The sequence below is a fragment of the Leopardus geoffroyi genome, chromosome C2, assembly GCF_018350155.1.
Source record: "Leopardus geoffroyi isolate Oge1 chromosome C2, O.geoffroyi_Oge1_pat1.0, whole genome shotgun sequence".
NCBI classification, from domain to species: domain Eukaryota; kingdom Metazoa; phylum Chordata; class Mammalia; order Carnivora; family Felidae; genus Leopardus; species Leopardus geoffroyi.
This window is the reverse complement of record NC_059333.1, coordinates 43719539-43791627: the sequence shown is the minus strand read 5'-3', so window position 1 is coordinate 43791627 and position 72089 is coordinate 43719539. Positions and strand designations below refer to the sequence as shown.

The following is a 72089-nucleotide window of genomic DNA, read 5'->3' as shown; positions in this document are numbered from 1 at the left end:
TGGCATTTTCAGTGTTTTCAAAAATTTTGTTTTAGTTATCCTGCTGGATATTTGGTAGTAACTCATAGTGGTTTTAATTTTTAATTCCCTAGTGACTAGTAAGTTAGAATATCTTTTTATCTGCTTATTGGCCTTTCACAAGCTTTTAATTCTTTTACTCATTTTTTGAGTCATTTGAATTATTACTGAGTTATCAGTGTTATTTATACATTTTTGATATAATATTCTTGTTCAAGTCTTGATGAATATACATATTCATTTCTTCTGAAGAGATACCTAGAATTGGAATTTCTGGGTCACAGGGTAAATGTAGATTTAGATTTATAAGAAACTGATGACTAGTTTCTAAAGAGGTAGTCAAGATAATTCCTCATGAGTTTCACATATTTCTGTATTTCTTTCCAGCAAAGACACTGACAGCCTTTGTTCCAGACTATTTTTTGTGTCCATACACACACACACACACACATATATATATATATGTGTATATATATATATATATATATATACACACACATACACATACACATGCACATACATATATAAAGGGAGAGAAAACAGACTAAAAGGATAGAGCTTGCTCTCTCTCCAGATTCATTAAGGATCCAATGTGAAAATATGTCTTCCTTAAAGGCAGAGGTCAGACAGGTTTAGTGCACATCATAAAACAATTAAATTTCTGAAGTTTGTGATTCCTCAGTTAGGATGTGACCACTGGACCCATCTATGTGGAAACTCTCTATTATTTTTGTGGGAACTGGTGGTCAGGGGAAGCATACAAACATGAAGCCTATGCTGCTTACTGTGCCATGAGAAATAAAGTTATTTATTTAAGTTTGTTTTATTTATTTTGAAAGAGAGGGAGAGAGCATGTGTGCATACACGCATGCAAGCAGGAAGGGTACAGAGAGAGAGGGAGAGAGAGAATATCCCAAGCAGTCTCCATGCTGTCAGTACAGAGCCTGATGTGGGGCTCAATCTCATTAACCCTGAGATCATGACCTGAGCCAAAATCAAAAGTCAGATACTTAACTGACAGAGCCACCCAGGTGCCCCAAAAGTCATTTATGTATCATGCAGAAATCTTGTGTTTTCTGATAGCATACAGAAAACAGCAAAGGATTAAAATGTTACCTGCCAAGTTATGATAAATCTCAGACGATTCACAATTATTGATAAGTGACAATTTTATACTCTCCTTAGCAATGTTCAATGGTATTGAATATTCCATATTCCTCCCCAAGTTTTATATTGTTTAATGTATTTTTAAAATATTTATGCTACGTAAAGAATTTTAATTGAGGGGTGCCTGGATGGCACAGTGGGTTAAGCATCTGGATCTTGATTTTGGCTCAGGTCATGATCTCAAGGTTTGTGAGATCGAGCCCTGAATGGTGCTCTATGCTGAAAGTGTGGAGATTGCTTGGGATTCTTTCTCCCTCTCTCTCTGCCCCACCTTGCAAAAATAAATAAGTAAACGTTTAAATAAAAACAAATTTTAAATTGATTTTTTATTAAGGCGTTAAAATTTTTATTTCTTATTTTAGTTTCTATTGTTTAAGATTAGCCATTTTATTATTATTCTTTTTTTACCTGGTATTACTGTTAAAGGCATTTGCCTTTGAGACTTATTTCTTTATTATTTCCAAGAACTAAATTATTAGGTGGCATACAATTTTATATGCGACTTTCTTTCTAAGAGTTTAAGATTTTTACAACTTTTATCAAACTGGGAAATTTTTAAACAATTTCTTAAATATGTTTTTTTTTAGCTTATACAACTTCAAAACAAATAGAATATATATTTGACTGGTTTGTATTGACTCACAATTCACTGAAATACTATTCATTGTTTGTTTGTTTTATTTCTTTTGCCAGCTTTTTTTCTCTTTGGGTTTCTACATAGTTATTGCTTGATCACCATGTCATCAAGTTCTCTAATTTTTCTTTAAATGATCTTATCAGTTGTTATTCTTATTCAGTAACCTTTAGATATCCCGTAATATCTAAGGTTGATTACCCTTATGGGGTAATAAGGAAGATTACCCTTATGAGGAACTAAATAGTCTGGTCTCTTAATCTTGAACTCTCTAGCCTCCAATGCTGAAAGAAATGAATTGTTTCAGCCACTCAATCTATGGTATTTTTATTATAGCAGCCCAAACTAATAAAGACAATACTTTTATGCAGATATCTGGAGCTCATTTTCTGTAAAATTCCTTTTTCCATAGTACTCATATGCCTGTTTAGAATTTTCGTCCAGAAGACTTCCTGAATTCTAATCTCTGACACTTCAACTCAGCAAGACTGTTTTACTTTTCATGGATTTCCTAAATACAATGCCGCCTGGGAAATTACCTCAGAAATCAGTCAGGGAAATCATAGGACTTTTATCACAGGTTTTCCTTCTCTCAGAATCAGAGTCTTTTGCTGCCCATGGTCCAATGACTGAAAGCACTTGTTTTATCTTTTGCCCAGTTTTCTAGTAGCTCATGAAAAAGGACCAACTCTAGTACTGGTTATTTTAATAGGATTAAAACAAGTCTCTGACACTTGTATTTACATTAAAAATGAAAATTACAGTTAGAGGGGTTGACCAATATAGCAATACAAGAGGCTCCTGAACTCACCTTCAAGCATAGGTATATATTTTTTTTTTCAACGTTTATTTATTTTTGGGACAGAGAGAGACAGAGCATGAACGGGGGAGGGGCAGAGAGAGAGGGAGACACAGAATCGGAAACAGGCTCCAGGCTCTGAGCCATCAGCCCAGAGCCTGACGCGGGACTCAAACTCACGGACCGCGAGATCGTGACCTGGCTGAAGTCGGACGCTTAACCGACTGCGCCACCCAGGCACCCCAAGCATAGGTATATTAAATGTATAGCTATACACAAAGAAATTACCACTGAACAAAATCCAGAAAGCAGTTGAGCACCCCCTACACACTGGACAAGTGAGAATACACTCACATCAAAATGGGTAGGAAAGGCTGAGACACTTCCACCATAAACAGCATCTCTGGCACATTGACATACAATTGGGAGAGAACCCCTAACTTCTAGCTTCTCCCTGATCAGAAAACAGTCTAGCTCCCACATGTAGTGCCCCCATCTTTAACATTCCCATTTAAGGGGATGTGCCCCCCAAAACACACAACTTTGAAAGCCAGTGAGGCTTGCATCCATGAGACCCACATGACAACAGCAAACAAAGAGCTGTTGCAATCAAGCATGTGAGCACTTGTAGCTATACCCCCAGGGCTCAGTATATAGGAAATAGACAAAGTCCTCAGTTTTTCTCTGAAAGAAGTCCATTTACATACTTTCAAAGCTATGGCTTGAGAGCCAGTTTTCTAATTTAGAACACATTCAGGGACTAGCTATAATCCTCCAAAGAGACCGGGAAAAATGGTGGATGTCGCCACCTTCTCCATCTACCTCATGCCAAGACACCAATAACTCCCTGGAAGAGCTTGTATACATGTCTGGTGCTCCAGCTCTTATGCCTTCTTCCTGAGGACTCCAAATTACCTGGCTCTAAAAACCAATGGAGCTTGTATTCATGAGTTGCACAGGACTGTAGCAAACAAAGAAGCAGTTTTTAATAAGCACAAGAACACCTAGAGAAAAAGTGAGGACCAGATGGCTTTGCTACTAAAGATTTAAGGAAAAACTAATCTAAGTTTTTTGCACAGTAAAGGCAATAAAAAAAAAGGAGGGGATATTTCCAAATTTATTTTATGAAGTCAGCATTATCTTTTTGATATCAAAGCCAGGCAAGAACACTACAATAAAAGAAAACAGATTTAACCTGAGAGGGAATAATACTACTGGACCTAAATATAAGCATCAAGGGCTCACCAAAATTTATACTGAGTCTGGAGAAAGATGGTGGAGTAGGAGGACTTTGATCTCTCTCCAGCCCACTTTTACAGATAGGTACCATCCACATATAAATCGATGAATTGGAGAGTGATTTCAAGATTGGCAGAACAAACTCCACAACTAAACATAGAGAAGAAGCTGCATCTAAAAGGTTAGAAAAGTCAGAAGGATGGAAAGAGGCTGTCCACAGGAGAGGGCAGAGAAATGGGCCCTTACACCAGGGAGTTCATACAGGGAAGACTAATCTCGATTAATATTTGGCTTTAAAAACTAGAGGGGCTGAATTCTGTGAGTTTTTAAAATCAGTAGGACTTAGAGCATAGAGCTTGAAAATTCAACTGACTTAGGACTGGAAAATCCAGGTGGGCAAGTGATAACTAGGTCACCACCCCTAAAGAGACAGTAGCCTCTGCTAGACCCATCTATATGCTGTCCACAAGGGACTCATTTTAGATCTAAAGATACCTACAAAGTGGAAGTGAGGAGATGGAGAAACATTTATCATGTAAATGGATGTCAAAAGAAAACTGGAATAGCAATATTTATAACAAAATAAACATTAAGATAAAGACTGTAACAAGAGACAAAGAAGGATTATACACTAAAGGGAACAATCCAATACAAAGATATGACAATTGTAAATATTTATGCACCCAATGTAGAAACACTCAAATACATATAACAATTTATAACAAACATATAGGAAATAATCAGTAATGATACAATAATAGTAGGGGACTTTAAAATTCCATTTACATCAATAGACAGATCATCCAAACAGAAAATCTACAAAGAACAATAACTTGGAATGACACACTGGAATAAAAGGATTTAATAGATATATTCAGAACATTCCATCCTAAAACAGAATACATATTCTTTTTAAGCACATGGAATATTCTCCAGAAAAGATCACATATTAACCCATAAGACAAATCTCAACAAATTTAAAAGGAGTGAAGTCATATCAGACATCTTTTTTTTTTTTTTTTTAATTTTTTTTTTTCAACGTTTATTTATTTTTGGGACAGAGAGAGACAGAGCATGAACGGGGGAGGGGCAGAGAGAGAGGGAGGCACAGAATCGGAAACAGGCTCCAGGCTCTGAGCCATCAGCCCAGAGCCTGACGCGGGGCTCGAACTCCCGGACCGCGAGATCTTGACCTGGCTGAAGTCGGACGCTTAACCGACTGCGCCACCCAGGCGCCCCCATCTTTTCTGATTATAACACTATGAAATTAGAAGTCTATGATAAGAAGAATTCTAGAAAGACCACAAATACATGGAGGTTAAATAACATGCTACTAAACAATGAATGGGCCAACTACAAAATAAAAGAAGAAATAAAAGTACATGAAAACAAATGAAAATGAAAACACAATGGTCCAAAACCTTTGGGATACAGCAAAAGAGTTGTAAAAGTTTATAACAATACAGGTCTACTCAAGAAACAAGAAGAATCTCAAATAAACAACCTAACCTTACATGTAAAGGAGCTAGAAACAACAACAACAACAATAACAACAAATGAAGCCTAAAGGCAGTGTAAGGAAGTAAATAATAAAGATTAAAGCAGAAATAAATCACATAAAAACTGAAAAAAAAATTATAACAAATCAATGAAATCAAGAGTTGGTTGTTTGAAAAAAATCATGAAAATTGATAAAAATCTAGCCAGCATTATCACAAAGAGATACTTATTTTATCCAAATAAATAAAATTACAAATGAGAGTGAAGAAATAACCACAGAAATACAAGTAATTATAAGAGAATATTATATAAAACTATATGTCAACAAATTAGATAACCTGGAGGAAATGGATAAATTCCTAGAAATGCATAAACTACCAAAACTTATCAGGAAGAAATATAAAATTTGAACAGATTGATAACCAGAAAATAAATTGAATCAGTAATCAAAACATTCCCAGCAAACAAAAATCCAGGGCCAGATGGCTTCACAGGCAAATTCTACCAAACATTTAAGGGATAGTTAGTACCTATTCTTTTCAAACTATTTCAAAAATTAGAAAAGAAGGAATACTTCCAAATTCATTCTATGAGGCTAGCATTATTATGATGCCAAAACCAGATAAAGACACCATTAAAAAAAGACCTACAGGCCATCATATCCCTGATGATCATAGATGCAAAAATTCTAAACAACATACTAGTAAACCAAATCCAACAAAACACTAAAAAAATCATTAACCATGATCAAGTGGGATTTATTTCTTGGGTTGCAAGAGTGGTTCAATATTCAACAAATCAATCAATGGGATATATCACATCTCTAAGAGAAAGGATAAGAAACATGATCATTTCAGTAGATGCAGAAAAGGCATTTAACAGAGTACAACATCCATTCATGATAAAAAACCCTCAACAAAGTAGATTTAGAGGGGACATACTTCAACATAACAAAGGCCATATATGAAACACTCACAACTAACATCATCTTCAATGAGGAAAAAACTGAAAGCATCTCCCCTGAAGTTAGGAACAAGACAAGGATGTCCACTCTCACCACTTCTGTTAATCATAGTACTGGAAGTCCTAGCGATAGAAATCAGACAAAAAGAAATAAAAGTCATCCAAATTGGTAAGGAAGAAATAAAATGTTCACTGTTTGCAGATGACATGACGTTATATATAGAAAACCCAAAACACTCTACCAAAAAACTGCTAGAACTGACAAACAAATTCAGTAAAGTCTCGGGACACACAAAATCAATATACAGAAATCTTTTGCATTTCTACATACCAATAATAAAGCAACAGAAAGATAAATTAAGAAAACAATCCCATTTACAATTTTATCCAAAATAAGATATCTAGGAATAAACTTAAACAAAGAGGTAAAAGACCTGTACTCTAAAATTATAAAACACTGATGCAAGAAATTGAAGATGACACAAAGAAATGGAAAGAAATTCTATGTTCATGTATTAGAAGAATTTTTTTTTAAATATCTATACTACCCAAGCAATCTACATATTTAATGCAATACTTATCAAAATACCAACAGCGTTTTTCACAGAACTAGAACAAACTATTTTAAAATTTGTTTGGAACTACAAAAGACTACTAATAGCCAAAACTGTCTTAAAAAGGAAAATCAAATCCAGAGGCATCAAAATTCCAGACTTGAAGTTATACAAGGTTTAGTAATCAAAACCGTATGATACTGGCACAAAGTAGACACATAGATCAATAGAACGGAATAGAAATTAATGTTCCACAAAGCAGGAAAGATTATCAAATGGGAAAAGAACAGTTTCTTTAACAAATGGTGTTGGGAAAACTAAAGAACAACAGGTAAGAGAAAGAAACTGGACCACTTTGTTACACCATACATAAAAATAAATTCTAAATGGATTAAAGATCTAAATGTGAGACTGAAACCATAAAAATGTAAAAGGGGACACAGGCAATAACCTCTTTAACATTGGCCATAGCAACTACTTTCTAGATAACGTCTCCTGAGACAAGGAAAGAAAAAGCAAAAATAAACTATTGGGAATATATCATATTCAAAAGCTTCTGCACAACAATTGAAATAGTCATCAAAACTAAAAGGCAACCTACAGAGTGGGAGAATACTTTTGTAAATGACATATTTGATAAGGGGTTAGTATACAAAGTATATAAAAGAACTTCTACAATTGAACACCCAAAAAACAACCCAATTCAAAAATGGACAGAAGATATGAGCAGACCTTTCTTCAAAGAAGACATACAGAGGGACAACAGACATATAAAAAGATACTCATCATCACTTATCATCATGGAAATGAAAATCAAAATTACAATGAGTTACCACCTCACATCTGTCAGAATGACTAAAATCAACAATACAAGAAATAACAGGTGTTCATGAAGTTGTGGAGGAAAAGGAACCCTCCTGCACTGTTGGTGGGAATGCAAACTGGTGCAGCTATGTGGAAAACAATATGAAGTTCCTCAAAAAGCTAAAAATAGAACTACCCTACATTGCAACCATCACACTACTGCTTATTTACCTAAAGAATACACAAACACTAATTCAAAGGGATGGGTGAACTCCTATGTTTATAGCAGCATTATTTGCAATGGCCCAGATATGGTAGCGAGCCAAGTGTCCATCAATTGATGAATGGGTATGGACACACACACACACACACACACACACACACACACACACAAAACCATACAATGGAATATTATTCAACCATAAAAAATACAAAATCTTGCCATTTGCAATACATGGATGGAGTTAGAATAACATGTGGAATTTAAGAAACAAAACAAATAAGCAAAGGGAAAGAGAGAGAGAGAGAGAAACCAAGAAATAGACTCTTAATTATAGAGAATGAATGGATGGCTACCAGAGGGTGGGTGGGGGAATGGTTTGAATAGGTAATGGAGATTAAGGAGTACATTTGTTGTGATGACCACTGGGTGATGTTTAGAATTGTTGAATCATTATATTGTATACCTGAAATTAATATAACACTATGTTAACTAATTGGAATTAAGAGAAAAAGTAAAAATAAAAAGTATGCATTGTAGAAAGAAAAACAAACAAAAAGAAACAAAGAAAGACAAAGAAAGAATGAAAGAAAAAAATCATAAGCCGATATTTCTGGTGAACATGCAGAAGTCTTCAACAAAATATTAGCAAACTAAAGTCAATAGCATTAAAAGAGTCATACAACATGATCAAGTGGGATTTACTTTTGGAATACAAGGATAGTTCAACATCTGTGAGTCAATAAATGTGATGCACATTATCTAAACAAAGTATAAATATCATATAGTTATTCAGTATAGGCAGAAAATAGTTGACAAAATTCACCATCTTTCCATTATAAAGAACTCTCAACTGGATAAACAGAAAATGTACCTCAACATATTAAAGGCCATAAATTACAAACCCACAGCTAACAATCTATTTAATAATGAAAAGCTGAAAACTTTTCTTCTAAGATTACAATAAAGCAAAGATCCCACTCTTACCACTAGTCTTCAACATAGTACTGGAAGTCATAGCAAGAACAATAAATGAAAATAAAAGACATAAAAATTAGAAAGGAAGAAGTTATCTCTAATAGCAGATGACATAATATTACATATAGAAAACTCTGAAAATTTTAGCAAAAAACTGTTACAAATTATAAATGATTTGAATATATTTGCAGGATACAAAATCAATATAAAAATCAGTTGCAATTTCTATACATGAACAATGATCTGAAACATAATTAAGAATTCAATTTACAAGAACATAAAAAAGAATAAAGTACTTAAGAATAAATTTAACCAAGTAAAATTCTATACACTGAAAACTTTAAGACCTTGATGAAAGAATTTGAGAAAGACATACAAAAAGAATAAGCTACTCCAGCACGGATTCCAATCTTCATGGATTGGAAGAATTAATACTGCTAAAATGTCTGTACTACTCAAAGCAATTTACAGATTTAATTCAATTTCTATCTGAATTTCAATGATTGTGTTTTTTTTTTTTTGCTGAACTAGAACAAATAATCCTAAAAATTTTATAAAACCAGAAAAGATTCCCCAAAGCCAAAGTGATTTTAAGCAAGAATAAATCATGGTGCATCAACTTCCTGATTTCAAACTATATTTTAAATCTATAATAATAACAACAGTATGGTATTGGCAAAAGACACATTGATTATGGAACAGAATAGGGATCCCAGAAATAAATTCATGCATATATGGTCAATTAATTTTCAACAAAATTTCCAAGAATACAAAACAGTGAAGGGTTATCTCTTCAATAAATTCTTTTGGGAAAACTGAACAGTTACATGAAAAAGAATGAAACTGACCCCATCTCACACCATACACAAAAATCAATTCAAGATGGATTAAATATTTGAATGGAAGACTTGAAACTATAAAATTCTTAGAAGAAAATATAGGGAGAGAAATTTGTGACATAGGTCTCGGCAATGATTTTTTGGATTTGACAACAAAAGCAAAGGCAAAGAGAAGCATAAACAAACAAGTGGGACTACATCAATCTAAAAAGTGTTTGTTCAACCCTAAAAATTGTTTAAATAACCCAATTAAAATATTGGCAGAGAATCTGAATAGACATTTTTCTGAAGAAGACACACAAGTGGTCAACAAGTACATGAAAAGATGTTCGACATCACTACTCATCAGAGAAATGCAAATCATAACCAATAAGAAATCACCTAATACCTATTAGAATGCCTATTATTTTAAAAAAAATGAGATAAATGCCAGTAAAAACATGAGAAAAAAGAGTCCTTGTACACTGTTGGTTGGAATGTAAACCGGTTAGTCACTATGGAAAACAGTATGGTGACTCCTCAAGAAATTTAATATAGAACTACCATAGGGCCTAGCAACCCAACTTCTGAGTATATAATGAAAGGAAATTTTCTTCAATAATAAGGAAATCAAGTTGTTTGTGACAACATAGATGAATCTGGAGCACATTATACTAAGTGAATAAGTCAGACGGGGGAAGTCAAATACTACATGGTATCATGTGAACGTGGAATCAAAAGGAAGAAGGAAGCAAGGAAGGAAGGAAGGGAAGAAGGAAGGAAGGAAGCCAGGCATAGAAACAGAGAGTAGAGAAGTGTTTGCAAGGGACTGGCCTTAGCCCTTAAGTACTTAGTACAACCTGGCAATTATACTTGATAACACCATATTGTAAAATTGAAATGTGGTCAAGTGTAGAATTTAAATACACGCACACACATGCGCGCACACACACACACACACACACAAGTTTGGTGAGGAATGTATTCACTTACTGTGAATTTCACAATGTGTATGTGTATCAAGTCACCACGTTGTACACTTTACCCCACAATTTTGTCAGTTATATGCAATAGAGCTGAAAAAAATAAAATTCACAAAACTGCAACTACATATGCACACAAACTCCGATCTAGACAGTTTAAAATATTAGCTCATCCTCCACAGCAAGATAAAGGTATAACTAACTCTAAAATCCTGTTATGACATTTCCTTATTTCTGTAATTAATTTATGATGTGTTTTGGGAAGAAATATATTTATGATACTATTTTTAATATTTCTGTGGCTATCTTTGGATATATAAATTATATTGTCTATCTCCTACCTCTTAAAATATAAATTAAAAATCAAACTCTTAAATAAACTTTTAATAATATTTGTCAGTGGAGTGTTCCCGAGTGTATTTAAAATGTTATTGCAAAAGTAGAAGAAAAAACATAACTCAATTGTCACCATTAATAAAATTAAATGATGTGCCTGCTTGATTTATTGCAATACCATGTCAAATGATGATGGTGATGAAGAGAATGAAGGGAAAGAAAACACTAAATAAGCAAAATAAGGGTAGAACATGAGAATGTTTGAGAGCTAAATCTGTTTAATGTTCATCTAACAAAAAATGAGGCTGAGTGATAGGAAGTAAGAGTATAAAGAATGCCAGGAACAATATCATGAAACTGTGTCTAGTTATAAATATTGTCATATAAATCTATGACACATTACAGAGAGAAAAATAAATTTCCATTTGTATTTTTAACATTTTCAAATATTTGCTTTGAAATATCTCACTACCAGCTAATAACCTCCATAAAAACATGGACTGTATCTTAAGCATTTTTGTATCTCTGGTACCCAGCATGAGTCCCAGAATGTAGCTTAAATCGTCATTGAATGAAAGAATAAATCAACAAATGAATAGATAAATGAATGTGTATTATTTTGTTAGTGGAATATTGAAATATGATTCATGTGGCTGTTATAGAACACAAATTGCCTTTGAGAATTTTATCCAACACACTCCCAACTCTCCTCATCCTCCCACCTCCACCAGTCTCAGAAAATCATTAACTATTTAATTGCTTAGGCTCTACTCTGGAAATGAAATGGAACCCTGAATGTATTCTAGTTACATAATTCTAACTTCCGTACTATTGTTTCAATGGAAAAAAGCAATAAAAATCACATGTTAATTATTCATTGTATATTACTTAAATCCTTCAAATCATTAAATTGCTTCGACACGGTAATAGGCAACACAGTCACATGAATTAGATCTGATTAGAACCTTAAACCTTCCATATGCGAGAGGCAATTTAAGCGACTTGTAGCTGTGACAGCTGAGACTGAGGAAAACAAAAATAAGGACACCGAATCCTCTCAACCATATGATCCTGCTCAAAATATATTAAGTATATTTTCTTATTGCCTACTGGTATTTTTCTGTTGAAATTTGACATTTTTTTATAGCTACTCCAAGAAGCTTTCATTCACATTACCACTAGTCATGCTTCCATGGACCCTGGAAAAAGGTCACTTGAAAATGTCACACATTCAGACAAAAAAAATTACTCAAGCTATGTAGATGTTCCCTTACACAGAGTAAAAAGGCAAGTTGAAAGAAGCAAATGTGCAAACATGTTCCCTGCAGGACCAGAAATTAATAATGAAAATATTCTTCCCCATCAATATGTCACCTTGAAAAGCCTTGGAGATGTATTTGCAACAGATCCAGGTTTTCTACAACAACAACAACAACAACAACAAAACCAACTTATTTTGCAATCTAAGGCTAGCTTCCTTATTCAAAAACGGCATTTGACTTTTTTATGCACTGCTTTCTTGGTTTTTAAAAACTTACATTGTAAATATACCTACCCTTAGAAATATGATGCTTTTTGCCTTTATGGAGATTTATGAGGACTTAGACACCTAGTATAGTTTTTCAATCACTTTCAGAATTCCTGTTACAGAAGAGGCATCTCAGTGATTTTTTTTTTCTCCTAGAAGTATTCATAGTAAATTTGTTGTAACCGTCAGTTACACCAGTCTCTTCATAAAGCAGTCTGCACATGCAAGCATGCTGAGGTAAGACAGCTTATATTTCCAAAGACCCTATCACCAAGCTCAATGAAGTAAAAATGAAATCAAATGATGCCCTAACCGTACACTGTATATCACCCTCAGTCCTCAGTTGCACACATTTTTGCATTTCTTTCATAAGGCAATTCTCATAGTGAACCAATTTTCCAGATACCTTGGTCTTGGCAGCTTTCTTTAATATAAACATCACTTAGAGTGCATTCTTACACTAAATCTTGACATCATGGATGCCATTAGAAACTGGGAACAAAATATTTCTGTATCCTGGGAGTCATAAACCTGAAAGGATATTTCAGATAGGTAATTCATTTTTACCTTTCTCTTAAGTACTATATTTTTCCCATAATTAACCCTGAAAGGCTCAGGGCTCAGTGGCATATTTAAACATTAGTTCAGAGGTGCTTTGGTGGCTCAGAACATCAGATTATATAACAGTCCAAAGAAAGAAAAAGGAAGTAACAAAATCAAAACTCCTGGGAACCTGAGGGCTATGGGGCATCTATCAAAGTCCTTTTTCTGTTTTATTTCTTTCCTGAGTCTCATAGCTACAGGTACTTTTATATCACAAATAACTTACACTATTTTTATATCTTGGTGTTTCAGGCAAGTTTCAGTCAGGGCACAGCATTTTTGTTCTTCACTAGATTTTATTTTTAAATTAAGATTTTGAAAATACCTCAGAATTTTAATGGAATGTCTTTACCTAACCATTTTTCAAATGAGACAAAAAAAAATGGATTCCACGAATCTATTAATGGTTCCTTGTTTTGTCAAACACTAAACATCCATCAAATCTATTCAGAAAACACTGCTTAAAATCAAAATTTAGAAAAAAACATATCTTTGGTTGCCTGGGACAGTGAAAAACTCACGTAAGGTATTAATTTCTTTTTCATACTAAAATTGTGCAGTATTTCTTTTGCCAAATGTATTTATTAACTTATTCCTCAGGAAAAGTATTTGTTTAGAATTGAGTTTAAATCACTTATGAATCCAGAATATTCCTTATAGTTATTTTTCTTACACTTTTCCAGGAAAAGGACATCACATAACTATTTTTAAACTTAAAAAAGTAATCCTTTAGAAGGTCTTTCTTGAACACAAAATTTTCTTTCATCACTTGAGCCTTGTATTCTACTCACCTCTATTACTTTTTTTTCTTGAAAATGTGTGATAGCTCTTCATTACCCACAGATTAAAAATCAGCCACGTAGCATGGCACAGGAAAGCTTTCCACAATTTGATAGCTTCTCAGTCACCAGATTAACATCCTGTCGTGTTTTCCAAACCACATTCAGAATTCTCCCATCAGAAGACATCGCATCTTTTGTGTCTGTGTGCACCATGCCATTAACTGAATGTGATCCTTTGCCCACAACAAATATATCAGTTGTGCTATCCTAACCATGTCTAGTAATAAGCTAGAACTACCAGAACACAATACTACAGAGTGGCAGCTTGAATAATAGAAATTCATTTTCTCATAATTCTAGAGGCTAAAAATTCAAGATCAAGGTGTTACTATGTTTGGTTTCTCTCAAAGACTCTTTGGTTTACAGATAGTCACCTTCTCATTCTCCTTACACTGCCTTTTTTTCTGAGGTCTCTTTTGTGTGTCCAAATTTCCTCTTCTTATGAAGACACTAGTTAGGTTGGATTGTGGTCATACATATGACCCCATTTAAACATAACTGCCCTATGTCCAAATAGGTTATATTATGAGATACTAGGGATTAGGAAAGACTTCACATGTGAATTTGGGGAGAGGGAACACAATTCAGCCCCAAATACAAGCCTTCTGTAATTAAACTTTTTGTTTCAAGTTAGGAAATGAACTTTTCCATAAAACTATCATGTTCCAAAGAGATTAGTCACAAAACAATAACTACCCTATACATGTCCTCATAGTATTGGACTACACATACAGATATTTATTGAATTCTAGATCAATGTACTCATCAGCAAGAAATCTGGTGTCACTAGACAGCTTATTCAATAAGCAGACATCTGTAAAACTCTCTAGTTTTCTTCTTTCTCGCCCTTGGAAATAATCTTCAGTTCATTATTTATTTAAGAAGAAACACTTCTCTTATTAGCAGAATTTGAATGAAAATGGACATGCATAGCCATTGAGTTGAAGTTTCGGTTGAAGTTTTGTTTGAGAAGACAAAACACTAAAGTTCTTAACCAGCGAGGCTTTCCTGAAGCATTGTATAGCAGCAGATGCCTCAGTAGTACTATGCAATTATTACAATTGACTTTTTAAGTTGTTGAATGCCAGTTATATGAAAGGGAAAAAGAGGGAAACTCAGAAATTCCTGAGTGACACATAACAAAGAAGTCCCCTCCACCCTCCATTCTGTCACCACTTTATTCTCTAGCCCCCTTCTTGCTGAAAACTAACTTATTTTCTTCTCAATACTTCTTAGATCTTTTAGATCTCTTTACGTCAACCTGGGTCTTCCCCTTAGCCTAGGTACAAATACTGTTTAAACATATCCATTCCCAAGTGCATTTCTGTATACGTCCCTGAGAACAATACTAGCCATCACTATACTAAATTAAGCTTGTCACTTGTCCCATTTAGCAAGACTGACATTGCTTACATCCTAGGTCTTTATACATAGAGTTTCTTAAACTACGGTGGCGGCCTTTCACTACAGCTGCAACCATAATCCATTCAAAAGTGACCATATAACACTACTTATGTTCTTCATTCAACATTTTTCATATTCGTTTCAATATCTATGCAATGTGTGTGTTGTCTTGTTAAATATCAGTTATTTTACTGAGTGACATCTGTCATTTCAACGGACATAAACTTTTCTATACTCCCAGATTTTACACAGCCATGATTGTCAGAAATTTCTCTTATTCAGTATCTTTGATATCTTCATTTTTATCAACATTCTAACTTAAGAAAAATCTTTCTGTAAATAATATTCTTTATGATCATCATAACCAATAATCAGTTTATGCTAATACTATTTCTCTTATTCTTTACTCTTCTCAGTTTTACTGCCTCTTCAACAAAGATATTTGGTGGGATAGGTTGCAATGATGCATGTAAATAGATACGGTAAAAATAAAAGGTATATTTCTACTGATATATCATTATTAACCTATTTTCTGTTCTTTTTCCAGAGCAGTAAAAAATTTTCTCTTTAACAACATATTTTTACAAAGGCATATAAAGATATTCTTTCCTTAAGTTGTCTCCAAGATATCTGATGCAACTAATATTCATTTAGCATTAATATGAAGAAAGGAGAACATGATTTTGAATAATTATTTTCAATTAAAATTAATGTCATATGAATCTGACTCACACTCTGGAATTCAATGTAACATTTTGGTCTGATTTCCTTTATTTGAAATTGAGGCAAAAAAGCCATTTTAGTTGACAGTAAAAGTATAATGTGCAGAGCCAAGATAATTTAATGAAAACATTGAAATTTGTTAAGAATTAAAAGTGTATTCAAACTTCTATAGTGAGGAAATTGCCACTAGCAGGTCAGATATGAGTGTTATATTTGGGAATAAGGCTAAAATCATATATTTATAAATCCATGTGCTTTAATGACATTTTAACAAATATATTGCTATTGTAGAGGTTTCCAGTGATTTTTAAACTTTAAAATAATTAAAAAATGATGGGGCGCCTGGGTGGCTTAGTTGGTTGAGTGTCCGGCTTCAGCTCAGGTCATGACCTCGGGGTCTGTGAATTCCAGCCCCTGTGGAGCCTGCTTCGGATTCTGTGTCCCCCTCTCTCTCTGCCCCTCCCCCACTCAGGCTCTGTCTCTGTCTCTGTCTCAGAAATAAATAAACGTTAAAAAAATTTAAAATAATTAAAAAATGATCATTTTTATTCTTTTGTCTTATCAGCTACAAATAGTAGAAGTATATTCATTCCTACCAACTATGTATCACAGCAAAGACCATGTCAGGTTAACAATGAATGCTAACAAAACATCACTGAACTCCCACCACCAAAATTAAGTGAACAGCAAAAATGCTACATTTTTTTAATGAGATACTTAGAAAATCTTTCACATTTCTTGCTTTTTTTTTGTCAGCAATGAATCATACTTGTAACCATTTTGAGAGTGTTTTAAAGAAGAAAAAAACTTCAGGAAAAAAGACAGCTATATGTGAAAAATCTGTATTTTTTCACCTTCTAAAAAAAAAAAAAAAGAAATTGTTCCAAATGTATCTTTTTAGATGGAGCATAGACTAGAAAACAGGGCTAATTAATCTCTTAGTAAACAAATCTTATCTTGAAAATGTCAAATATAGACACTATGAAGGAAGTAGTTTCAAAATCACTTAAATAAGAGATTTTACTTTTGTAAATACTTTCAAATAGATACCTTTGATCATTATAATAATTGTTAGGAATAACTGAACAATTAATTGCTCAAAACCATAGTCAAGCTGAAAATAGAACAAAAACAATCTCTTTATCAATCCTATATTCACAGAATTTTTTTCTTATGTTTCAGATTATAGAAGCCAAGAAATTCTCTGACTAAATGAAAATTAACATAAAATTTCCAATTTACAGCTAAAAACTGAAAAGTTTTAGAGCAAGGAGTGATGTAGGCGGAATCCTTCAGCCTACACCTTCCCCCTGAATACTTCAAGGATTATTTCAAGCGTATGCATAGACAGAAATGAAATGCAAACAATCAATATGTCAGATATACTTAAATTATGTATGCTTTAGAAAAAAAAAAAATATTTTGAGTTCAGTTTTCCAAAGGGCCGGAAAAGATTAAAGAATAAAGGCCCAACTGTTCAAATGGTTCCTCCAATGATTTACATTTTATAGAACAATGATGCAAAAAGATATACAGAATTGTTATCGTTTACATTTTATAACTATAGGCACATTTTAAGTGAAAAGATAAAGAAATAGGTCAAATTCTAGCATTTCTTTTTGATTCTCTTAGATATTCCTCAGAGAGTGATTATCAGGGTGATACATATACATGTATCTTAAAATATTCTACTGATTATCTGTTAATTGCATCCTGATTCACCCATGATGCTGGTTTAGGGAACACTGTAATTCCTTATACCTATAATACAGTTGCTTATCTTCCTTTCTTTGTCCCATTACTGCTGAGCTATTGCCACAATAGCCATTTTAACTGTGTCTGAAACATCTGTCATGATGCCATTATTTTTTACTCCAGCTTCCCCATCTATTTTCTTTATTTCTGTATTAAGTTCTCCAAAATCACTTGGGTAGAGAAAACATTTCTTGAAATAAAGGCACCACAATTTTATGTCTCTTTAAGTCATAATATTGTTATTTTTTTCTTTACAGCTCTCTCAGCAGTTATCAGCATTGGTGCTCTGACTATTTTAATAAAAAATACAAATTTTTCCTGTCCTGGAATTGTTCTGCTGCCGTATTTGCTAGGCATGGAAAATTCTCTAGGTTCCAATGCTCTGGCCTAATATTTTCTAGGATAATATTTAAAATAGCACTTCTGGAGGAGTAAATGCTTGCCTTCTCCTTTATAAAATCAACAAATGTTTTATCCATCTTCCTGCTGTCTACTATAATTATCTGCAAATCCACTGGCATGCATAAAATATGACCCTCTCAGATTAAGATGAACTTGATAGTTATTAGGTTATATTTCAAATATAAAAACATATTTGACTAATTGATATTTCAAGAAGGATTATAGTACACTGACCAGCCTTCCTAATGTAAACACTTATGATACTGTAATAACATATTTCAAAAAGGAACTCTCATAAATGTAAAGATAAGCTGGAAAGCAAGTAGAGAATAAATATTCCAAAAACTAAGTGAATCTAGGAACCAGGGTAAGCTGAGTGCTAAAACTGGCTTTGCATTTGCCGTATCATGTAAATTTGAGCTTTGTTAACCATATCAGGGCATGAAAGAAAAAGCATGGCAAAAGAGGGGGCTTCAAAGATACTAACATTTTATATCTGAATCTGAGTATTAGTTATACAAGATTTCAATATTTTTCTTATTTATCCCATACCTATTCCTCTTATAAGTTCTTTAGCATAAATGCTCTGTTCCACAATTTAGTTCAAAATACTTGTAACATGGTATCAATTATAAGTTATCTGTAGTCTTTTTGTCAGTACACTGTATAGCTTTAATATAATTTAATTTAATATGCTGAGTGTCCGACTTCAATTCAGGTCATGATCTCACAGTTGATGAGTTCAAGCCTTGCAACAGGCTTGCTGCTGTCAGTGCAGAGCCTACTTCAGATCCTCTGTGAAGCATCAGGGCTTAACTCTGGGAGAGTAGGAAGGCTGTAGGAAAAGGAGACTCTGCTTTTAAAGGGCCTGCATACAGACTCACTTGCTCCAAAACCAGCACAGAGGCAGCAGTTTGAAAAGTGCCTGGGCCATACATAAAAGAGATTTATTGGCTAATTTTAGGTTGTGCACTGCTTCGAAGGGCAGAGATCTGAAGGAAATTTATCAGAGAATGTATGCAAAGGTAAGCAGAATTTTTATTGCCAACCTTCTGCCTAGCTGGCCCAATGCTGGCAGGAACCAACGCTGAGACATTCTGTATTTACTCCCCTAGGACCACTAACCCTACCCATGTTCCCCATGGATCCACCTCACCCAACCTACTCACCCCACAGGGTGCCCCTCCAAAGAAGCTCCAGCCTATTCACATCCAGGAAACAGAACAGAGCAGAACAGAATATCCCCTACAATGTAGCTCTTGTCCTGCCACACTGGCAGGTGGCCTTGGCCATGACTGGTACTCCTGACAAAGTGGCTCCTTCCCCACCATATCAGGCTGGTGTCCTCTGAAGCAGCTCCTGCCCTGGTTGCAGGAGATTCAGCTCTGCCCGCCAATGAGCTGACAGCATCTGAAGCTGGACCTCTCAGCCTGCCTCACTTGAGCCAGCATCAAACTCAGCAAATCCATAGCAGTCACAGTCCAGCCACAACAGGAGGGTGCACAATCCAGCCACAACAGAGGGCACCTCCAGAGTGCCTGATTCTGTTGAACAAGAGGTATTTGTGTTATAGGACCCCAGAGGAAGCCTTCCACATAAGACAACTCCTTCAAGACCAGATGTATCCAATCTACCTAATACATAGAAACACAGAGTCAGAGAGGCGCCTGGGTGGCGCAGTCGGTTAAGCGTCCGACTTCAGCCAGGTCATGATCTCGCGGTCCGTGAGTTCAAGCCCCGCGTCAGGCTCTGGGCTGATGGCTCAGAGCCTGGAGCCTGTTTCCGATTCTGTGTCTCCCTCTCTCTCTCTGCCCCTCCCCTGTTCATGCTCTGTCTCTCTCTGTCCCCCAAAAAATAAATAAACGTTGAAAAAAAAAAAAAAAAGAAACACCGAGTCAGACAAAAAAGGAAAGAACAAATCCCAAATGAAAGAAAAGACAAAAAGGAAGGAAGGAAGGAAGGAAGGAAGGAAGGAAGGAAGGAAGGAAGGAATCAGAAAAGTACTAAATAAGATGGAGACAAGCAATCTACCTAATAAGGATTTAAAAATAATAGTCTTAAGATGCTCACTGAATTTGGAAGAAGAATGTTTGAACACAGGGAGAATTTCAACAAAGAGATGAAAAATACAAAAAAAAAAAAAAAGAAGTATTCAATAACTGAAATGAAAATACACTAGAGGGAATCAACATCAGACTAAAGGATGCAGAAAAATAGATCAGTGATCTAGAAGACAGGGTAGCAGAAATCATCCAGACTGAGCAGCAGCAGCAGCAGCAGCAGCAGCAGCAGCAAATCAGGATAGTTTAAGGGACTTCTGGCACAACATCAGAATGAAAATATTAACATCATATGGGTCAAAAAAGAAAAGCTATTGGGGCAGAAAAGTTATTTCAAGAAATAATAGCTGAAAACTTCACTAAGCTAGGGAAGGGAACAGACATTTTAGATTCAGGAGCACAAATAGCCCAAAAGATGAACCCAAAAAGATCCATACCAAGGCACACAATAATAATTAAGATGTCAAAGATTAATTATGAAGAGAGAATCTTAAAAGAAGCAAGAGAAAAGCAATTCGTTACGTATAAGAGAAACCCCATATGGCTATATAGCAGCTGATTTTTCAGCAAAAACTTTGCCAGAAAAGAATGGTATGATATATTTAACATGGTGGAAGAAAAAAATCTAAACCAAGAATATTCTGCACAGAAGTATTATTCAAAACTGAAGAAGAGATAAAGAGTTTCTGAGACAAACAAAAGTTACAGTCATTTGTCACCACTAAACTAGCCTTAAAAGAAATGTTAAAAGGACTTCTTTAGGTGGAAAGGAGAAGACATAACTAGAAGTAAAGAAATTTGAAAGGAAAAAAAAAAATCACAGTGTCAAAGCAAACATGCAATGAAGGTAGTGGATCAACCACTTACAAAGATAGTATGGAGGTTAAAACACAAAAGTAAAATAAACAATATCTACAATATTTAAGAAATACACAAAATAAAAATCTATAAAACATGACATAATTTACATAAAATGTGGAGAGGGTATGTAATGTTTCCAAAATATGTTTGAACTTAAGGATCTATCAATTTAAAATAGGTTGCTATAACATAGGATGTATACATGAATCTGATGGTAACCACAAACCAAGCCCCTATACAAGATACAACAAAATAAAGAGAAAAAAAAAACTCCAATATAACACTATAGAAAATCATCAGATCACAAGAGAAGAGAGAAGAAAGGAACAGAGAACTACAAAACAGCCAGAAAACAATTAACAAGAAGGCAATAAGTATATTCCTATCTATACCTATCAATAATTACTCTAAATATAAATGAACTAAATGCTCCAATCAAAAGACATTGAGTGACTAAATGGATAATAAAAAATAAAACCCATCTATATGCTGCCTGTAGGAGACCCATGTCAGACCTAAAGGCACATATTTCTGAAAGTGAAGGGACAGGAAGATATATTCCATGCTAATGGAAGTGAATAAAAAGCTGGAATAGAATACACCAGACAAAACAGATTTGAAATAAAAAACTGTTACAAGAGACAAAGAAGGGTAGCACACAATGATAAAGGGATAAATCCAGCAAGAGGATATAACCATTGTGAATATCTATACATCTAACACAGAGGCACCTAAATATATAAATCAAATATTAACAGATATAAAAGGAGAAATTGACAGTAACACAATAATAGTAGGGGATTTTAACACCTAACTTATATCAGTGTACAGGCCTTTCTCACAGAAAATCAGTAAGGAAACAATGCCCTAATATGATACATTAGATCAGATGGACTTAATAAATTTAAGAAGACTGAAATCATTCCAAGCATCTTTTCTGATCACAGCAATATGAAACTAGAAATCAATTACCAGAAAAAAAGTACTGGAAAAAACACAAAAAAGTGGAGACTAAACTACATGCTATTAAACAATAAATAGGTCAACAGAGACATCACAGAGGAAATAAAAAAATACCTTGAGGCAAAATAAAACGGAAGCAACCTCCTCAAATCTATGAAACACACCAAAGTAGTTCTAGAGAGAATTTTATAGCAATACACACCTACCTTAAGAAAAAGGAAAAATTTTCAACAATTTTACATCTCAGGGTGCCTTGGTGTCTCAATCAGTTAAGCGTCTGACTTCAGCTCAGATCATGATCTCACAGTTCATGGGTTCAAGCCCTGTGCTGGGCTCTGCGCTAGCAGCTCGGAGCCTGGAGCCTGTTTTGGATTCTGTGTCTCCCTCTCTCTGCACACCCCACCCCCCACTCATGCTCACTTGCGCGCTCTCTCTCTCTCTCTCTCTCTCTCAAAAATAAATAAAACATTAAAAAAATTAATTTTACATCAAAAGGAACTAGAAAAAGATAAACAAAACCCAAAGTTGGTCTAAAGAAGGACACAATAAAGACCCAAGTAGAAATAAATGCAATAGGCAATAAAAAGGGAGAAAAAACTAAGAGCAATTTATTTGAAAAGATTTAAAAAAAGACAAAACGTGGGGACCCTGGATGGCTTAGTCAGTTAAGTCTCCAACTTTGGCCCAGGTCATGATCTCATGGTTCGTGGGTTCAAGTCCCACGTTGGGCTCTGTGCTGACAGCTCAGAGCCTGGAGCCTGCTTCTGATTCTGTGTCTCCCCCTCTCACTGCCCCTCCTCCCGCTTATACTCTGTCTCTCTTTCTGTCAAAAAGAAATGAACATAAAAAAATTAAATAAATAAAAGAAGAATAAAACTTTAGCTAGACTCATCAAAAAAAAAAGGGAGAGAGAAAACTCAAATAGATAAAATCAGACATTAAAGAGAAGATGTCACAACTAATACAGAAACAAAAAAGATTATGAGATCATTATATACAATTATACACCAACGAAGTAAACAACCTGGAAGAAATGGATCAATTCCCAGAAACATATAATCTTCTTTTTTTTTTTTTTTATTTTATTTAAAAATTTTTTTTTTCAACGTTTATTTATTTTTGGGACAGAGAGAGACAGAGCATGAACGGGGGAGGGGCAGAGAGAGAGGGAGACACAGAATCGGAAACAGGCTCCAGGCTCCGAGCCATCAGCCCAGAGCCCGACGCGGGGCTCGAACTCCCGGACCGCGAGATCGTGACCTGGCTGAAGTCGGACGCTTAACCGACTGCGCCACCCAGGCGCCCCTAAACATATAATCTTCTAAGACTGAATCAGAAAGAAAAAAAATCTAAACAATTACTAGTAATAAATTTAGTCAGTTACCAGAAATCTAACAAAGCAAAGTCCTAGACCAGATGGTTTCACAGGTAAACTGTATCAAACATTTAAAGAGTTAATGTGTTTCCTTCTTAAACTCACCAAAAATGGAAAAGGAATTAACACTTCCTAATTCATTCTATGAGGCCAGCATTATCCTCATACCAATATCAGGCAAAGACATTACAAAAAAAGAAAATTACACACCAATTTTCCTAATGAACATAGATGCAAATTTTTCAACAAAATTTTAATAGCAAATTCAACAATACATCAACAGGATCACACAGCACAATGAAGTGGGATTTTGTCCAGGATGCAAATCAAACAACATGATACACCACATTAACAAAGGAAAAGCTAAAAATCTTATAATTATCTCAATAGATGCACAACAAGTACTTAATAAAATCCACTATCAATTTATAATTAGAAACTCAACAAAGCAGATGTAGAGGGAACATACCTCAACATAATAAAGGCATATATGAAAGACCACAGCTGAAATCACAATCAATTGTGAAAAACTGATAGCTTTTCATCTAAGATCAATAACAAGACAAAATGTCCTCTCCCACCACTTTTGTTCAAACAGTACTGGCAATCCTTGCCACAGCAATCAGACAAGAAAAAGAAATAAAAGGCAAGCAAATTGGTAAGAAGTAAAATTGTCACTATTTGTAGATGGCATGATACTTTATATACCAAATCCTAAAAAGTCTACTAAAAACACTATTAGAACTAATAAATTCCGTAGATCTGCAGGATACAAAATTAACATAGGAAATCTGTTGCATTTCTCCACACTAATAATGAACCATCAGAAAGAGAAATTAAGAAAATGTATCTTGTTTACAATGATATCAATAAGAATAAAATACCTGGGAATACATTTAGCCAAGGAATTGTAAGAGCTGTACTCTGAATACCATAAGATATTGATGAAATAATTTAAAGTAACATAATTGGAAATATATACCATAGTCATGGATTAGAAGAATTAATATTGTTTAAATGTCCTCCCAAAAAACCTACAGATTTAATGATCCCTATGAAAATATCAATAACATTTTTCACAGAAATAGAAGAAATAATCCTCAAATTTGTATGGAAACACATGCAAAAACTAAAATAGCCTAAGCAATCTTGAGAAAGATAAACAAGACTAGATATATTTGAAATCTCAGATTTCAAGATATACCACAAAACTATAGCAATCAAAACTATACTGGCACAGAAACAGACGCATAGATCAATGGAACAAAACAACCCAGAAATAAACCCATGCTTATATGTTCAATTAACCTATATAAAAGGGGACAAGAATATACAATGGGGAAAAGACAGTCTCTAATAACTGGTGCTGGGAAAATTGGACAACTACATGCAAAGAACTGAAACTGGACCACTTTCTTATACCATATGCAAAAATAAACTTAAAATGCATTAAAGACATAGTGTTACACCTGAAACTATAAAACTCCTAAAAGAAAACATAGACAGTATGAGGGCAATAAAAACAAAAATAAACAATTAGGATGATACCGAACTAAAAATCTTTTTCACGGTGAAAACCATCAATAAAACAAAAAGGCAATCTAATAAATGGGAAAAAGGTTTGCAAATGATAGATCCTATATATAAAGGGTTAATAAGCAAATATATAAAGAACTCCTACAACTCAACACAAAAAAATAAGCAAACAATCTAATCACAAATTTTGCAGAGGACTTGAATAGACATTTTTCCAAAGAAGACATACAGATGGCCAACAGACTCAAGATGCTCAACATCGCTGATCATCAGAAAAAAATGCAAATCAAAACCAAAATGAGAGATCACCTCACATTTGTCAGAATGGCTAGTGTCAAAAAGCAAGAGATATCAAGTGTAGATGAGGATGTGGAGAAAGGGGAATGCTCAGGCTCTGTTGAGGGGTATGTCAAATGGTGCAGTCACGATGGAAAATACTATGGAGGTTCTTCAAAAAATTAAAAATAGAACGACCATATGACCCAGCAGTTCTACTTCTGTGTATTTATCCAAAGAAAATGGAAGCACTAATTTGAAAAGATACACACCCCTATGTTCATGGCAGCATTATTTACAATAGCAACAATATGGAAACAACCTAAATGTCCATTGATAGATGAATGGATAAAGAAGATCTGGTACATAAGTACACACACACACACACACACATGTGTGTGTGTGTGTGTGTGTAAACAATGGAATATTATTCAGCCATCATAGAGAATGAAATCTTGTCATTTGTGACAACATGTTTGAACCTAGAGGGTGATGTGCTAAGTGAAATGAGTCAGAGATAGACAAAGACCATATTTCACTTAAATGTTGAATCTAAAAAATAAACATGCAAAAAAAAAAAAAACCCAGAAACAGAGTCATAAATAGAACTGATATTTGCTAGAGGATAGTGGGTGGGAGTTGGGCAAAATAGATGGTACAAATTTCATTATAAAATAAATAATTCATGGGGATGTAAATACAGCATATGAAATGCAGTCAATGATCTCATAATAATGGTAACTAGACTTACTATGGTGATCTTAATGCATGTAAGTGTTGAATCATTATATACCTGAAGCTACTGTAATATTGCCTATCTACTTCAATAAAAAATAAACAAAGTTCAAAAAAAAACTGGACTGAGGTATATATGTCAAGACATCCAGTAGAGCCAATTTTATTGTGAATGCATCAAGACCAAAAGTGTCCCCATAAGTGTCTTTGGAATCAGATATCAAGCTTGTGGCAGTTGTCTTGAAAGTATTTCCATTATGAAAAATTCTCATTGTTATGGATACACCATACTTGAACTTACCAAAACATGCCTACTACTGAAGTTTTGATTGCAGAATCCTGTGCCATTCTCACTCTCAGTAGATAAATGACTCCAGTCTCTTCACTGCAAACCCAGCTATACATGCTCTTCTAAGAGAACATATTTAAATCTGAGTCTGATTTATCTTCTTTTGCCTCAATTCCAAGGTTTTTGTTTTTCCCAATAATAAACTTTTTTCTGTCCCAACTATACATACCATCATCTTGATAATATTTGTCCTCTATATTTTATATAAAAACAAGTTTCATTTGGCTTATGACTCATTTGTAAACTCCATAACTTTAAATTTTCTGGTACGTGTAACAAATATACTTTCTTCACCCATAACATTTTATTAAAATTTTATAAGCAGAATATTTTGGAGTGAGAGTTTGCTTAATTTCTGTACTCACTGTAATATCTGGGGAAAGTAGGTATTGTCAGGATCAAGAAAAAAAATAGTATATATGTGAGAGACAGTGTTGAATAAAGCAGTGGCCTCACTCTTACGAGAATGGCTTAAATCCTAAGTTGTTGCCCCAACCTTCTTTTTTAAAAATATAAGGAAACCAAAAATTAAAAAATACTTTACAATAGCTTCATTTTCACCCCTCAACTCAAAATTTATCAATGTATTTAATGGCCAGTAGATTTGATATTATACTATGTGTTCGATTTCTCAGGAAAGCCCACTCCCATGTAGATGGCTAAGTCCCATGCAGAGATATTCTTTCTGTCTAGGTCTATAGTTTTCTATTCTAAGTGCACACCAGAAATACCTCCAAAAGTGGACCTTGGACAGTAATGTTAAGGAGCAGAGAAAGTGGGGAGGCTGTGCCCGGCTCCTGCTCTCACAGCTGCTGCAGGACACTGAGCTCCATAGAGACCACACTGGGCCCCACAGGACTCTGTGCCTTGCTGAGAAAAATAATTAAACATGGACAACGGAGATCCTAAGAAGCCAAAAGGCAGAATGTGCATTCTTTGTGCAAACTCGTTGAGAGGAGCACAAGAAGAAGCATCCAGAGGTGCCTGGGTGGCTCAGTCAGTTGAGCATTCGACTTGATTTCTGCTCACGTCATGATTCCAGGGTCATGGAATGGGGCCCCAAGCTCAGCGTGGAGCCTGCTTAAGATGATTCTCTGATTCATATTCATTCTCTTTCTCTCTCTCTCTCTCTGCCTCTCTCCCCAACTTGTGCTCTCTCTAAAAAAAAAAAAAAAAGAAAAAGCATCCAATTGCTTCAGTCAACTTCTTCGAGTTTTCTAAGAAGGGCCTAGAGGGTAAAGACCATGTCTGCTCAAAAGACAGAAAAATTTGAAGACATAGCAAAGGCAGACAAGGCCCGTTATGAAAGAGTAAATGAAAACTTATATCCTCTCTAAAGGGGAAACAAGTTAAAGGATCCCAATGCACCTCAGAGGCCCCTTTGGCCTTTCTCTTATTCTCTTCTAAGTATCACCCCCAAATCAAAGGAGAACGTTCAGGCCTCTCTATTGGTGATGTTGCAAAGAAACTGGGAGAGATGTGGAATAACTCTGACCCAGATGACAAGCAGCCTCACGAAGGCTGCTGAGCTGAAAGAGACATACAAAAAGGGTATTGTTGCCTACGGAGCCAAAGGAAAGCCTGATGCGGCAAAAAAAAAAAAAAAAAAAAAAAAAAAGGGTGTCGTCAAGGCTGAAAAAAAGCAAGAAAAAGAGAGGAGGAAGACAAGGAAGATGAAGAGGTTGAAGAGGAGGAGGAAGATGAAGAAAATGAAGATGAAGAAGATAACGATGAATAAACTGGTTTTAGCACAGCTCTTTTTCTGGTCTATACAGTACGTAACTCCCCTTTACATAACTCCTTTTAAAGAAAAAAAAAATTGAAATGTATGGTTGCGTAAGATTTGCTTTTAAACTGTACAGTGTCTTTTTTTGTGTAGTTAGCACACTCCCAAATGTGTATTTAGATAGCCCTGTCCTCGTGCTATTTTCAGTAGCCACTAACCTTGCCTGGGACAATGTAGGGGTTGGAAATTGGCATGAGAATTTAAAACAGGTTCTTATTGGTGCACAGAACAAATTAGTTGTATACGGAGATGAAGGATTTTTTCATCTTCACTTGTCTCTGACGCAGCTTACACGAAATAACTAGCGTTCTGTTAACTGAATAGCACTCTGTAATTGCAAAAAAAAAAAAAAAAAAAAAGGAAAGAAAAAGTTGCAGCTGTTTTGTTGACATTCTGAATGCTTTTAAGTAAATGCAATTTTTTTAATTAAAAAAAAGAGTATATCATAAAGTATGGTTCTTAGATTAGCAGTTTTAACATCATGTGAGAATTTGTTCAATATATGCAAATTCTTGGGCCCCACCTCACACCTAACCAGAAACTCTGGGGATAGAGTAATCTGTTTTAAAAACTCTCCAAATGTTTGTGATAAACGCAAAAATGTGAAAATCACCAAGATTAACAGTTCTTATTATGTTCCATCATCCCTTACTCCAGGCTGAAACCCTCAGAAATAAGATCTTTCATGTAAAGTATAATAAACATCTATAGCCACATGATATAGTTATTAGCAGAATGATTTTTGGAACTGTTCTGGCATATTCCAGAATTTTCCAAATGATTTAATTTCCCTTACCACATTCTTACCTCCATAAGATGGGGATATTCATATCTATCTCCTAGAGTTGTCATAAGGTCCAAAAAGGTAGTATTTTTAAGCCCTTAGTAGAGTGATCTAACAAAAAAAAAAAATAATAAAATGATAGCTATTGATGGTATTATTATAGATTTGGGTACATGTATACTTTATTGTTAATATAAAAATATTCTCACAATTATTATTGAATCTATTTTGGGTTTGGCATTCAGCTGACATTAGATATTCTTAGCTTATCAAATAATATTTATTATTGTATTTCTCTCTGTGTTGAGGAGATGATCTTATCTAATTTTTATAATTTCTTTTTTTCCATTTTATAAGTTTTTAGATAGGTAAAACCATGCTTTTCAAAGTTTAAAGCAACAATCCTAGAAAGCATAGTTTATTTGGTCATCAGAATTTATGTGTGTAGACATGCATATATAACCAAAATAAACTATATAACATTAAATGAGATTTTATTTTTTTGTACTATATAGTCTCTATTTCTATTATATTTAAGTAAAATATTCTACCACCATCCCCCACATAATTAATATAAATAGTATGAAGAATCCTGATTAAGCATAATATAATTTAGAAAAAATATTCAACTACAAATTATAAAAATATTTTCCATCAAAAATAATGAAATCTTGCCAAGTGCAATGATGTGGATGGACCTAGAGTGTATTATGCTAAGCACAATAAGTCAGAGAAAGACAAATACCATATGATTTCACTCATATGTGGAATTTAAGAAACAAAACTGATGAACATAAGGGAAAGGAAAAAAGAAAGGGGGGAAACAAACCATAAGAGACTCTTAACTATAGAGAACAAACTGAGAGTTGCTGGAGGCAGGTGGGTGAGACAATGGGCTAAATAGGTCATGGGTATTAAGGAGGGTACTTGTTATGATGAGCACTGGGCATTGTTTGAAAATGATCAATGAATGAATGACTGAAATCACTAAATTCTACTTCTTAAACCACTATTACATTATATGTTAACCAACTAGAATTTAAATAAAAAATAGAAAAGTAAATAAATCAATGAAAACACTGCCCAGTATGACAGAGTTGGTGTTCTCTTCTGTTTTCCCACAGCTTCTCATAATGCAACAGTTATTATATTGCATTATAATTATTTATGTTTTTATCCTTCCCTCTCTTACCAAAATATGAGTTATTCTAGCATACAAGCTATTCACCCTGTCTAGTGTAAATTGCATGTTGAATGTTAGCACAGTTCAATAACAAAACCACTGTGTCTGTGTTTTTATATTACTGCTCAGCTCATAGACAGAAACATTATTCCTGGTTTAAATGGTTACCAATGGTGTTAACTTTTTTTATTGTTTTATATATTAGAATTTGTTTTCTCCAAGAAGGCATATAATTAAAAACATCTAATAAAAGAAAAACAACATCTACAAAAGAACACATTTTCAGGGTGCCTGGGTGGCTCAGTCGGTTGAGCGTCCGACTTCAGCTCACAGCTCGTGAGTTTGAGCCCCAAGTCAGGCTCTGTGCTGACAACTCAGATCCTGGAGCCTGCTTCAGATTCTGTGTCTCTGCCCATCCCCCACCCCCCACTCACACTCTCTCTCAAAAATAAACATTACTAAAATAATTAAAAGAACAAATTTTCAACATAGGGAGAGGATTTCAAACTTTCATGTTTGAAATACTGTTTTTCTTGTGAATTATATATCAAATCTTTATTAAAGCATTACTGCCTTGATTATGCAAGGTCATATTGATTTGCTCACACAATCTTTTACTCAGATTCAAGTTATTATAATTAGCATGAAAGTATTGATTACAAGCTTTCTTTTGTAGTCAGATAAATTTGCCTTTTCCTTAATGCCTTCAAATCTGTATCAAAGGATTTTCCAAGCCATGACATGTTAAATATGTGTCAATTTCCATAACTTGATCTTGAATTGTAGTCAACTTTTCTGTGTTAAACACAAACAAGGAAATTCACCTAATTGTTGTAAACTCATTGTTACATTTCCATCTACCGACTTAAGTCAAATAAACGCATATATTTAAGAGTATTCAGAATCTGTTGCCTGTAGTCATTTAAACTTTTTGCAAAAACCTAATCCTCATATTTATTTCTTTCGTGATTACTCATGAGATGGGGGAAAAAAATGACCTTTTCTGGCTGACTGCCCATTGAATTCTGCACTCAGACACTGAAGGCAGCTTTGATTGTGTTTTGATGTTTTCACCAACCTATTACTGTATTGACTTGATGGCAGCCAAAACATACATTTGTGATCTCATTTTTCTCCAGCAGTTTTTTCCACTCAATCAGACATGTACACAAATATCCAGAGGACAGAAGAATGCTTTTAACTGAAGCAAATCTCTCAGGAATAGTATCATGCAAGAGCCTCTTTGAAAGACTGCAGTTTGCTGTTTGTGCCAAACATTCCTTTCCCTCTTAGAGAATGCCACTGAAATTAATGCCCAAAAGAAAAGATGCATTATAAACAAATGATTCTACTTTGCCGAATGTCCTCATACTGCTGAAGATTGAGTAGTAATTATATATTTTTTTTTGATAAAGACCAAAAGATTTTTGCCATCTATTTTCTGGGACCAAGTATTAATGTGCTGCAGCTGTCACTTTGAATGAGCATTAAGGAATATTTCTCGCTGATGTCACGGGAGTGCAAAAATGGGCCTTTTTCAGAGACAGACTTCAAATCAGAGTTATCTTTCCCTGGTTCTCCTTTGCAGTTCACTACTACAATACTACAGTACTTCTGATGCTAAAAGAATTAAATTATAGCAAAAATCTACATGTTATTATTGTTAAAAATGACTTTAGAATTTTTTGATTATGTCCTTTCAGTTACAGAAATCATTTAAGAAAGTTTAAACTTTCACTTTATATAGTAAGGCTCAATATTGGACATCAAATAGTATTTTTCACTGATAATACACTATATTCATATTTGGCACCAAAAGACTTCAAAATAAATAAATCAGTCTTCAAAACATTAAAGTTTTCTACCATAATGGAAATTCAAAAAACATGCTTAGCATTTTCATTAACATTTAGAGTATGCATCTAATTACACAATGTGACCATTTTATAGGATAAAAAACTAGACAAATTTTTGAATATTGACTAGCTGAAGATTCTAAATCACTCATCACTCTAATACTTTTTCAGCATCAAACAAAATTTTGTGATGACAGAAAATAGCGAGGTTGAGAAAAAAACACAATAATTTCTCTGAAGTTTGCACAAACAGAACGTATTCTGATATGGAATGCCTTATGATTCTTTATAAAGGCTACCATGAGTTATCAAATTCTTTTGCCATCATTAAATCTTCCCAAACTTCTAGCCAAACTATGTTCACCAAAAATCAAAATTCTCATTTCTCCAAAATCACTAATCATTTCTATATGTCCAATAATTTTGAACAGCAATTCCCTAGCAGCTTTTTCTAAGTTAAAAATCAACCTAATTAAACATTTCATAGGTAGGATAGATATCAGGTCAATGACTAATAGTTTTCCTTTTTTTTTTTTTTAATTTTTAACGTTTTTTTTTTTTTAATTTTTTTTGAGACAGAGAGAGACAGAGCATGAACGGGGGAGGGTCAGGGAGACAGGGAGACACAGAATCTGAAATAGGCTCCAGGCTCTGAGCTGTCCGCACAGAGCCCAACGCGGGGCTCGAACTCACAGACCGTGAGATCATGACCTGAGCCAAAGTTGGATGCTCAACCGACTGAGCCACCCAGGTGCCCCAATTTTCCTTTTTTTTTTTTTATTGAAGCATAGTAAATACACAATGATCCATTAGTTTCATGTGTACAACATAGTGATTTAACAAGTCTATATGTTATGCTATATTCACAAGTGTAGTGACCATCAGTCACCATACAACACTATTACAATATGTAATTTGCTGTATTCCCTATACTCTACCTTCTATCCCCATGATTGACTATAGATTTCTTATAGAAATTCAGACAGAACATTTATATTGTCTGAGTTGATTCAACCAGTTACTTATAATTTAGAATGAAATGTGGTAAACTAATAGCAAAACCAATTGATTTACTATTAGTATGAAAAATATTTTAGAGGGAAAACCATACTAAAAATGCATATAACCTACATAATCCTATATCCTACACACGTGGTCAGGCTATTAAAAAATATATACTAATGCTACTTCATTTTTATGACTGATTTCATAAAAATTTAAATTCATTAAAAGTGTGAAAATCTGTAATGTACTTATCAAAGATTTAGTCTTCATTATTGCAAAAGGAGATTTCACCTCTAATTTGTACAGCTGTTTCAACTGCATCTTTCTGAAAGTGTTTCCTTGTTCTAAATACATTTTACCAATGTTAATTTTTTCTTCTTATGTGTTCATGGATAACAGCCTTTCTTTAAATAATTATCATTAAATTTCTAAAACATGTGAAATTTAATCACTCCCAGCATTTTCTTCTGTCAATAAAATTATGCATGCCCTCTCTACTTTGTACTGTGACTATGCCACTTTCTGTAAAGAGATATGAATAATCTTGCTTTGAATTAAATATTAATGGATAGTTAATTAATGGTATGTTTCTGTTAAGTATTTGTTAGACTATAGAAAAACCAGGGGAGCTATAAAGTTCAAAAAGATACATTCTTATTTTTTCCTGTGGGGATGAAATGAACTTCCATGACATTATCATACATAGAAGGATGTGATCCCCAGTGTGCTGAGTTTTATTGGAGATCAGGACAGAGGAAGGTACTCCTGCAGGGAGGCATGTCCATAACATAGCTTTAGTGTTTAACTTTAAAGCATCATTGCAATTTTCATTAATCATCGGAAAGAAAAAATGAAGAAAGACATGAGGCATTGCAGTTTGAGGGGTTAACATAAAATTATGCAAGCAGATAACTGTAGAATATTTGCAACATCAGTCAAGCAGTCCAGGTGTTTAGAATATGGGATATGGAGTTTTATACGTTTCTCTAAGCACAACAGCTTTTCCATATTAAAACCTTATTCCCTAATATTCAACTTCATATGCTCTTTTTCCCACTCTTCACTACTATGCTTCTCTTTCATACATACGTTCTAACGTATCCATATTTTTACTTAAAATATGATCTTTAAAACTAGATATATCATATGTGCTTAGATCATTTTAACTATAGTCAGGCTGTTCCCTCTCTCGATCTGGAAGCCATAAGTAATTGGTACTAACACATATTTTAGACATTTTGCTAGCGGTCTTACCTGAGTTTATCCTCAATAAAATTGCAAGATTTTTTTTCTTACCCCCTCCACCAACCTGCTGTTAAATCAGGTCTCACCATTTGTAGATTATTTTTATACCTAATTTGAATCTCTTGGTGCTCAATTTGATTTTGTATAATTTTGTTCTCTATAGCAACATACTTGTCAAGTTTTTCTCATTTTTTTTAAAGATATTGTTATGCATATTACAAAAAAAGGGAATTTGGTTAAGCTACTTAAATACTACTTAAATAATAATCAAAGATCTCTATAGGTAACACAAGAGTTACTTTTAATTTATATTGATTAAAGGATTAAATTAATTTTTCAAAATGACAAATTCGTAGAGTTGTAGATGCTCCTTTAGACTTTGACATAGATTTATGAAAATGTGTTTTCTATAAAATTATTCTGATTAACTTTGTAATTTTATATTTAAATATCATCTCGGGGCGCCTGGGTGGCACAGTCGGTTAGGCGTCCGACTTCAGCCAGGTCACGATCTCGCGGTCCGTGAGTTCGAGCCCCGCGTCCGGCTCTGGGCTGATGGCTCAGAGCCTGGAGCCTGTTTCCGATTCTGTGTCTCCCTCTCTCTCTGCCCCTCCCCCGTTCATGCTCTGTCTCTCTCTGTCCCAAAAATGAATAAACGTTGAAAAAAAAAATTAAAAAAAAAATGTTTATAAATACCATCTCTATAAATTGTGAATTATAAATCACTCTTTTGTTGGTCCATAGGCTAAATTAATTAAATGTTTAACAAAACTGAGTATTAAAACATGAAATATATGTGTTATTCTCTATAGAGATATACTGGTACCATGTGAAAATAGCTTTCAAAAAACACTTTTCACATGTTTTTGTTCTTTGAAATTCCCTTTTTATTCAATTATTTTTATTCAATTCCCTTTTTTCCCCCATTTGGAGTAAAAGAAATAATAAAATTGGAACTGAGTGTTACCACCATCCTTGTAAGTTATATAATATCATATTGCAAAGATTAGGACTTTCCCTTGCAAGTTATTCTTACTATACTGATATCACAAAAATACTCACTTCATAAACCATTTCTTGTCAAAATGTAGTCCCTATTAGCAAACCATTATTTTTAACACAGACTTTTTGTCTGAATTCAGGAAAGCACATCTAAGTTCCTATTATAAAATTTCTCTTAGCACCTTTTAGGCAATACAGTAAAAATTTACCTAATCACTGTCTTCCTAAGCCTTTCTCTAAAAGATAAAATACTGAATTCAGATATAGTAACACTTTTTTTTTCCAGATCCTATAGTCAAATTGTTTAGTAATAATCTTTGGAGCTCTGACAATCATGCAATTAAAAAAAATATTCTTTATTGGGGGAATGCAGAGGGAGAGAGGGAGAGAGGGAGAGAGGGAGAGAGGGAGAATCCCAAGCAGGCTCAATGCTCAGTGCAGAGCCCAATGTGAGGCTTGATCTCACCACCCTGGGATAGTTACCTGAGCTGAAACCAGCTGAACCTGAGTTGAGACCACCCAGGCACCCCTCTGATAGACAGGCAAATTTTTCTAACTCCTTCCCACTGCTGGAAAAATGGATGCATCTTTACACTCTATGTTCACTTCAGAGGCATTTTTGAAAAATAGTAACAGAAATCTCTTTTCTAATTAATGAGTCTGGGAACTTAAGTGAAAAGATTTACATTGAGCTATTCTGTATTTTTAATGACAAACGGGAACTTACATGTGTAATTTATTAGTACATAATCTGGTTATAATATTAAATTTTAAAAGTCAATCATCTTTTGCTCAAAGAACCTGGTGCTACCAAGTTTATGAACCCACAGTTTCCCTGTTGTGCCAGAGAAGGCACTAGTGGTTTGCTCTGAAAAATTAATCACTCTTCAATCATCTGCTCTCTCATTTTACAAAATAATTTAGAGCACCTTGGTATGCCAATGTTTTTTGTTCATGAAGCAGTTAAAACAACACAAACAAAGACAAGTAAACTATCTCGTATCATTATTGGTATCATAAAAAAGGCTTGAAGAAGCAAGGAAAATCTCTGGTTAAATTATTTTTGCTTAAACATTAAGCTCCTTAACTCAGTTCTCTCTACCTACTTTTTAGCATGAAAAAGGGTTGCAACTCACTGTGTCCCAACAATATCAAAACATCATTCCTAAGTGAAAGTATAAATAGACAATTGATTTATTAATAGCATATAACAAACAACCAAAATATGACTGAATTAACTAAATTTTGTAGGTGACATCTGACAAACTCCTTCAGATTTTTTCCCTCCAAAATATATTTTTTAATTTTTTTAATGTTTTTGTATTTATTTTTGAGACAGAGAGAGACAGAGCATGGGCAGGGGAGGGGCAGAGAGAGAGGGAGACACAGAATCCGAAGCAGGCTCCAGGCTCCGAGCTGTCAGCACAGAGCCTGACACGGGGCTTGAACTCACGAACCGTGAGATCATGACCTGAGCCGAAGTCAGGCGCTTAACCGACTGAGCCACCCAGGTGCCCCCCCGTCCAAAATATCTTAATAAAATTTCCTTTTAATTAAATAATGCTGTTTGCAAATTTCAATTTTTTAATGGAATCAGTTAGCTAAAATCAATGTGTTATACCAGAGGTAAATTCTGCTTATTCCACTACAATTAGAAAACTAAGTCAGATGCCTATTCTGTCATCAAGTGACTATAGCACATGACATCCTAGGAGTGACCATTCCAGCAACATCCTATGTTTAACCATCTAGGTGACAGCGTGTGGTCCATGTGGAGGTGCACACTTTTCCTTAACAATTTCTAAACAGAAAAAACTTGTAGACCTGGTAAAGTAGGTCTGCTCAGTTAAAATTACCAACAAGTTGATAGGAAGAATTATGTGATGCTATTCGGTGCATGCCTTTATAAATAATAAAAACTAAATTAACAAAGTAGGATTTCATGCCTTACATTAAATAAATGGCATATTAGAATTTGCGCTTTTTCACAAACCAGTTTTGTTTAACGGATTTCAGTAATTTAAAATTATTTAAATATTATTTGAGGACTCGCTAGGTTTTGGTGAAACCATCAAAACAATATAAAACTATTAAATGTTTGAAACACGTAGCACAACATTTTATAATCAAATTGTTATTTCTTCAAGCATGTATCTACATACTCTCGCTTTGACTCACACATTCTCATAGTTCATTGCTTGAAATAATAAGTTTTACTGTATTAAAGAATAATTATACTTCAATGATAAACACATAAACACATAAAATATGTTTATGTGAGGAGGAAAAGCATTTCAATATGGGATAAACTGCATTTATCAATGTGTCAGTTCCATAAAGTCAAAGTTTGATTTTTCCATGAAATGTTTAAAATAAATGTTTTATTTGAAACCATAGATCTTGTCACATAAAGAAACATTTCCAGTCAAATCAGGTAATTAGTGTCTCTTGAAGTCAGTTAAAGTGCTGTCATCCTGTAGTTGCTGCATTCTTTCTGATACATATCTAATATAAATTTGATTGATTGAAAGATACTACCTGTCATACAACCCTGGTAGAAACAAAATTAAGAAAAGGAAAAAAAAAAAACGTACTACTTCAGTCAAATGGCTCAGATCTTGACCAGGCCAAAGGGGCAAATATCCATTTAAAGCAAATAATCTGAATTTCAAATGAGAGAGGAGAATCATCTTATAAACGTTAAGGGCTAAGCTAAACAAGCATAAAATAATGGATGAATAGACAGAAAAGGAAAGGATTGAGAGACTTACATACAATATAAGATGTAGGAATTCAGGGTGATTTAATTGGACTAGGATCACCTAAATGTGTTATAAACTTTGTGGTATGAAATGAGGGCAAACATCAGTTAAATGAGAAGAGAATTGGGACACACGCATCAATATAATATTTGGAGAGGCAAAGCAGATCTGTATGGTTGTACTGGACACCTTAAGGACATTATGTAAGGCTGGCCCTTCCTTCCTCCATCTGCTCCCTGATGTCATGTTAATTTTACATTTTCTCTCTTTATAGGCCTTGCTGATTTAAACACAGGCATATAATTGCTCCCAGCATAGTCAAGCAGATTATTTCTATTGCAGTGTGAAACGATGACAATAAGACGGCCTGACACTGTCTACATGTGGCATCAATTAAATTACATGAAACTGTCTCCAGCGTTGGAGACATATTTTATGTCATATATATGTCAAAAATGTAATGTCAGTATTGTAACATGTCACCCATCTATCATTTTTCACATATCTGTGCAGGGCAAAATAATTATGAATAATCTCATAGAAGTGAATTTTTTGGACCAGCTCCAACAGATCTAGTCTTAGCCTAATTTTCACCTCAGGTTCTTGTTTCCTTTCAATCTTCATAACTAGAAACACTATCTAGCTGCTGCTCTGGCAATCATAAATTCAAATTAATACCCACATCATATTATAGTCCTCTGCAGCTTAGAAGGGTTGGTGCAATCCAAGGCCAGCTCTTTAATTTGCAGGGCCTCGTACAAAATAAAAACGTGAACTCCTTGTTAGAAAAGCAGGGGAAAAGTGTTGTTCGAGGTAATAAATATAAAGCTTTTTCCATCATCTCATGATTTGTTCCACAAATTGCCACTGTGATGTTAATTTGCTTCCTAATGCCATTGTAGGTAAAGAAAAATAAAAATTTGAATCATTAGCCTGAGTTTTACCATCAACTTTATGTGGGGTAATGGCAGTCTTAAAATCCCTGAAATTACAAATTTGCGTTTTATAGCTCACACATGCATATGTATTTTGTATGAACAGGGGAAACACTGCAAAACTCAATTGCTTTTATTTCAGTTTTTGATACGTGCATGTTATACCAACACTCTCTACCTTTGGCTCATTGATACATAAGGAAGGACTGGAAGAAAGAGGAATTATGGATTCCCCTTTCTTTTTCTTCTTTGTTATCATTTCATGCTTTAAAGAAAATCTACATAGGGGCGCCTTAGGTGGCTCAAGAGGTTAAGCATCTGACTCTTAATTTCGGCTCAGGTCATGATCTCATGGTTCAGGAGCTCGAGCCCCACATCTGGCTCTGTGCTGAAAGGGTGGAACCTGCTTAGGATTCTCTCTCTCTCTCTCTCTCTCTCTCTCTCTCTCTGCCCTTCCCCTGATCATTCCCTCTCTCTCTCTTTCAAAATAAAAAAATAAACTTAAAAAACTACAGAATAGATATTGATTTCTTGTGTAGAATTGAAATATTGTTTCATCATACATACAAGCACATACACAGATTCCCTCAGGCAAGAAAAAAATTATTTAAAGCGAGTAGTAACACTTATTTTCTTTTAATTGCTTAACACTTAAAAAATTAAAATTAGTAAGATTTAACCGGAACTAGTCTTTGATAGATAAAGAAATAAAAGTAAGGGGATGTAACTTCATTTGAAGGGAATAAGCATGGCAAACGATGCCAACGACCTAATTCATCAGTTGTTTTGTCACACACAGGATGGCAATATGAGGGAGGGATATATGGAGAGAGGAGGGAGATATGAGAAAACTTTACATCTTTAAAGTTAGCTAAGAAAGTTGGCTGTTCCTCAAGGACCAATTGAATGATGAATGTGCAGATTTCTATTTGCAATAGCATCCCAAATGCTCCTGTATGTCAACAAACAAGTAAAACAGATGTTATCCTAGTCACCTATGGAGCCACGAACAGATGGGCTGGATGTGCTGTGTGAGAACAAAAATGCACCAGGGCTGTGATCTCACGGAGTGGATTCCCATTGACCAAAACTATTTTCCAGTAGGACAAAAATTATTCAAAAGAAGACAACATTGGAGCTGACAAAGCAGTTTAGCTGTGGTCAGAAAGAAAGAACTGAGGTACTGGCAAAATCTACAGCGATGGACGGATAAAAACATACATAGGGACTGTACCTGCGATATTTGGTATTTGTAAAATATTGAATAAGTGATAATCTATTGTTCATAACACATGTTTTGTAATAAATATCCTAGGACAAAAGATAAATTATAATTACCAAAACTCCTGTTTAGTCTGCATAGGTTTCAAACCGTGTAATGCCTCCAAAGCTAATTTATGCTTTAAAAACAAAAACAAGGGGCGCCTGGGTGGCGCAGTCGGTTAAGCGTCCGACTTCAGCCAGGTCACGATCTCGCGGTCCGTGAGTTCGAGCCCCGCGTTGGGCTCTGGGCTGATGGCTCAGAGCCTGGAGCCTGTTTCCGATTCTGTGTCTCCCTCTCTCTCTGCCCCTCCCCTGTTCATGCTCTGTCTCTCTCTGTCCCAAAAATAAATAAACGTTGAAAAAAAAAAATTAAAAAAAAAAAAAACAAAAACAAAAAAAAAACTTGACATAGTGTTTCTTAGAAAATTTAAAAGGTGTAAAAATTATGCATATGCACAGATATGAATATAATTCTCAGAAAACTAGAAGACAATGAAAATACATATTATTCATTTTCATACATTAAAATATAAATAAATTAGTAATCCAAGTAAGAAGAGTGTTCCTCTCATGTTTGTTTCTGACCTAATCAATTGCCCCTGATAAGAGGTTTTCCTATCACTCCTTCCTCACGTGTCCCTAAGTCTATAGTCTGTAAAATATCAATTCTCTCTCTCATGCTCCCAGTGAAACACTCTCTTAGGCAGGCATAAGTCAGGTTCTTTGAGTCCTTGACAGGCCATCTCCCAGTTTAATATCCTAAACTGTAGGATTAGTTGTCCTCCAGTTAAATCATCTGGATGTTAAAATTTGCAAAGAACAATTCCATCCCTTTTCACAACCACCCCCCTCTCAACCTCCCAAGGCAAAAGGCCTCCCAGATCATCATCCGCCACACTTCTTTCTATATAACGCCTTAAAAATGCCCCAAAATGACATATCTCATACATTTTCCTGTCGTCATCCTCCAGAATATAGTCTCCTCTGGAGATCACGATCTGTTACCAACAAACTCCCTATATCGTCATTCTGCCTTCTCAGTATTATGGCCACTTTCTTGTTCTGGTAAAACTTGAAATTTGAAGTAATATAAACACGTAAGCTCCTACTGGATCCCAACCCCACCTTCCCACCAACAACAACATACTAGAAAATCACTTGCACTAAAGAAAAAAAAATTCTGGAAGAGAATGGAAGCTGGGAAGAAAGGAACAGAACAGCATGAGTTATTCATTTTCAAGGCTCCAATATGGGGGTAGAATAAAGTTAGGGCTACTAGTACATCTAAAACTTGTTTTTTTGTTTTTTTTTTTTTTTTTAAAGTCTTCTGGTCAGATGAACAGACACCAACTTGGAAACAACTAAAGCCTCTGGAATGTGAGAAGGGAACATTAGAAAGGAGACTTTCAACAGTGGGGAGCCCTAGATCCTATATGTTATAAACTCTGCCCAATTCTCTGTCTGGCCCTGGAGTCATGCCTTTGAAGGGCAGAATGAGATTTGATAAAGTAAACTGAGGAAATAATAAATAAGAAGGATAAGCTGTATTCAGCTACAAACAATGGCTGAGATTGAGAACTATATATCTAAATGATACAAGTTCAAATTTTTTCTGAAATTACAGTACCTTTCCAAGTGACTGTTATATTTTAGTTCATTGATCCTAAATGTACTATGTTCAAATTATAGTTCTATACATTTTGAAATCATTAAAAAATGCTAAATTTCTATAAGATGCACGCCTCTTGTTGGGCAATAAAATCATACATCTGTGGAACCAATTATTTATGATTAACAGCTAAGTAAACAGATTGAAAAGGGAAATTGACAAAGACAGGGAGAAATTTTAAATATCTTTTTCATAGTTGAAAAAATAAAATTGAAAACATCTCAAATTTGGAGGAACACGGGAAAAACATATAATTGTATAATTGAGATTGATATAGTTAATTTTTTAATTAATGATCTGTACCACCTTCCCAAATTATCTTAAAAGTGTGTCAGGCAAGCTAACAGTGTAAATTCATTATGTGGTTATATTGATAAATCTGGAATTATATAACAAGGAAGGTAAAGGATACACACGTAAGCTACACAAACACAAATTATGCATATACACCTTAACAAACTTGCATATTTGTGGTGCTACAAGAACTTCTTAAAAGCTAAAACAAGGGGCGCCTGGGTGGCTCAGTCGGTTAAGCGGCCGACATCGGCTCAGGTCATGATCTCGCGGTCCGTGAGTTCGAGCCCCGCGTTGGGCTCTGTGCTGACGGCTCGGAGCCTGGAGCCTGTTTCAGATTCTGTGTCTCCCTCTCTCTGACCCTCCCCCGTTCATGCTCTTTCTGTCTCAAAAATAAATAAACGTTAAAAAAAAAAAAAAAAAAAAAGCTAAAACAAGTGGGGCGCCTGGGTGGCGCAGTCGGTTAAGCATCCGACTTCAGCCAGGTCACGATCTCGCGGTCCGTGAGTTCGAGCCCCGCGTCAGGCTCTGGGCTGATGGCTCAGAGCCTGGAGCCTGTCTCCGATTCTGTGTCTCCCTCTCTCTCTCTGCCCCTCCCCCGTTCATGCTCTGGCTCTCTCTGTCCCAAAAATAAATAAACGTTGAAAAAAAGCTAAAACAAGAGTTAATTTACTTCTTGCTTCCAAGTAGCCAGTTTATATTGTAGGTTTTATAAATGTAATATACTTATCTTATTAAGATAAAGTTTCATAGTCCTTCCAATAATTAGTGTTAATCTATAAATTTACTGAAAAGACCCTCACTTATTTTTGCAACAAAAATTCTTTTTTTAGAAAGTTTATTTACTTAGGGGCACCTGGGTGGCTCAGTCAGTTAAGCTTCCGATTTCAGCTCAGGTCATGATCTAGTGGTACATGAATGAGTCCAAGCCCCACATTGGGCTCAGTGTTCACAGCTCAGAGCCTGGACTGCTTCAGATTCTCTGACTTCCCCTCTCTCTGCCCCTACCCTGCTCATGCTCCATCTCTCTCTGTCTCTCAAAACTAAATAAATGTTAACAAAAATTTTAATATTTATTTATTTACTTTTGAGAGAGAGAGAGAGAGAGAGAGAGAGAGAGGAGAAGAATGAGAGAGAGAGGAGCAGAGAGAGAGAGAGAGAGAGAGAGAGAGAGAGAGAATGAATGCCAAGTAGGCTCCACACTGTCACTTGAAACCCAATGTGGGGATCAAAATCTCAAATCATGAGATCATGACCTGAGCCAAAATCTAGAGTTAGATGCTTAACCAACTGAACCACCCAGGCATTCCTGCAACAAAAATTCTTATGTCTAGTGTGATAGAACTTGATAATGGATTCTATTATATGATGCCTACTTAAAAATTTTATTTCATCTGGTATGTAATACACAAGGCATTGCCTATTTGAGGAAGAAACAGAAGATGAAGGAAAATAGGAACAATAAAAATAAGGAAGGAAGGGAGAAAGGAGAGAACAGAAGATGGAGAGAGAGAGAAAAAAGGAAGAAGGTAGGAAAGGAGAAAGTGACAAAGACTGAATATTCATATTTAATTACTCGTATTTAGCTCATGCTAGTCTACTTCTGAAAATAATAACTGATATTAAAAATTATGTTGCCACTTGGGTACATTTTAAAGAGAATATACAGTAGATGCAGAGTAAAAATAGAAACAACACTCACATGGCAAGCTAGTTAATCATCATTTATTTCTTTTGATTTCACAGTTAATTTGAATGGCTGAGAAAGCAAGCAATTGTTGTTGTCAGCCAGAATTGAGTTGGAACGAGATTATACAGTCTTCCTAACCTCTGAAACAGATTAAATTTGGTTTCCTAAGGTTTGCAATGAGCTGAATACAAGTTAAGCTGAAGTTGAATACAATTTAAATGACAGTTGGAAGTGTAAGCTACAAGCAGCATGTTGCCTAAATAAATCAGTAACCTTATAATCAGGCACTACTTGCACTTTTCAAAGGCCAATATCATTACTTCACAATTGGTATGATTTTCCTCTCCAGTAAAATTTACAATTTTTTTCAAGTGCAGATTTGTAAGAGCACTTAGAAAGACAATGTTCAAGGCTATTTTCCACCATATAATCTTCTTGATGGAGGGTTACCTTTAGCTCTTTCAAACTCTTCATCTAGAGAGATTTAGTCATTAGGAAGGTGTTGAAAACTTTTTAAATTTAGTTTGTCAAGATAACATACTGCATTTTTACTTATAATGTCCACCTTAATTTTAGAAATTTGACAGAAAATTCACCCTAAATGTAGGCAATCTAAATTTATCATCATCTTAGATGCTTATTCGTTTAAAGCATTCTGCCTGCAGCTGTAAATAAAATAGAGCTAAAAGAAAGGGGAAGGATATTGACAACCTCTGAGCATGTGCTATCAGCTATTTTGCAGAGGATATTACACATAATGTTTTATTTAATCTGAACACTTTCTCCAGAATGTGTGTCAATACCCATCACATCCCCATTGTTTTTTGTTTTTTTTTTTCAACGTTTATTTATTTTTGGGACAGAGAGAGACAGAGCATGAACGGGGGAGGGGCAGAGAGAAAGGGAGACACAGAATCAGAAACAGGCTCCAGGCTCTGAGCCATCAGCCCAGAGCCCGACGCGGGGCTCGAACTCACGGACCGCGAGATCGTGACCTGGCTGAAGTCAGACGCTTAACCGACTGTGCCACCCAGGCGCCCCACATCCCCATTGTTTTATTAGTGGAGACTGGAATTTCAAAACCTGAATCTACCCAATTTCCATTTTCAAATACTTTGTGCCATATCAAGCTACCTCAAATGAATGGGATGTTACTGATGGGAGTTTTTTTGTTGTTCTGTTTGCATTGGTATCAACTCTAGTTTTGTAGGTTGAAATATTATATCTCAATAAATAAATATTATCTCAAAATACTATATCACAATAAGTAAATTATATCAATGTAATATCACTGAAATAAAACAGATATATTAGATAAAATATGAGGGGATAAAGATCAAACCTATGCTATTATCTAGAATTTGCTATATATTCCCAAAGCAAAATTTTATAACAGAAAATGAAACAAGCCATTTAAATTTTAGCAGCACGGTAAAATCCCCAAATAGTTACTTACCTTTCTGTTCTATAACTTAATTTGGCACCTTTCAGTTCAAGTTTTTACCACTGTTGGGGCATCTGGGTAGCTCAGTCAGTTAAGCATTTGACTTCAGCTCAGATCTTGCAGTTTGTGGCTTCAAGCCCCATGTCAGGCTCTGTGCTGACAACTCAGAGCCTGGAGCCTGCTTTGGATTCTGTGTGTCTCTTTCTACCCCTCCCCTGCTCATGCTGTGTCTCTCAAAAATAAATAAACATTAAAAAAATATTAAATTTATAATTTTTTTCACCACTGTGAATGATAGATAAAGGATTAAAAATAGTGTTGACAAATTCAGAATTTCTAATTGCTGGAGGTTTAAGTAGTAAAGCCTAAGTAGAATCATTATCAAAAGTGATGGAGGGAGGCAGTTCAAGATGTGGCATGGTAAGACTCTGAACTTACCTCCTCTCACAGACACAACAAATATAAAGCTATACAAGGAATCATTTCCCCTGAGAAAAGACGTGAAAACTGAATCAATGGTACTTCCACAACAAAGGATCAACAGGTCACATCAAGACAGGTAAGATAGGTGGACACATGGTCTCTCCATAACCCTCACTCCAGCTATGATGACCCACAATAGGCAGGGGTCTCAAAACATATATGGTGCTTTTCCCTGAGAAACAAGGGATTTGTATCCAATTTCAGTCACCCCAACCCTTGGGATCTGCATTTGGGAGAGACAAACCCCCAAAATACCTGGCTTTGGAAACCAGGAGAGCTTATATAGAGAACCACAGAGCTATAGAGAATGGAAAACTTGCTCTTAAAGGCCTCACCCGGAGACTCACTCACCCCAGGAATGAGTGCAAAAACGGCAGGTTGAAAACCACCTAGACTATGTTTGAAGGAGACCCACTTGTTAATCTTAAGACATCTTCAGGAGAGGCAGAAACCTATTAGGACTTTCTCTCTGGGCACAAAGGCACTAGTGGAATCCACTTTGTTTGTTTGTTTGTAAGCTTTCTTGATACTTTTCTAGTACCCATGCTGTAAGGTGCCATTTTGGTACACTCTCATTAACCTGGTAGTGCCAGTGAGTATGTCCCACTCTTCAATCCCCCCCAGCCATGGCCCCACCACAGCAGGTCAGGTAAATGCCCTGCTTTCCCACCCTGTGCCTTAGCCAGGGTCCCATCACAAATGGCGGTCATGTAAAGCCCCCAAAGGGGGCATCCCTACAGCATCTGACTCTAGTGTCCAGGGAAGATTACACTTCTGGAACACAGGGGACATCTCCTATACAAGTCTATTTTCTAAGACTAAGAGAAATAGCTGTTCTACCTAAAACATAGAACAAACACAGAGAATCAAGTGAAATGAGGAGACAGAAGATTATGGTTTAAATGGGGAAAAAAAGAAAAATGATAAAAATCTAATGAGCAAGACCGTAATGAAAAGGAGAGAAGTAATCCCTCTGATAAAAAGTTCAAACTAATGGTCACAGAGATGCTCACAAATTTAAAAAAAAAATGGATGAACAAAGTGAGAACTTTAACACGGAAATATAAAATATAAGAAGGTACCAAACAGGAGGGACTCAGCTGAAAAACACAAGAATTGAAATAAAAAAAATACACTTGAGGGGTTCAACAGTAGACTCAATGGGGGTAAAAGATTAATAAGTAACATGGAAACAGAGTAATCACCCAAACAGGGTGACCAAAAGAAAAAAAAAGTTCTAAAAGATGAAGAGCTTGAAAGACCTATAGAACAACATCAAGCTGCATAAGATCTGCATTATAGGGATCTGAGAGGAAGAGAAGAAAGAAAGAAGCAGAAAAATTATTTAAAGAAACAATGGCTTAAGACTTCTCTAATCTGAGGAAGGAAACAGATATCCAATTCCAGGAAGCCCAAAGAGTTTCAAGTAAGATGAAGCCAAAGAGATCCATACCAAGATATACTGTAATTAAAATGTCAAAAGTTAAAGTTAGAGAATCTCAAAAGAGCAGGGGAGAAAAACAAATTGTTACATACAAGACTACCTGTAAAAGCTTATGATATAATTTTTTTTTACCAGAAATTTTGCTGACCAGAAGGGAGTAGCATAATATATTTTAGGTGCTGAAATGAAAAAAACAAAACAAAACAAAAAAACCTTCAAACCAGAATACCATATCCAGCAAGATTATCACTCAGAATTTAAAGAGAGAATAAGAGTTTTCTAGACAAGCAAAAGCTACAGGAGTTTATCACCACTAAACTGGCTGACAAGAACAAGAAGGCTGACAAGAAAAGTACTAAAAGGTAACAAAATACAGGAAAGTAAAAATCTCACAGGTAAAGACAATATATATAGTAAAGGTAGGGGAATAGCCACTTATAAAGTTAGTATGAAGGATAAAACACAAAATAATAAAACTATAACTACAATAATTGGTTAAAAATTACACTCAGTAAAAGCATGTAAAATACAACATTAAAATCTAACACCACTTGGGGTGGTGAGAAACATATTTTTTAGACTTTACTTAAACTTAAGTTATCAAGTTAATATAGATTGTTTTATACATGCAACATATATAACATATGTATATACATATGTATGTATATGCATATATATGTATATGTACATATATACACATAGTGTGTGTGTGTGTGTATATATATATATATATATATACAGGCCTCTCTCTCTCCCCCCCCCTCTCTCTCTCTCTCTCTCTCTCTCTCTATATATATATATATATATATATATACACACATATACATACAGTGACCTCATGAACTACAAAGCAAAAGTCTCAAAAACAATGAGAAAGGAATCTAAAATTAACACTAAAAAAAGTCACCAAACCACAAAAGAGCAAAATAAGACAAGAACAGAGAGGGATGACAAAAACAAGGAATTGATTAACAAAATGTCAATAAATACATAACCATAAATAATTACTTTAAATATAAAGGTGTTAAATTCCCTGATCAAAAGACACAGAGTAGCTGGATGGGTTTAAAAAATCATCTATAGGGGCACCTAGGTGGCTTAGTCAGTTAAGCATCCAACTCTTGATCTCAACTCAGGTCTTGATCTCAGGGCCATAAGTTTGAGCCTCACATTGGGCTCCACTGGGCATGAAGCCTTCTTAAAACAAAACCATATATATGTTGCGTGCAAGAAATTTACTTTGGATCTAATGATACATGCAGACAAAGTTAAGGGATTGAAAAAGACATCCTATGCAAATGGAAACAAAGACAAAGCTGGTATAGCTATACACATATTAGAAAAATAGACTTTAAAACAAACACTGTAATAAAGGACAAAGGACATTACTTAATAACAAAGGAGTTAATCTAACAAGAGGAGATAACATTTGTAAATATTTATGCACCCAAAATAGAAGCTCCTAAATACTTAAAGCAAATGTTAACAGACTTAAAGGGGAAAAAAATAACATAAAAATAATAAAGAAGTTTTATAAGCTAATTATAACAATGGGTAGATCATCCAGTCAAAAATTAATAAGGAAACATCAGTCTAAATGACATCTTGGATCAGATGAACTTAGATATATGCAAAACATTCCACCCAAATGCAAAAGGCAAATTCCTCTCAATTTATGATAAAGAATTCAAGAATATGCAATAAAGGACAGTCTCTTTAATAAATGGTGTTGAGAAAACTGAATATCCACATACAAATAATGAAACTAAAACAGTCTTACACTATACATAAAAGTGAACTCAAAATAGACTAGACTTGAAAGTAAGACCTGAAATCATAAAAGTCCTGGAAGAAAACATGGGCAACAAGTTTCTTGACATTAGTCTTGGTGTTGAATTTTTGATTCTGACTAAAAAGGCAAAGGTAAAAAAAAGCAAAAATAAACAAATAAAACTACATCAAATGAAAAAGCTTCTGTATAACAAAAAAAAATATCAACAAAATAAGAAGTCAAGCTAATGAGTGACAGAATATATTAGCAAATCATATTTCTAATAAGGCATTCATATCCAAGATACATAAAGAATTCATACAGCTCAGTGGCAAAACAAAACCAAAAAACCCCAAACAATCTGGTTAAAAAGTTGTTAGAGAATGTAAAAAGACATTTTCCCAAAGATATACAGATGTACAAGAGGCATATGAGATGATGTTCAATATCACTAAGTATCAGAGAAATGCAAATCAAAACTGCGAAGAGACGTCACCTGTTAGAATGGCTAGTATCGAAAAGACAAGAAATAACTAGTAGCGAAGAGGATATGGAGAAAAGGGGAGGCTGGTACACTGTTGATGAGAATGCAAATCAGTGCAGTCATTGTGGAAAGAAGTATTGAATTTCCTGAAAAATTAAAGATAGAACTACCACGTGATCCAGTCGTACCCAATGAAAATATTTATCTGAAGAAAACAAAAACACTACTGTGAAAAGATATATGCAACTCAACGTTCATTGCATCGTTATTTACAATAGCAAGATATAAACAACCTAAATGACCATTGATAGATTGATAAAGATGTGGTTATACTCATACACACACACACACACACACACACACACACACACACACACACACACAATGGGATACTACTTAGCTACAGTAAAGAAGGAAATCCTGCCATTTGCAACAAAATGAACAGATCTTGAGAATATTATGCTAAATAAAATAAGTCAGGTGTAGAAAGAAAAATACCGTATGATTTCAATTATATGTGGAATATAAAACAAAACAATCAAAAAACAAAATAAAACAGAATTTACAGATATAGAGAAGTGATGGGTGGTTATTAGACAAGAGGAGTTTGGGGAGAGAGCAAAATGGGTAAAAGGCTTAATTGTCTGGTGATGGATGACACTACTTATTGTGGTCATCACTTTGTGGTGTACACAAAAATCTAACTATTATGTTGTACATCTGAAACCTACATAATGCTATACACCAATTTGCTTCAATTAAAAATAGTTTGAAATTTTAAAATAGTGGATCAACAGACTTGATTTAATATTCCTCTAAAGAAAGTGATGATGGTTCAAGGTCTGGCATTTACTACTCTTATGTAAAGTATTTTGCTAGGTTAAATCAGATAGTATGCCTTAAATGTGGTTAGCATAAATAAATACCACTAAGCAATTCAATTTAATAAAAATAATTAATGTTTGCAAGTCATTTATTTCAAAACATTACAGCACTGAAATAAGATTGAGTTTCTCAGTTCTATTTGAACTTCCAATTAAATATTAATATACTCATTCATTCTTTTATTCGTTCAAACAATTCAGACCTTATATTAACCCAGAAACTGTTATAAGCTCTAGACATTCAATATGAAAGCAATATGTTCTCAAGAAGAGTATAGTTTGTGGGAAACAATACAATTAATGATGAAAAAATCACTCAACAATCCCTAAAAATAATCTGATTAAAATGGGGAAGAGGCCTTGAATAGACATGATTAGAAACAATATTCAACATCACTAATCATCAGGGAAATGCAAATCAAAACCGCATGAGATATCACCTTGCATCTGTGAGAATGACTAAAATAAAAAACAAGGAATAAGTGTTGGTGATGATTGGAATAAAAGCAATTCTTATGCACTATTGGTGAGAATGCACACTGGTATAGCTACTATGAAAAACAGTATGGAGTTTCCTCAAAAAATTAAAAATAGATTTTCCCTCTCCCATCCCCCAGCTGAAATTCCAAAGGGAACCACTTCCCATCACTGAACTTGCTTGCACCATGCAAACAGCCAACGCTTTGCTTCTGTGGATCCATCCCTCCAATGGGCCTGCCTCCCTCCCAGTCTGCAGGGCCCCTCCTGCAGGGCACCACCAATGGCAAAGCTAGCTAAGCCTGCCCCTCCCCCCCCCCCCCCCCCCCCCCCCCCGTGCACCTTGCTGATCCACCCTGTCTAATATGCCCTTGGCCAGATCCCATTGAAGCAGCATCACAGGCCTGGCAGTGTGCAAGCAGCCCAGACAGGGGCCACACTACTCCACAGTGAATCCTGCCCCTGGGAGAGAGGGGAAGATAAGGTACACACCAGTCTGACTGTGGCCCCAGCAGTGGACTGGGGTCAGACATTGGGTCTGACTGCAGCCCCGCACACCAACACAAGTCTCTCCAGACAGCACAGGGGAAGTGCCCTGCATTTTGGAGCTACCGTGGGGACTAACCAAAATGGCAAAACAGAAGAATTGTCCTCAAAAGAAACTCCAGGAAGTAGCGACAGCTAACGAATTGATCAAAACCGATTTAAGCAATATAATGGAATAAGAATTTAGAATAACAGTCAGAAAATTAATCACTGGACTTGAAAAAAGCATAGAGGAGAGCAGAGAATCTATTGCTACAGAGATCAAGGGACTAAAAAACAGTCATGGGGAATCAAAAAATTCTATAAATGGATTGAAGAGACAGAGGAAAATATAAGTGAATTAGAAGATAAAATTATGTAAAAAGAGGAAGCTGAGAAAAAGAGAAATTAAAAAATCCAGGAGTATGAGGAGAGAATGAGAACCAATGAGAATGAGAACCAAAAGACATAGGGTATCAGACTCCAACCAAAAGACATAGGGTATCAGAATGGATAAAAAAACAAGACCCATTATTTGCTGTCCACAAGAGACTCATTTTAGACCTGAGGACACCTTCAGATTGAAAGTGAGGGGATGGAGAACTATCTATCATGCTACTGGAAGTCAGAAAAAAGCTGGAGTAGCCATACTTCTATCAGACAACCTAGACTTTAAATCAAAGGCTGTAACAAGAGATGAGGAAGGGCATTATATAATAATTACAGGGTCTATCCCTCAGGAAGAGCTAACAATTATAAATGTCTATGCGCCAAATACGGGAGCCCCCAAATATATAAAACAATCACAAACATAAGCAACCTTATTGATAAGAATGGGGTCATTGCAGGGGACTTTAATACCCCATTTACAACAATGGATAGATCATTGAGACACAGGATCAATAAAGAAACAAAGGTCCTGAATGATACATTGGATCACATGGACTTGACAGATATATTTAGAACTCTGCATCCCAAAGCAACAGAATATACTTTCTTCTCAAGTGCACAAGGAACATTCTCCATGATAGATCATATACTGGGTCACAAAACAGCTCTTCATAAGTATACAAGAATTGAGATCATACCATGCACTTTCAGACCACAATGCTATGAAACTTGAAATCAACCAAAGGAAAAAGTCTGGAAAACCTCCAAAAGCATGGAGGTTAAAGAACACCCTACTAAAGAAAGAATGGGCAACCAGGCAATTAGAGAAGAAATTAAAAAATATATGGAAACAAATTAAGATGAAATACAACAATCCATATGCTTTGGGATGCAGTGAAGGCAGTCCTGAGAGGAAAATACATTACAATCCAGGCCTATCTCAAGAAACAAGAAAAATCCCAAATACAAAATCTAACAACACACCTAAAGGAACTAGAAGCAGAACAGCAAACACACTTCAAACCCAGCAGAAGAAAAGAAATAATAAGATCAGAGCAGAAATAATATAGAATCTAAAAATAACAGATCAGATCAATGAAACCAAGAGTTGGTTTTTTGAAAAAATAAACAAAATTGATAATCCTCTAGCCAAGCTTCTCCAAAAGAAAAGGGAGAAGACACAGGCCAATATCCCTGATGAATATGGATGCAAAAATTCTTAACAAGATACTAGCAAATCGAATTCAACAGCACATAAAAAGAATTATTCACCATGATCCAGTGGGATTCATTCCTGGGCTGCAGGGCTGGTTCAGTATTCGCAAAATCAATCAATATGATCCATCACATTAATAAAAGAAAAGATAAGAACTATATGATCCTGTCAATTAATGCAGAAAAAGCATTTGACAAAATTCAGCATCCTTTCTTAATAAGGGCCCTCAAGAAAGTTGGGATAGAAGGAACATATTTAAACATCATAAAAGCCATTTATGAAAAGCCCACAGCTAATATCATCTTCAATGGGGAAAAACAGAGCTTTCCCCTTGAAATCAGGAACATGACAGGATGCCCACTCTCACCGTTGTTTAACACAGTGTTGAAAGTGCTAGCATCAGCAATCGGACAACAAAAGGAAATCAAAGGCATCAAAGGTTTGGCAAAGATGAAGTCAAACTTTCACTTTTTGCAGATGACATGATACTATACATGGAAAACCTGAAAGACTCCACCAAAAGTCTGCTAGAACTGATACATGAATTCAGCAGTCGCAGGATACAAAATTAACGTACAGAAATCAGTTGCATTCTTATACACTAACAATGAAGCAACAGAAAGACAAATAAACTGATCCCATTCACAACTGCACCAAGAATCATAAAATACCTAGGAATATACCTAACCAAAGATGTAAAAGATCTGTATGCTGAAAACTATAGAAAGCTTATGAAGGTAATTGAAGAAGATACAAAGAAATGGAAAAACATTCCATGCTCATGGATTGGAAGAATAAATATTGTTAAATTGTCAATACTACCCAAAGCTATCTACACATTCAATGCAATCCCAATCAAAATTGCACCAGTATTCTTCTCAAAGCTAGAACAAGCAATCCTAAAATTTGTATGGAACCACAAAAGACCCTGAATAGCCAAGTAATATTGAAGAAGAAAACCAAAGTGAGAGGCAGCACAATCCCAGACTTTAGCCTCTACTACAAAGCTGTAATCAGCAAGACAGCATGGTATTGGCACAAAAACAGACACATAGACCAATGGAATAGAATAGAGACTCCAGAATTGGACCCACAAAAGTATGGCCAACTAATCTTTGACAAAGCAGGAAAGAATATCCAATGGAAAAAAGACAGTATCTTTAACAAATGGTGCTGGGAGAACTGGACAGCGACATGAAGAATGAATCTAGACCACTTTCTTACACCATTCACAAAAATAAACTCAAAATAGATCAAAGACCTGAATGTGAGACAGGAAACCATCCAAACCCTAGAGGAGAAAGCAGGAAAAAAATCTCTTTGACTTCAGCCGCAGCAACTTCTTATTTGACACATCTCCAAAGGCAAGGGAACTAAAAGCAAAAATGAACTACTGGGACCTCATGAAGATAAAAAGCTTCTGCACTGCAAAGGAAACAATCAACAAAACTAAAAGGCAACCAACGGAATGGGAAAAGATATTTGCAAATGACATATGGGACAAAGAACTAGTATCCAAAATCTATAAAGAACTCACCAAACCCCACACCCGAAAAACAAATAATCCAGTAAAGAAATGGGCAGAAAAGATGAATAGACACTTCTCTAAAGAAGACATCCAGATGGCAAACAGGCACATGAAAAGATGTTCAATGTCACTCATCATCAGGGAAATAAAAATCAAAACCACACTGAGATATCACTTCACGCCAGTCAGAGTGGCTAAAATGCACAAATCAGGAGACTACAGATTCTGGCGAGGATGTGGAGAAACAGGAACCTCTTGCACTGTTGGTGGGAATGCAAACTGGTGTCGCTGCTCTGGAAAACAGTCTGGAGGTTCCTCAAAAAAAATTAAAAATAGATCTACCCTATGACCTAGCAATAGCACTGCTACGAATTTACCCAAGGGATACAGGAGTGCTGATGCATAGGGGCATTTGTACCCCAATGTTTATAGCAGCACTTTCAACAATAGCCAAATTATGGAAAGAGACAAAATGTCCATCAACTGATGAATGGATAAAGAAATTTGGTTTCTATATACAATGGAGTACTATGTGGCAATGAGAAAGAATGAAAGATGGCCTTTTGTAGTAACGTGGATGCAAGTGGAGAGTATTATGCTAAGTGAAATAAGTCATACAGAGAAAGACAGATAAGATATGTTTTCACTCTTCTGTGGATCCTGAAAAACTTAACAGAAGACCATGGGGGAGGAGAAGGGAAAAAAAAAAGTTACAAAGAGGGAAGCAGGCAAATCATAAGAGACTCTTAAAAATTGAGAATAAACTGAGGGTTGATGGGGGGTGGGAGGGAGGGGAAAGTGGGTGATGGGCATTGAGGAGGGCACCCGTTGGGATGAGCACTGGGTGTTGTATGGAAACCAATTTGACAATAAATTTCACATTAAAAAAAATTAAAAATATAAATACCATATAATCAAGTAATTCCACTACTGGGTATTTACCCTCCCCCAAAAACCAAACAAAAAAATCATTAATTCAAAAAGATATGAACCCCTATGTTTATTGCAGCATTAATTACAATACCCAAGATATGGAAGCAATCCAAATGTCCTTTGATAGATGAATGGATAAAGAAGTGATACATACACACACACACACACACACACACACACACACACACACACACACACACTTTTAGAGCTAATAAACAAGTTAAGCAAAGTTGTAGGATAAAGGATCAATATAAAAAATTAATTACATTTGTATACATTAACAATTAATCTAAAACTGAAATTAAAAAAAATTTCCATTTACAGTATCATCAAAAATAATAAAATATTTAGGAATAAATTAAATGCTAGATTTTTACATTGAAAACTATTAACTATTATTAGGAGATTAAATAATTAATAAATGGAAAAATAGTGTTTATGATTGGAATGAATTGTTATTGTTAAGATGGTCATATTCCCAAAATTAATTACATGGATTCAACATACATGGTTACATAGTATGTTCGAAGTAGCAGAGTCGCGCTGCGGAAGCGTGCTGGGCCCATAGTATGTTCGAAGGTTATTTTGACCTAATAAAGGACTATCTTATTTTATTTTAGAGTTCATTTATTTATTTTGAGAGAGAGAGAGAGAGAGAGAGAGAGAGCATGAGCAGTGGAGGGGTAGAAACAGAAGGAGAGAGAGAATCCTGAGCAGGCTCTGCATTGTCACCACAGAGCACTGATGTAGAGCTCAAGCTCACAAACCATGAGATCTTGACCTGAGCTGAAATCAAGAGCTGGACGCTTAATTGACTGAGCCACCCAGGTGCTCCAAAAGGACTATTTTATAAGGAGAAGAGGGAAAACTAGGGCAAAACTCTTTCAGGAAGAACTTCCTATATTTAGTAATTTATAACGATGTTTTCTGATTTCACATAATTTGTACATTGTGGGGGAAAAAGAGACAAGGACTGACATTTTAACCTATAACATTATATTCAAGTAGTTCACTATGAACATACAAATATTAACAAGGAAAAATGTGATTGAGAGATGAGCATTTTGATTCACAATAGTTATACATTGAATTAAATATTACTACATTATTTGCCCATGGACACCATGTAATAGCTAATTTAGATTATATGATTTGAGTTCAATAATGACTGAGATTCACAAGTTTTCTCTTACATAAATATTGTTATAGTCTTAAAAGTAGAATATGCAAATATGAACATAATTTTTAAGAGATACAGTAATATTTTTTCAGCATCCCAACTCTTAAATAACATCTACTGAATATCACCTGATATTATAGCTGTATATATTTGAAGGTAGCAGTGTTATCAAATCACTTACAGGCATATTAATAAGTTTCAATGAAATTAATTTTTTATATTGGAGATATAAATATCTTTACAGAAAATGTAATATTGTGAAAATACAGATAAATATTTCCTTTATTACAAGTAACTCTAGATGTTCAAGTGTGCTAAACATTCTAAAGAGTATACATTTCTATTAGATATTAGGTAGATGTACATTATAAGTGGAATTGTGTTCCCCCTAAATTCATGTGTTGGTATCCTATGCACACAGTGTGACTGTATTTGGAGATAGGGCCTATAAAGAGGTAATAACAGTTAACTGGAGTCCTAAAAATGGGAACTTAATCCAATAGGACTTATGCCCTAATAAAATAAGGAAGAGACATTTCTCTCTGCAATTCCGTGCACAAGCATGCGCGTGCACACACACATACACACACACACACACACACACACACACACACACACAGGCTATATGAAGACATAGGAAGAAGACCGCCATCCACAAAACAAGGCAGAAAGCTCTTACAGAAAGCTAATCTGCCGGTACCTTGATCTTGGACTTCTAGCCTTCAACACTCTGAGGAGAAAAAATTTCTATTGGTTAAAAGCCACCCAGTCAGTGGTTATTTTCCTATGGCAGCCTAAGGTAATGCTATGGAATAATAGCTATGAAGTCAATGATTCCTAAGAGTGCCTTCTCTTCTCAGAGAATATCACCATATAATAATAAAGTATCATAAAATTCATGGAGGAAAAAAAATCATGGAGCAGTACTATCTATCCCTAATCAGAGAGGTGAGAGTAGTTTTTCTGTAAGCAACCATTTCAAAGAAGATATCAGGATGGCAATTCTTTTCTGATGGTGCCTACAGCAAGGAAAGGACAGTCATAAAATTATTTAAACAAATAGAATGGAGTTTTTCTAAAAATAAAAAGAAAGTTTATCTAATCCATTAAAATATACTGCATAGAGGAAATACTTCTCTCTTAAAAAGAATTACTTCAAGAATACAAAAAAGATAGACAATCTCTAATTCAGGTTTTTAACAATAGTCAAGAGGATACTGTTATTTAGAAAATGAGTGTAGGAAAACTTTAAGGGAAATAAGCTGAATTTCAGGTAAAACTGTAGATGAAAATAACAATTGTCTGTTACAAATAATAATTTTATCAAGAAACAAATACTGAATGTGAAGAAAAAAACAGGAATGTAAAAATCATAGAAGTTGAGATATTCTCCTAGGACTAAAATGAATAAGATAAAACAAAAACATTAACAGTGCCAACAAAAAACTAAAACCATGGGGACAGATCCAGAAAAACCCACTTGTGTATTATAGAATTAGATTCAGGAAAGAAGCACTAGAAATGGGGCGCCTGGGTGGCGCAGTCGGTTAAGCGTCCGACTTCAGCCAGGTCACGATCTCGCGGTCCGTGAGTTCGAGCCCCGCGTCAGGCTCTGGGCTAATGGCTCAGAGCCTGGAGCCTGTTTCCGATTCTGTGTCTCCCTCTCTCTCTGCCCCTCCCCCGTTCATGCTCTGTCTCTCTCTGTCCCAAAAATAAATAAACGTTGAAAAAAAAAAATTAAAAAAAAAAAAAAAGAAGCACTAGAAATGATGGAAAAGGGACATTAAGAGATTTTGCATGTTAGGAAATAAAGTTTTAATGTAGACAAAAATTAATAAAAATATCTTGATATTTAAACATTCTAGTATTTGTATTCAATTAAATTATAAATTAAAATTTCTAAAAGTTTCTAGGCAGGAAAAAATCTATAAACCTAAAAAAAAGTAAAACTTACCCAGCAGTACAATTCTTTACAATATAAAACACCAGGGGGCGCCTGGGTGGCGCAGTCGGTTAAGCGTCCGACTTCAGCCAGGTCACGATCTCGCGGTCCGTGAGTTCGAGCCCCGCGTCAGGCTCTGGGCTGATGGCTCAGAGCCTGGAGCCTGTTTCCGATTCTGTGTCTCCCTCTCTCTCTGCCCCTCCCCCGTTAATGATCTGTCTCTCTCTGTCCCAAAAATAAATAAACATTGAAAAAAAATATTTAAAACACCAATTTATGTAAAGATTATGATAGCAACAACATGGATAGATCTAGAGAGTAAAGTGCTAAGTAAAAATTAAGCCCGTGAAAGAAAGACATATACTGTGTGATTTCATTCATATATGGAATTTAAGAAACAAAACAAATGAACAAAGGGAAGAAAGAGACAAACCCCAAAACAGACTCTTAACTATAGAGAACTCATGGATACCAGCGGGGAGGTGGGTAGGGAGATGGGTGAAATAGATAATCAGGATTAAGAGCACACTTATCAAGATGAACAATAAGTAATATATGGAATTATTCAATCACTATATTGTACACTTGAAACTAATATAACACTATGTTAGTGACACTGGAATTAAAATTAATAAACGATAAAAATACAAAACTTTCATAGAAAAAAGAGAAAAAGAAAAAAACCCTATGGTTTAATAATAACATAATTCTTCAGGTAGCCACAAGTCTGAGTGCTGTTGAAATATAAATTGAAATATAAAATAAAAAAATATAAAAATATCTTTTTAAGTATTAAGAATTCTTTCTGAATAAAAGTTCAGGAATATTGCATTCTTATTGGCACAGATGTAAAACAAAACAGAAACACCACCAAAAAAGAATTCTAGATTTACATCACGGGATAAAAGAAAGGTAGCATCTAAGATATCCAGTTTAACATGATCAAATATCATCATCATCATCATCATCATCATCATCATCTTAATCACCATCACCACTACCATTACCCAGATTATATCAACAAAATGCCAAGGGGGGTGATGAAGTGAAGACATGTTAAACTTTTAACTCATAAAGTTAGACTGAAGATATCCTGTTTGATTTTACTTTAACCTTGATGATAAGAATGGATATAAGATTTTTAAAGCTTAGTAAAGGTAGCCACTAATAAGATGACAGGATGTATGCCGTCACCTAAAACAAAAACGAGATCATACAAAAGAAGAGATGAAAAAGAGAGGAGTGAAGACTTAGAGAATACAACTTCAACTTTAAAATAACACCAATGAATTCACAGCACATTCATATAATAAAATATAATACTAGAATTATTATTTATAAGCATATTCATAGAAAATACATTGTCACCTATTTTTTTAAATAATTAATGGGACACTAAATCTTTAGATGCAATATAATTCGTTTTATTTAGAAATGCATCATAGTTGATAACTATGACAAAGATAATCCTGGTTTATGGAATTATAAATGTAATCTTCAAAATACTACTATGAAATAGGTACAATTATATCTGTGATGCAGATTTGAAAAATCAATATGAGAGTTTCTGAAATTTGACAAATTTCACATATCTAGACAGTTTTAAGGTACAACTCTAAATTATGATGGTCTCCGAAGCCTGAGTTTGTATGAAAATATTAGTAAGCAAAGGTAACCACAATGTTGACAGTGTGTCCTCTAAATGAGGTATTATTGAAAATTGACATTTAATATTTTCAATAAATATGTAAGGTTTTGCAAGAAAAATGCATGACATTAAAACTCAAATATGTCATATATTAAAATGTATATTTTTAAATGGGTAGATGATGTGTTAAAAAAACATTTTATAGAAATGCTGTCTCCATGGTTTATTTTTTGCTAAAATTTTTTTTCAGGGAATGCTTAACACTAGATTCACCATCAACCCTAGGGGTTAGGAAGGGTGTAAGTGCTAGGCTGCGTGCACGCAAGAGCAATCAGAGCAGAAAATGAGGCCAAGTTGAAAACATTCTAAGTAAACAAAGAGTGGCACTCTCAGTTGCATTAGGAACTTAACCAAAGCCTCCGCCAACCATAGGCTGAACAGGAAGATACCATGACCCAGGGCAACTCATAGGAAACCAAGCAGAAAACCAAGAGGACTGTGTCTGTATCTAAGGCTTCATACTCTCACAAATGATCAGAGTGATTAAAGAGGAAGAATCGAAGCTACTAGTCTCTGGGTGAAAGTGGGGCAAAAAAACCACTTTACTAAGATAACAGACTCAAACACACACACACACACACACACACACACACACAATGGGAAAGTTTGTGTATGAATGTTCTCATTTGCAAAGTGGTCTTAGGCACAGTCTTAGACATAAGTGGCTTATGCTGATCTTGGAAAATCTTTAAATAAACAAGCTAAAATATTTTTTAAAAAAAATCTGTGTGGAAACATCAGGGGCTACACTTCGTAAAGAAATAGATTTCACATAATCAGTTTAGCCAAGTTATTAAATAAATAGATAACCATGAAAACAATATCACCACTAAGGATAAGGAGTTGGGTGTTCAGCATAGCTATTCTAAGTTAATATTAATACATTAGCAATTATATATTAATTACATATATACCATTATAAATAATTGATAATATATTAATTTAGGTCTATAATGTCTAACTTTCAACAAAAAATTCAAAACATGAAGAGTAATAGGAAGGCATGCCCCTTATACAGAAAAATAAGGTAATAAAATCTGTTTTTGAAAGAGCCTTGATGCTTAGATTTGACAAAAACAAGACTTCATCTTTTATAAATATGTTCAAAGAACTAAAGGAGATAATGTCCAAAAATGTAGAGATGGTATGATGACAATGTATCATAAAATAAGGTATGTCAAAAAAAAGAGATAGACATTATAAAAATAATCAAATGAAAATTATGAAGCTGAAAACCACAATAACAAAATAAATTCTCTAGAGAGCTTCAAAGTAGATTTTAACTGGCAGAAAAATAGCAACCTTGAAGACAGTTATTGAAGATGATGTCATCTGAAGAATGGAGGGAATAAAAAGAATGAAGAAAAATGCATAAAACCTTAAAGAAATGTGGGCTACTTCAGTACATCAATATACACACAACGAGAATATCAGATAGAAAGGAAGGAGTAGAAAGGACATACAAATATTCAAAGAAATAATAGCTAAAAACTCTCTGTATTTGATGAAGACTATTTTCTACACATCTAAGAAACAATTCCAAATAAGATAAACATAGAAGACACATATCCAGACACATCACAAATTATTGACAAAGATAATGAGAAAAATCATAAAACAGAAATCCCAATAAGGTTAACAGATGACTTTCAACAGAAAAATGGAGACGAGAAAGCACCTGAACTGCATATTCAAAATAATGAAAAAAATGTCCCAAACAACCATCTTAGAGCAAAACCACATATCAAAAATATAGATGAAATAAAAACATTTAAAGATTGTCAAAACTGGAGAATATTTGTTGTTAGTACACTATCATTCAAGAAATACTAAGGAGCTTTGTATCCAAAATCTATAAAGAACTTACCAAACTCAACACCTGAAAAACAAATAATCCAGTGAAGAAATGGGCAGAAGACATGAACAGACACTTTCCAAAGACATCCAGTTGGCCAACAGACACATGAAATGATGCTCAATGTCACTCATCATCAGGGAAATACAAATCAAAACCACACTGAGATATTACCTCATGCTGGTCAGAGTGGCTAAAATGAACAAATCCGGAAACTACAGATGCTGGCAAGGATGTGGAGAAATGGGAACCCTCTTGCACTGTTGGCGGGAATGCAAACTGGGCAGTCATTCTGGAAAACAGTGTGGAGGTTCCTCAAAAAATTAAAAATAGAACCACCCTATGACCCAGCAATAGCACTGTTAGAAATTTACTCAAGGGATACAGGAATGCTGATGCATAGGGTCACATGTACCACAACATTTATAACAGTGCTTTCAACAATAGCCAAATTATGGGAAGAGCCTAAATGTCCATCAGCTGATGAATGGATAAAGAAGATGTGGTTTCTATATACAATGGAATACTACTTGGCAATGAGAAAGAATGAAATCCTGTCATTTGCAGCAACATGGATGGAACTGGAAGGTATTATGCTGAGTGAAGCAAGTCAGTCAGAGGATAGATATCATTATGTTTTTACTCATATGTGGATCTTGAGAAACTTAACAGAAGACCATGGGGGAAGGGAAGGGGAAAAAATAGTTACAGAGAGGGAGTGAGACAAAACACAAGAGACTCCAAAATATAGAGAACAAACTGAGGGTGGATGGTGGGGTTGGGGAGAGGAGAAAGTGGGTGATGGGCATTGAGGAGGTCACTTGCTGGGATGATGCACTGGGTTTTGCATGTAAGCCAACGTGATGATACATTATATTCATAAAAAAAGAATGAAAAAAAATAATAAGGAGTTCTTTAAAGTCAAGTGACTAGGCAGTAATTAAAAACAAAGAATTCTGGTTAAGGTAATTATGTTGGTAATTATAAAATACACTCTTATTGCATATTTCTTCATCTTTCTTTTATTAACTGGCTTTAAAAAGTAAATATACAAAACAGTAAGGATTAGAATAGAGAGAAGAAAGAATATCTAATTTATAGGATGCAGATAAACAGTGGTTCAACTGAAATTTATAGCTTTAATGCTTATGTTTAAAAAAAAAAAGACGTCATCATTCACCTAAAATAATTTAAAATGTAGAGCCAACTAAGTATAAAACATTGATAAATAAGGAAATAATGATTAAAGCTGAAATAAGTGAATCTGAGTGTAATACACATGGTTATATATATTATTTTCAATAGATAAAATCAACAAAAGCAAGTTGATAGTTTCAAAAGACAAAAAAAAATTGACAAATCTCTAGCTAGACAAGCCAATAAAAGAAATAAGGCTAAAATTATTAAAACCAAGAATGAAAGAGGTGGCATCAGTTAGTGACAATAAAAAATTAAAATGGGATATTTTAAAGTTAAGTCACTTTGTGAAATGGACAAATTCCTTGTAAAAACAATAAACTACCAAACTGATTAACAAATAAATTTTAAAAAACTGAATAAGCCTATAGTAATAAAACTGTTGAATTACTAATTTAAATTTTTTTTTACAGAGAAAACTCCAAAATTGGAATGACTTTACCAGACAATTTAATCAACTGTTTCAAGAATTAGTATCAATCCTTCACAAAAGTTCCCAAAAATAGAAAATAGGTGAATAATTCTCGTATAAATTTTTCAATTGAATGTTTATTTTTAAGAGAGAGAGAGAATGAGCAGGGGAGGGGCAGAGAGAGAGAGAGAGAGAGAGAGAGAGAGAGAGAGACAGAGAGAGACAGAGAATCCAAAGCGGGCTCCACACTGTCAGCATAAAGCCCAACGTGGGGCTTGAACCCACAAACCATGAGATCATGACCTGAGTGGAAGTCAGATGTCCAACTGACTAAGTCACCTAGGTACCCCTATAATTTTCTAAGGTATTAGCCTGGAGTCAAAACTAGACAAAAACATCGCAAGAAAAGAAACTATAGACCAATATATTTTCTAAATATAGATGCAAAGATGCTCAACAAAATATTATGAAATACATAAAAGGAATTACATGCATGACCACGTAGTCTTTATCTAAGAAATACAGAGTTGATTTTTACACAGGAAAATCAATCAATGTCATAGACTATTTCAGCAGTATAAAGGACAACCACGTGCTTATATCAGCAAAAGTAAAATAATATTTGACAAAATTCAATACCATTTCATGATAAAAACACTAGGGACAAAACTAGGAATAGAAGAGAATATGTAAAACTGTTAAACGATATCCACAAAAAGTCACAGATAATATCATTTTAATGGTGAAAAACTGATCAGGAAGACAATAAGCATGTGCTCTCTTGCCACTTCTCTTCAACATTATAAAGGAAGTTCTACTCAAGGCAATTAGACAGGAAAAAGAAAGAAAAGGTATCCAAACTTAAAAGGATATAAAACTTTCCCTACTTGCAGATGACAAATTCTCATATACAAAAAAACCCTAGGAAACCACACACACACACACACACCATCAGAATAAACAAGTTCCATCAGATTAACGAATATAAGTATACAAAACTTTTTTTATTTCCATGCTCTAGCAATGAACAATCCTAATGTTAAATTAAACTAAAACATTTAAGAAATTATCAAAATACTGGGGTGCTTAGGTAGTTTAGTCAGTCAGGCATCTGACTCTCGACTTCATCTAAGGACATGAACTCAGAGATTTTGAGTTCGAGCCTTACATCAGGCTCCTGCTAACATCATGTAACCTGCTTGGGATTCTCTCTGCCTCCTTCCCTTTGCCCTTCCCCCACTCTCACTTGCTCTCTCACAAAATAAATCAATTTTAAAAAATTAAAAATCATCAAAATTCTAAAACACTCAAGAATAAATGTAACAAAAGTGTAAAGACTTGTTTGTACACTGAAAATTACAAAAAATTATTGGAAAAAAAATCAAAGACCTACATAATTGGAAAGCTATCTGTGTTAATGAATTAGCAGACAATATTGTTAAGATGGCTCTACTCATCAACTTGATCTACATATTTAGTGTAATCACTGACAAATTCATAGTACCCATTTTTGTGTGTATGTACGTGTGTAAAAATTGACACGCTGATTTTAATATTCAAATGGAAATGGAAATGATCTAGGATAGCCAACACAATCTTGAACAAAAAATACTGGAGGATTCATACTTCCTCATTTCAAAACTTTCTATAAAATTACAGTAGCATAACAATGTGGTACTAGGCCAAGGATAAACAGAGAAAAATGGAATTGAGAATTCATAAGAAAAAAGGAACCCTAACAATCATGATTAATTGATTTTTGACAAAGTTGCCAAAATAACTCAATGGGGAACAAATCTTTTCAACACATGGTGCTGGGGCAACTGAATATGAACATGTGAAAGAACTAGTCAGGCCTCTTATACTATGCATAGAAATTAGCTCTAAATAGAAAGTAGACATAAATTTAAGATCTAAAACTATAACACGCTTAGAAAGATACATAACAGCAATTCTTTGTGAGTTTGGATTAGGCAATGATTTCTTAAATGTTACACCAAAGCACATAGTACAAAAGGAAAAGTTTAATTTTTTGGACTGTATCAAAATTTAAAATGTGCTGCAAATAATACCATTAAAGAGAAAGACAATCTAAAGACCTATTTGGATTCGTATATCTGATAACAGACTGTTATCTAGGATATTTAAGAACACTAAAAAATTAATAATAAAAAAGACAACTCAAATGACAGCAGTTGTACAAATCTTTTCTCAAAGATGATATACAAATGACTACATCCAGTTGACCTTTGACCAACACAGGGATTCGGAGTGCTAATCCCCCATGTAGCTGAAAATTGTGTATCATTTTTGATTCCTCAAAAACTTAACTACTAATAGCTTCCTGTTGACCCGAAGCCTTACCCATAAGAAACAGTTGATTAACACGTATTTTGTATGTTGTATGTATAATATATTATTACAATAAAGCAAGCTAGAACAAAATAAAAGGTTATCAAGAAAATCATAAAGAAAATACATTTACAGTACTATACTGAAAAAAATCCATGTGTAAGTGGACTTATGCATTTCAAACCCAGGTTGATGAAGGGTCAACCATAGTGGAAATGTCAATATTATTAGCCATTAGGGAAATGCAAATCAACACTACGATGAGATACAACTTCACACTCACTATGAAGAGTATAATCAAAAAGATAAATCACAAGTGTTGGCACGACGTAGGGCAATTTGAATCCTCATACATCTCTGGTGTAGCGTAAAATGGTTCTGGACTTTGGAAAAGACTGTTTGACCCAACAATTCCACTCTTAAGTTTATATGCCAAAAACGCATGAAAACATGCCCATACAAAAACTTGTTGATAAGACATTCATAGCAGCATTATTTTTAATAGCCAAAAACTGAAAATGATTCAAATGTCCATCAATGAAAGATGTGAATTATATCTTAACATAGATGCTAACAATTATAACGTTAATGCTGTTATTAAAACGTAACTTTCGGGGCGCCTGGGTGGCGCAGTCGGTTAAGCGTCCGACTTCAGCCAGGTCACTATCTCACGGTCCGTGAGTTCGAGCGCCGAGTCGGGCTCTGGGCTGATGGCTCAGAGCCTGGAGCCTGTTTCCGATTCTGTGTCTCCCTCTCTCTCTGCCCCTCCCCCGTTCATGCTCTGTCTCTCTCTGTCCCAAAAATAAATAAACGTTGAAAAAAAATAAAAATAAAAATAAAAATAAAAAAAAATAAAACGTAACTTTCATATTAAACATACTAACATACTTTTAAGTTAAATCCCAACACCAATTGTTAGCAATGTTTAAATAAAGTTAAACCAATTAAAAGGACTTCTGTTAAAAGATAAACTGAGGCATATGATAAATTGTGTTTATTTGGGCCAAAATCAATTTAAATCAGGCAGTACCCAATCTAACAGATGGAAAAGAGCAAGGAGCTAATCAAAATGAAACACTTTTATAGGCAGAAAGGAGTAGGAACCAGAAAGTTACACTAGGCCAAGAGTGGACTAGTTATTGCAAGGTTACTTTCCTACAGAAAAAGGCAGGGCCTGTCAAGGTGATTACCTAACTCGTGTTGATCAGGCAATTCCTGATTGACTGGTTTGAGATTTCACTTTTGGGAGAGCTAAACTGTAATTTAAGTCTTGGTTTGGTGATGTAGAGTTTAGCGTAAGAGACTTCATTTGGGGCCTCTTGTCTTTTTTAATACTTCATAAATGTATGTCTCTCTGTGTCATTTTTATTCTGATAGCATTAAATACATAATAGTGACCAAGAAGGAAAAAAAAAAAAAAAAAACTAAAAAAAGTAGCTTAATCCTTGGTCACAGCTACTTTTTGTTTGAGGTTTTGAGTTTAGCAAGGTAATGCTTTATTTTATATTTTAAAACTTATGTAAGTTATATTATATTATTTAAATATGCATGTATTTTTTTTTTTTTTAAAGAGACAACTGGCCCCAAACGAAGTTGCTTGTGCAAAGCTCATGTCATCAAACTAATATCTAACCTAATTGAAGTTTCAACCTTCTCCAAGATTGCAGTCTTAACAAGTCAGTCTGGAATTTTCCAATCAGCAGCAATGAGAAAATCTGCTACACAGACTATTTTTTGGTCCCAAAATAAGATGTAGTAATTCACCTTTTCCTTGTGCCTTCTCCCTTCTGCCTATAACATCTTCCCATTTTGTACAGCTCCTCAGAGCTCCTTTCTACTTGGTAGATGGGATGCTGTCTGTTTCCTGAATCATTGAACAAAGCCAATTAGATCTTAAAATTTACTCAGTGGAATTTTGTATTTTAACAATTCAATACCAATGTCATTTTCAAGTGGTATAGTTCTGAATATCTAATACAAAATTTATCTAATGAAGGATGTCAAAAAATACCTCACTACAAATGGAATTGCATTGAACTCTAAGCTATCAACGCTTGTAAAAAGTCAATTATATGCCTTAGATGTTTGCATTTGTTCTTCACAAATCTCTAATATAGAGGATAGGAAAATAAAATTTCAACTAGCATTGCTTTTATATTCATTCTGCTGCTTAATTCTGAATGTAATAAAGTGAAGTAAGAGTGAATACAGTGTTGAAAGAAGTGACTCCAATGTATCTGTATATGTATCTCAATGTATCTGTATCTCATGTATCTGTTGTCTGAGAAGATTAATTATCTCTAATAAATTCAGTTGGTGTTTTGGGTTAATAGACTTTCTTCATTTCCTTAAGCTTTTATAAATTTCATAGGTTTTTAAACTAACTAGGTTGGATTTATTCACACATCTTCTAAATTGATGATTTATTTTTACTGTGTTCATGTATGACTGTAACAGGAAAGTAATTTTAAATTAGTATATGTTTTCTGACCTTTATCACTAATACTCCACACATTCGTATTTCCCAGTGGCTCAATGAAACATGGCCAGGTACATCACATTTCAACTGGAGACCAAAGGTAGTACTAAATATAAAGTCAGTTTATCCTGGGTACAGCTTTCAACCTTGCAGAAAGAGACAAAGGCAAGGGAAAAGGAAAAAGAGAGAGAGAGAGAAGAAACACATGGTAGGAAAGACAGACAGAAAAAAGGATAGACTGAGTGAGACAGAGATGCAGAGAGAACTCTGAGAGGGAACAAAGACATAGATAAGGGAAGTGATCACAATTCCAAATGAATTTAAACATGAATTTAAATAGATGTATGGAGGCTGTAACTTACAAAGAGAAGGGGAGGCAGATTTTTCTACTTCCAACAACTAAAACCATATTTACTGAAACTTTGCTTCAGAGGAAATTTAAAAACAACCACAAAACCAGATTTTTAAGACACAATTTATCTGAGGTATTAACATAAAACTGTTTCTGGTAAGTAGTGTAATGGTCATTAATGATAAACAAAAAGAGGAAGAGAGAGAGAGCACTTCAAGGGATAGCACTTTCTTTGCTGACACTCTTCCTATCTTAGTTCTTCTTTCTTTGCGTAAGTAATCTTACCATACTGAAGTTATTTTAATTTCATTTTGTTTATTTTGAAACAAACTTAATCTCCACCATATTTCTATTTATTTTATTATTTATTTACTTATTTTTTAATGTTTATTTTTTAAAATTTTTTACATGTTTATTTATTTTTGAGACAGAGAGAGACAGAGCATGAGTGGGGAAGGGGTAGAGAGAGAGACACAGAATCTGAAGCAGGTTCCAGGCTCTGAGCTGTCAGCACAGAGCCCGAGGCGGGGCTCGAAGTCCCAGACCACGAGATCGCGACCTGAGCCCAAGTCGGACACTCAACCAACTGAGCCACCCAGGTACCCCATAATGTTTATTTACTTTTGACAGACAGTGAGAGAGGCAGAACATAAGCAGCATTGGGGGGGAGGGGGTGCAGAGAGCCATGGAGACCTAGAATCCAAAGCAGGCTTTAGGCTCTGAGCTGTTGACTCATAGCCTGATTCAGGGCTCCAACTCACAAACAGTGAGTCAGTATCCTGACCTGAGCCAAAGATGGACGCTTAACTGACTCAGACACCCAGGCGCCCATATTTTTTAACCATATCTGATTATTTAATTTTAGAAATAAGCAATGGAATGAACATAACCTGCTGTACATGTTTGCCACAGATGAATACAATTATATTCTGCATCTCTACTGAACTGCCTATGAGTAGGAGGTACATTTGCTCTAAGTCACATTCATAGTTAAAAAAGGAATATCAATGCAGTTATAAGTAATTTTAGCGTACATAGTCATAACTGAAGCAAACATAGGTACAAAAAAAAAAGCTTGATTTGAGTCATTTAAGCGTGAATGCTTCTTAAAGAATTTTGGTTACAGTTCATTAGTCCTAAAACAATGTGCATTAAATTTCAGAGAGAAAATAGATTTATATAAACTTACACATAAAAAATAAATGATGAGAAGAAAGTATATCTTGGATTACATTTTTACTTAAAGGAAAACATTCAATTTTTTAATTTGAAAATAAATAATCCATGAATAAAATAGAAGACTAAACCTTACAGAGATTTTGAATGAATTTACAGCTTTCAAGGATTGATCAAGAAATTAAACAGGTCATTGTTAAAATTTTTTGTATGTAATATTGAAGCCATAAAAGCACTTTTCTGATAAAGGCACGTGAACATGCAAAGAAATATTCTGAAACCTTGATTAGAGCTACAGGAATTGAGTGATCGACATTCCTTAGACAGCATAATATCAGTAAAAAAAAAAAAAAAAAACAAAAAAAAACTAGAAACAACAGAAGTACCCATTAATAAGTTGTTTAAAAGTCTTTTTTTAATGCTTATTTTGAGAGAGGGAGAGGGAGAAAGAGAGGGAGAAGGAGAGAGAGAGAGGGAGACAGAGAGAAAGTGAGCATAAGCTGGGGAGGGGCAGAGAAAGAGAGGGAGGAGAAAATCCCAAACAAGCTCTTCATAGTGCAGAGCCCCACATGAGGCTTTATCTTATGAATCATGAGATCATGCCCTGAGCTGAAATCAAAAGTCAGATGCTTAACCACCTGAGCCACCTAGGTGCCCCCAAAATCTTATATCTCAATGGAATATAATCGAACAGTGAAAATAGAAAAACAATAAAAGCCATCAATATAAATAAATTTAATGGGGCTGTAAAATATATTAACTAAATTTTTGGAGATAACCTCCTGGTTTCTAAGCCTGGCTTAGCCACATACTAGCTATTTAGCTTTATACATGAAACTTAACCTCTCTGTGACACATTTTCTTCGTATAAAGGATAATTGAAGCAAACAAACATCAAAGCAAACAAACACTGTTGCAATGTTAGACTATTTATGTTCATTCTAAGTATCAAAAAATTGTTAGTTTTTGTCATTTCTTGTCATTTCATAAGTTTCTTCCAAAATATTACTGAATAAACAAATTTCAAATACCCAAAACTTGTTCACATATTTAAGGTTGAAAACAAGCAAAACAGCAGTAATTATTTAAGGAATATTTATATTATGTAAATATATTTTTTTAAAAATAAGAGCATAATCAGCTAGAATAAAAAATGATAGAAGTTAATGAATAATAATAATATGGGAGGGATTATATGGAGTTGTTACCAATCTATCACAGCTGCTAACTCAGGAAACAAATGGGTGAGCTGCACTGGCCAACCGCCTTGTCCCAGGGAATCTTGAGGGGGTTGGGCAAATAGAAAGCATAGCTCTCGGCTGCGTTTGCCAACACTGTTTGCTGAACAAACTCAGATCAACTCATCTCAAGAAAAGCCAGTAACTCAAGAGATGAGGGTTTGGAAAGGAAAAAGGGAGAAATTTATTTTGGGTGCTGGAAGCCAGGGGAGGTGGTGGGTGCAAGCCTCAAAAACTGAGCTCTGCTGGCAAGATGGACACCTAGAGTTTTACAGGAGAGGTTAGAGGAGTTGGGTGCAAGAGAGCAAGCAGAGGGCTGGTGATGATGGGTGGGATTGGTAGGTGTTCAGCAAGTGGTCATGGGGAGGGAAGGGTATGTGTGGAATGTAGTCTTCTAGGTATTCCATTCTTATCAGGGCTTTTTTGATATGGGGGTTGGTATGTTCTGGTCATTGGAAATCATCATCAATGCCTCAAGAAAGTGTGATAAGAAAGAATGGATTTCAGTTACAACATGACTTAAGTGATCTTGTCCATTTCTGGTTTTAACTGTTGGAGCAAGAGGGCCCACTGACAGGAATGCAAGAGTTTTCAACAGTGTTGGTAATAGTTTATTTGTAAGTTATTCACACACTGTTGCTCAATGATTATTATCCTTTAAGTTGTAGTTAAGCTACATTTTCTTAATGTGAAATGAGCCACACTAATTTTGTTAACTTA

The 72089-nt window shown here is 34.8% G+C and overlaps 1 pseudogene; it reads left to right on the top strand.

Moving 5' to 3' along the window:
* The first annotated feature begins 27314 nt into the window (after positions 1–27314).
* LOC123576081 lies at positions 27315–28163 on the top strand (annotated as a pseudogene).
* The last annotated feature ends 43926 nt before the right edge of the window (positions 28164–72089 follow it).